We start from the raw sequence: 72,089 nt of genomic DNA, 5'->3' as shown, positions 1-72,089 counted from the left end.
AGAGAACTTAGCTCTGATACCAATTGTTAAGACCCATAGGCAACTGAGAGGGGGGGGTGAATTAGTTGTCCATTAATTTCAACCCAAATATAACTTAACCAAACTTAGTGTATAATACCGATAAACCAAACTTTAATGCCAATAGACAGTTTAACAACAAATTGCATTATGGGTAAAGTTTAATGCATAAAATAGAAAGACAAATAACATACACAAAACATAACTCAATTATTTGTACGTGGAAACCCTGTAAGGAGAAAAACTACGGTGGGAAAACTTACCCACAATCAAATGATACTATTGTAGATAGTATGTGTGTACAAATGGGGTTTGCACATGTAGAAGGGCCAACTGCCTAGATCTCACTACTCAATCACAAAATGGGAGTCACACTGACTATTGGATGGTTAAATCAAATGATAATGTACTACTCAAAATAGCATCTTCATATGCTAGATTCAATACCTGTTAAGCTTTGATTGTCTTCCTCATACCTTCCTTGAATCTTCAAATGATGTCTGCATGAATCTTCACACAATAGATTCTCAACGTCGTATTAGCTGACTCCAAACGCTAATAGGGGCATGATATGACAAGTGTCTTGGGAGAGTTACTATCTCTCTTGCACAAAGAATATCCCCCTTTCGAAGGCGAATCTAGTAGCCTCTATCTTATAGTTATTATTCAAGAATTCCATTCAAAATTACCCCTTGAAGTCACGCAAGCATGACTGAGGCCTATAGCCCAACAAGGTAACAAAACAAGTTATAGTCATGTAAACGTGATTGAGACCGCGAGGCTCTACAAAATGCCCAATATGAGAGATCTCAAAGAGAAAACTCAAATAATCCCATCCTCTGAGACTTTAATCACCAAAGGCCTATTTATTATAGTGAGTTGGAATGTTCAGGTCCACCTGTACTCACTTGCATTCCTCTCACAGGGTGATTACTTTTTGCCACTGTGATAGGCCTGCTAAAGGTACACAAATCTCAAAACTTAGAAAAGTCTTTGAGGGTCTAGATTTTTTATTGTCTGTAAAAGACAAGAGCATACTCTCCTACCTCTCAAATTTTTCATCAAGCACAAAAGAGAGATTTTTTCATTGACCAGATAGCAATTTAAGTGCCTAAAAAAATGAACTTTAAATAATACATGATGTTTGGTCAATTCTTTTTAGGCAACCTGCAAGAACAACGCATTAGTAGTCATTTTGCTTTTGATTCTTTGACAGGTGTATGTTCGACTGATGTATCCTTTGACAAGCATTCTACAGAAAACCAGTTAGGCTATGAAAAATCTCAAGTAGATAGAAGACAGACTAGGGTTAGCGCCAACATCAGTAAAATCCAAATTTCATTCATGAAAAACCCTGAAAAGTATATTGTTTTTGAAATGATAAAACATAAATTTGTAGGACAATATATACCTTATCATATGAGTATTCTCACAGACCCGAATGAAAAAACACATAATCAAATATTCAGAGTAGAAACTCATACAAGTATTCTCTCTAAATTGAATGATAAAAGACAAGACTAGATAGAACATCGTATGATGAAAGATGGATATTTGTATGATCTTTCGCAAAGACTATACAGATGAAACCTGAAAAATAAATAAATGATTTTGAGGCTGAAGGATTGAATTCCGAGCCCCACGGTGGGCACCAAAAATGTGTGTGTGAAAAGTGGATCGTATTTGTATCTGAAATATACAACACTTCAATTAAGTCATTAGATGCATGGTTAGTAAATCAATCAACAATGAATAATAAACCATCAGAAAGAGACCTATTGCCTTCTAGTAGATGTGAGTCTTAGTCTTTCTCTCAGATGTTTATATGCAATACCAGTGACTAGACAACACCTAAACGAAGGATTTAATCTATATGAGTACAAAATTGAGCTAAATAGATGCAAGATTGAGCTAGATGGATGCAAGATTAATCTAACATGATCTAAGCAATATTAAGCTTAGATGATTTAATAAAGATGCAATAACTAATATGAAAATATTCTCAATGCAAAAATCTCAATGAACCTAGAGAAAAAATAGCATAATAAAAATATATCCTCCAGGATCCTTAATTAGGAGATGAGACCCTGAATTTATAGAAAATTCAGAAAGAAACTAATGGCTGAGATCAAATAATGATGAGCGGTCAAGATTTTCCAAGAAGAAGCACAATCCAGATGAATTGATGTGATTGGTTGCTTTTCTTAGTTTTAAAGGAAATTTAACTAAAATTAAGATAAAATTAGAAAAAATTGATTTATTCTCTATTTCATTCAATTTTGAGATTTAATTATTTTAATTGCTTTTCTAAGATTTTTTCAATTTTAAATTATTTTTCAAGAGTATCTCCATTTGATTTGTTTTCTCAAATTTTAATTCTTTTTCTCCAATTAATTCCTTTTTCATGATTTAATGGCAAAATGATTTATTTAATTAAATATAATAGGACATTTAATAAAATAAATAGGATAATTGTTTAAAAAATAAATATTTATTTAATTAATTGAGAGTGATTAATTTTCCATGTGACATTGATGATTTAAGAAATTAATTGTGTGCTCAAGGTTGATTTTAATTGCCTTTGGTTAGGACCTTGGTGATGATGTCAAGATTAAGGGCACATGGTTTAGATGACCATTTTTAGGGTATTACAATAAGTTGTATAGGATATATAGGTCAGTTGGATTAGATCATTTTGATATAGAGATGGTGATGGATATGTGAATGTGATATAATGTGAAATATATTAGAGAGATTATGTATGTGAAGATATTTATGTAAGGGTTATTCTAGTAAAGGGTTTAGGGTTTCAGACTGGAACAGATAGAGCTTAAATCAAAACTGTATTTTGGCATAAAAGATGATATCTTAATAGTTTAACACTTCTTTGGATTGTAGTATGGATTTATATGTAGTCAGTGAGGCTCTATTTGTGATTGAGCAATGTGCTCTAGGTTGTAAGCCTTCCTAAAAGTGCAAGCCCCTTATATTTTGTAATATCTCTTGATATGACCAGTGGATTGATATTGTGGGTCACACATACCACAGTGGTTTTTCCTCTTTGAGGTTTTCCACATATAATTTTGTGTTATGATTTTTATTTATGTGATTGGCTTATTGGTTGCTTTACTTCTATCAATTTTGTATGTACTTGTATACCGGTTAGTGTATGCATGTTTTAATAAGGCTAAAACTAATTTTTCTGGTATAACACTAATTCACCCGGGTTTGGAGAAACAACTTGAGATGGTACTTGAAGATTATAATGTTGAATGGTTGAAGAACTTAAATCTACAAGATGAATTGAATTCTGATAAGGAATTCATTCTTGTCCTACAAGAGAGGCTATCATCTGTTCAAGCTAGGATGAAGTAACTTTTTCAAAGTCAGGATGATGAAGAGAAAGATGCTCTTAAGGAACAATGTCAAAAATTGAGTTAGGAGAACATGGTTATGAGAAATGAAATGCAATATATAACTATGATAATGTCTAAGGAGATTGAGGACCGAAAGAAAAAGGAAGAAAGTCTTGCCATATCCCTGAAGAACAAATTTGAAGAATGTGGTAGGTTGGTTAATGAGAATGATATGTTGAGAAATGATTTAGTACAATCCTAGAGTAATGAACAAGAGCTTGAGAGACAAATAATAATTCTAAGAGAAGATCTAACTACTACAAGTGAGTATAAAGAAAATTTCAAGATTAGCTCAGCACAACTAGATGAGTTGTTAAAGAGACAAAGGCATATTGGAGATTCTAGTGGACTTGAATTTGAGCAAGGACAGAGTTTTGGTACTGCTAATGAAGATCAAAAGCATAAGGCACTATTAAGGCAATTTAATGCTTATAAATGTAATGGTAGATGTTTTGTTTTCATTAGATTTGGTCACATGGCTAGACAAAGTAGAAACAGAGAAAATCAGAATCCTTATTTTGCTCTCAGTAAATGTTTTAAATGCAACAAGTATGGTCATAAGATAGAAGATTGCAGAATGACTGTTAAATTCTATGCATGTGGAAAGTTTGGACATATGACTAATCAGTGCAGGTCAAGAAATTTCTCCAGTTTTAGCGAAGCAATTCAAAGGAACAATGTTACATGTCATGCATGTAATGCGGTCGAACACATTGCTAAATTCTATAGAGGTAGAAATCCACCAGTTGGTAATGCAAGATCAAATGAGAAAGGGAAAGAGAAGGTTATTGATATTTGACAAGATCATACTCAAAGATGGGTTAGGAAGATTGAAGAACAATATTTAGATGGAAATGCACTGGTTACTTATCCAGCAAAGGAGGTTGCCCCTGCACCAGTAGGTAGCTCATCTGGTAACTAAGGTGGATTCCTTAGGGGTAGGAAAAATTCATGAAGATGCTACATATGCCCCGAGAAGAGGTTTTGGAAGATGTTCAAAATGTTGGAGGTGCTTATCTAGCATGGATTTGTTCTATTTGAGATCCGGTATCTTTCACCAGCAGTTATTAATGTCAATGGAAGATTAGGGTTTTTCTTGGAGGTTAAAAGGTTGAATTCACTTCATTATTGATCACCTTGCATTTAGAGTGATTTCAAAGTGATTAAGGGAGACTAAGAGAGATCAAAGGTATTTTAGAGCAATCAGATTTCTTCTTGAGCAATTTCACCGATGATTGGAAGAATTTGTTAAGGGTTTTCACCAAAAGCGATCAGCAGGTATTTATCTTTAAGCATGGAAGCTGGATCATCATCTATTCCTATATTTGTTGAAAATATGACTGTAGTAGAGGTCGAGGATTGCCCTAGGTCAATTTTCAAGCAGTATCCACATGTGGCTACCTTGGAAGATTTGGTTGGAGAATTTTCCCATGTTCCAAAGGGAGTTTTCTATGTTGAAGATGTTAGGGCATACACACATTGTCACATTGAAGACTTGTGAACATTTGAAAGAAAGGGCATGTACATGAGAGAGTTGTTGGGAGAATCTGGAAAGATCAAACTGACATACAAGCACATTGAAGACTTAGGGTTTACTGACATTATGGACATCCTAAAATTTGAAGATGAGATAATTAGATATGTTTTGAGCAAAGTACATGGGAAGTTTATCTAGTTGGACAGACCTTACAAGATCACCAAGGAAGCCATCAGGGCAATCACTAGTTTTCCACAAGTTGGGCAATGTCTAGACAAGAAGGTTTTGATTGATTACATGAATAAAATAACAAGCATGACATCTAACAGGAGATCTATGAGAATAACCACTATTATCGACACAAACATCAGATTCAATAGCATGATCATTAGATATAAGGTAACTCAGTCAAACCGACTGAATTCTGTTTCCACTTCTTGTATTTTTGCAGCATACAAAATGATGAGAGAAAATGAAAAATTGGATCTATGCAGTTAGATGTTAGATGAACTGTTAATAAACCTAGGAAAGATTAAGGGAGAAAAGAAAGGAACCTTCTAGTATGGTAGCTTAATTGTGTGCTTAATGTTATTTTTCATGAATGATACTACCGGTTTTGGGAAGAGGCAATAGGCATATGATATCTTGGTAGGGAGACAATTGAAACAGTCAATTGCTACTTTAGGCAATCAGAAAGATGATAAAGTATGGGGATATTTTAAGGGGTTCTAGAAATATAAGAAGTCTAAGAAAAGGGTTCCTAAGCATATTGTTGAAAAATATTCAACCGACATATGCTTCATGGTGAAGAAGGATGAAACACATATGGAAGCGATTAAGCCCTAGAAGATTTGGATTGAGGAAATGGGCTATGAAGTGGATGCACAGATCCTTGAGGCTTATAGAAAAATGTTGATTGATTCACCTATTGATGAGGCAGAGAAGCCCTGTGGTACTACAAAACAAAACTCACATGAGGTTGAAACAGAGCTCAAATGAAAGAAGAGAGAGAAGCAAGAAGGAAAGGCTAGAAAATTTATTGAGAAGGTCTCACAAGACATCAAAGCATTAATTGATGTTGTCCTGGAGAAAGGCAAGAAGAGGAAGAATCCAAAAGTACACATTGAGCCATTTATAGCAAAGTTTGAATCTGAGGATGACACACCCTTGGCATTCAAGAGGGTTGTAAGGAAGAAAACAAAGGAAAAAAAGTTAGAGGCTAAAAAGTAACCGATTAGGAAGGTTACATTCAAAATACAAGCACAAAAGAAAGCACCAAAAGTAACCACTTTAGCTCCATCCGGTACTACAAGAAGGAAGAAGAAGAATGACATCGATTTGGCAATTTAATCTGATAATGTGACTATCGTTCCACCAAAAACTTATGCAGAGTTAGTATATGAAATCACTATGGATGGCATGTTAAAGAATGTACAATTTTATTATGAACACTTAGAGGATGATGAACAAAGAGGTAGAGGAAGTAGTGTTATTGTATATGGGTATTTATAAGAAATCCTTAATAGAAATTGAAAACTAGATATCGATAGAATTATATAATATGTTAGATACTAGAAGACTGTCAGCAATGCAAGAAGACAATCACATTAAAATTCAAGAGTTGTTATTTGTTTGTTTTACTATTTCTCTAGAGAAAATGAAAAGTACACTTGAGGTGGTAGATATAAAAGTCTTTAATAGAAAACATAAAATAACCAGTTTGATGCTAGGAAGGGTAAATGAGATAATAAAGGAGACTCAAAAGGCATGGGTTAAGTTCTTTGGAGAGAACATAGGTTTTTTTACTTCATTGGAATCAAAGACAGACACTATAGACACCCTGGTTGAAGGAAAAGGAAAGGTGGTGCAGGAGTACCCTTCAAAGGGCTCTTCAAAGGGCTCCCACCTTTTGATTTTGTTATGTTCTTGCTTCTTTAGGAAGCCTCTATAAATGTAATAAGAGCCATGAGCTCATTGGTCTTATTTAGGTCCTAGTTTAGGTCCTAGGTTCATAAGTCTAGGTTGAGTTTTCTTGTGGAGTAGAGGGTATGTGTGTCTTTGATGAGCTTGGGGTCCTTTTAGCATGGTGGTGCCCATTGGATAACCCAAGGTAGGCCTATGAGTTAAGAAAAGCAATTTTGGAAAAGTTGCTCAAAAGTTGCAAAAGTTGCATGACAACTTTTCCACCTAGTAGGTCAAAACCCTTAGTATAGCATGGAAAACCCTAATGTGGGCACACAAACTAAGGAAAGGGTACTATATGTAGTTGCAAACCCTAATATGAGGGGTTGGACGTTAGTTTTTGTACAGCCCAAGGAAAGTGACTTGACTATGATTGTAATTTTGTTGACAGTCGGCACAAGTGGAGCAATGAAAGATTGATAATGGATTGATCTTCAAACAAAACTCTATTGTGAGTATTATATGGTGTATATACCTTCATTTTGAGCATTTATATTGGGTTTTTTTTTCCAGGTGTTGTGTTTTTGTAGATACTTTGTAAACTTCCTCCTTACTGTCCAATTTTGGATTGGTTTGTGTCAATGGGTTGACAACTTCTTTCCCCATTATGGAATCACCATGAAACCATGGGGAATAGGATTATAGACCTTTTACATTACTTCAAAGAAATTAGGGCCCTTGAAGATGTAGGGAAGCCATCCAAAGACCCACTCCTAGGCGAGATTAGACAGTGCTCGGCTAGGAAGGGTTAAAGTTGCAGAGGTCCATGGGAGCAAGGAAGGTTAGAGGAGGATGCACCCTTTGGAAAAGTTGAATAGGGGTGTGTGGAGAACCATTGGTGAGAAGGAGGAGCTTCCACCAATCTAGACAAGGTGGTAAAAACATCAAACCAACACTGTGACCCTGGCAGGCCTAAAAACCCTCTTTAAAATCCTTAAAAACCCCAAAATCCACCTAGGGTAGTATATGGACACTTGGAGGCCCAAAACCAAAAAAATATTTGAGCCCTTGCCAAATTATTAGTAGTTCTTTTGGGAAGTTTCACAAGCATATGCATCATTTGCAAGAGGGAGCCCTAAAAGTCTGGATTGGAGGCCTAATTGGGCACAATCCTTGTAGCCTTATTTTGTAGGAAAAAGGCAAAATAGTGAAATTGGTAAGGGTTTGGAAGGATAAAAACTCTTGGGGGCACATGAATGGATGGAAAACCATGTCTAAGACCTATTCTATCCTTTCTAGGACCTAAAAAGGTGTGGGACAAGCCAAACCCTTATTAGCCTAAGGAAGGGTTCTTTGAATCTCATGAGTAGGTGAGACCTTAGGAGAAGTATTTCAAGTTGTTGGTGGGTGGATTGGCCAAGGTCAAAGGATTCCATAAGCAGGGGAAGTCCTAGAGACCCTAGGGTGTGGTTAGAACACCTGGTGATCCAAGGAAAGGATCTAAGAGCATAGACTAGGCTAGTCTATCCCATACCCCATCCCATCAAATTGGTATCAGAGCTAGGTTAAAGATTTGGTGGACCGTGCATGTCTCTATATTATGGTGAATCAATAGGGGAGAACATAATGGTCACTAATGCAGAGCTAGCTAGGGAGGTAGAGGAGTAGAAGGAGAAGAATAGACTCCTTGAAGAAGCTATGAGTGAGATAAGGGACAAGCTGCAAGAAGTTGTGGATCAGAGGACACATGGACCTTGGGGTGAGGACACAAAGGATAAAGGAAAGAAAACTATTGATATAGATGACATTATACCTAAACTAGACCCCTTGATTAGTGAAGAACCTTTTGTAAAGGCCATTAAGGCTTTGAATACCAAAGCTTTTGAAGGATTGCCACATTTCAGTGGAAGGATGGACATTGACACTGTCATGGAATGGATTGAGGGCATGGAGAACCACTTTGAGTGTGAAGGAGTGATAAAAGCTTAAAATGTTAAGGTTGCCAAATCAAGACTAAGGGGAGCAGCCTTGACATGGTGGAAGTACCTGCAAGAAGAGAGAGTTACCATCGGGAAGCTACCTATTGCAAATTGGAAGGCCATGGTGAGTAAAATCAAGGAGAACTACTTACCAGAGGATTATGAAGTCCAACTTCATAAGAAGAGATAGGGATTGAAGTAAAAAGACCTTGATGTGACCTCCTACACCATAGAGTTTCAAAAGCTTTGTCTTAGATCCAAAGTCCAAGAAGAGGAATCTATCAAGGTGGCTAGGTATCTAAGCGGCCTAAAGTGGAACATTCAAGAGGAAATAAGCCTATGGACTCCCATCACTATCCAAAAATGTCATCAGCTTGTTGCCAAGGTGGAAGAGAGGAAAAAAAGGAAAGGGGACTCTAATAATAGGGGTAGAGGCAGAGGTAGAGATCAAATGAATCACCGAGGTGGTTACCAAAGCAAGGCAAGTGAGAAAAGGAACCAAGGAGAATCCAAGTTGACTGAACATAGAAGTGAAACCAATCTTAGAGGATGCCATTCTAGAGGAAGAGGTGCATAAGGGGGTCCAAGTAGGGGTAGAGGTATCAACAGGAGTAACTCCTACTTTGCAACCATGAAATGTTACAACTCTGGTCAATTGGAAGACCTGGCCTATAGATGTCCTGACAAGCCTACATCATCAATCAGTGGAAAGAGGGTTGCTTATGCTCATGAAGACACATCAAGCAGAAAGGCACCTGAGGTGGACCATATTGAATCAAAGATTGGAGATAATTTGATGTTTAATAGGGTCTTGATAAGACAGCCGGTTAAGAATGAACCTAAGCATAGGAGAACATTGTTTAGGGTGAGATGCAAGATCCTTGGAAAGGTTTGCAAGTTGATAGTTGATTCAGGGTCAACTGATAACATAATATTAGGTGAGGCAGCCAAGAAGTTGAAACTCACAAGGATACCCCACACTAACCCTTACAAGGTGACATGGTTGAATCAAGAGTAGAGTGTGCTTGTCAATGAACAGACTTGGGTAGAGTTCTCTATTGGAGGATACAAGGATAAGATCCTTTATGATGTGTTACCCATGGATGCCTGTCACCTATTGCTAGGTAGACCCTGGCAATTTGATAGGAAGGTGATCTATGATGGAGAGGAGAACTCCATTTCCTTCAAGAAGGATAGCAAAACCTTTAAGATTCAGTCTTTAATAGAGAATGATGAGGGAGCCTCAAGAACACCTAGTGTCTTATTGACTACTAGTAAAGAGTTCTTACACTTGATACATGAGGAGGAGATAGTGAGGTGTGCCATCTTTGTGAAGCCAAAGGAGGAGGAAGACAAGTTGCAGGCAGAGGTACCCAAGGAGGTGAAGCAAATGTTGCAAGAGTATAAGGACATAGTAAGTGATGGAGCACCTGCAACACTTCCACCAAGAAGGTCTATAAGCCATCAAATAGACTTTGTTCCTTGTGCATCCCTACCTAATAAAGATGCATATAAGATCACACCTGACCAAAACAAGGAAATGGCAAGGCAATTGCAAGAGTTGTTGGAACAAGGACTGATCAAGAAGAGCATCAGCCCATGTGTAGTCCTGGTAGTGCTAGCATCAAAGAAGGGAGGTAAGTGGAGACTTTGCACTGATTCAAGGGAAATCAATAGGATCACCATAAGGTATAGATTCCCTATTCCTAGAATAGAGGATCTGATGGACTATTTAGGAGGTGCTATGTATTTTACCAAGTTGGAACTTAAAAGTGGTTATCATCATATTAGAATTAAGGAGAAGGATGAGTGGAAGACCATTTTTAAGACCACAAAAGGATTGTATGAGTGGCTTGTGATGCCATTTGGACTCACCAATGCCCCAAGCACCTTCATGAGGTTGATGAATGAGGTGTTAAAGGACTTCACAAGAAGGTTTGTGGTGGTGTACTTAGATGACATACTTATCTATAGTAGAACCAAAGAGGAGCACCTTGAACACTTGAGGTTAGTCCTAGAGAGGTTGCATGGAGAGAAGTTGGCAATCAACTTAGAGAAGTGTGACTTTTTGAAGCAAGAGTTGGTCTACTTGGGATTCATGGTGTCTAAGGGAACCTTGACGATGGATCCAAGCAAAGTGGAGGCAATCTTGAATTAGCCTACCCCTAGAACAGGGACTGAAGTTAGGAGTTTCCATGGTTTAGCTCAATTCTATAGGAAGTTTGTGAGGAACTTCAGTGGCATATGTGCACCAGTCCTTGACACCATAAAAGGAGGCCTTAAAACTAAGTTCAAATGTACTGAATAGGCTGATAAAGCATTGCAATTATTGAAGCAAGAAGTAGCCACAAAACCCATCCTACTCTTACCTACTTTTGACAAGCTATTCACATTGGAGTGTGATGCAAGTGGAATTGTAGTAGGGGGTGTATTGAGTCAAGAGGGAAGGCCTATGTCATTCTTTAGTGAGAAGCTTAATGAGGCCAAGAAGAAGTACTCAACCTATGATCTAGAGTTGTATGCACTAGTTTAGTCTCTCAAAAAGTGGAGGCATTACCTACTCCCAAAGGAATTTGTGGTGTTCAGAGATAACCAGGCTCTGAGTTACATTAACACTCAAGAGAAGCTTAGCAATAGACATCTGAAATGGATGGAATACCTCCAATCCTTTACTTTTACCATGAAGCATAAAAAGGGGCAACTCAACAAGGTGGCAAATGCTTTAAGTAGGAAGTTGTTGATAGTTCAAGAGTTACAGTTGCAGAGCATAAGCATAGAAGGTTTCAAGGACCTCTATGAAGTAGATGAAGACTTCTCATCAGCCTACAAGGTTTGCAAGGAGTCTGAGAATCATTTTCATGGTGAGTATGTAGATTACACTCTCCCAAATGGTCTCTTGTTCAAAGGTAATCAGTTATGTGTGCCTAGAAGATCCATGAGAGAAAACGTCATCCAAGAAAAACACAATGGTAGTCTAAGTGGACACTCTGGAGTCAACAAAGCTTTGGATCTAGTACAGAGGTATTACTATTGGCCCAAGTTGCCAAGAGATGTGAGAAATTATGTGGAGCAATGTGGTGTGTGTCAAAGGGCAAAAGGAGGATCAAGTAATGTAGGCCTCTATCAACCATTACTGGTCCCAAATAGGCCTTGGGAATGTGTAAGCATGGACTTTGTAGTAGGACTCCCCAAGATAAAGATAGGTGTGGATAGCATCTATGTGGTAGTAGATAGATTTTCCAAGATGAGCCATTTCATTCAATGTAGAACTACACTTGATGCTAGCTATATTGCACATCTCTTCTTTAAGGAGATTGTAAGGATTCATGGACTCCCATTAAGTATTATTTCAGATAGGGACAACAAGTTCATGGGCCATTTTTGCAAACCTTGTGGAGGAGACTAGGAACTAATTTATCAATTAGCTCAGCTTACCATCCACAAACTGATGGTCAAACTAAAGTCATTAATAGGGTGTTAGGCAACTTGTTGAGGTGTCTAACCAAGGAGTATGGGCAGACATGGGATCTAGTCATTCCACAAGTGGAGTATGCCTACAATGACAGTGAAATAGGACCACTGGAAGGAGTCCTTTTGAAGTTGTTTATGGCAGACATCCAAGGGGAGTGTGTGAAATAAGAAAACTTGGTTCCATGGAGATGAAGAGTGGCCAAGCAGAGGACTTCACTCAAACCATCAAGGAGGTCCAAGAACAGGTCAAGAAAGCCATCTTATAATCTACACAAAAACTGAAGGCAAAAGTGGATGAAAGAAGGAGAGAGGTTCAGTTCAAGGTGGGTGACTATGTGATGGTCCATCTGAGAAAAGATAGAATGAAAAGTGGCAAGCCTACTAAACTGCAAATGAAGAGGGTAGGACCTTGTCAAATTTTATCCAAATATGGTGAGAACGCCTACAAGGTTGATCTCCCTTCAGATTTGGCTATATCACCAGTCTTCAATGTTGCTGATCTAATAATGTATAAGGGTGAAATAATAGGGCAAACTGAGAATCAAGCCAAGGTACTATAGGACTTGGATGTGAATGCCTTACCTCAAGTGAATTAGTCCATAGCAGAGGATATCTTGGAGTCAAGGGTGAAGAAGTCTACTAGACACCAGGTCTACATGGAGCACTTGGTGAAGTGGGCAGGTCAACTTGTGTCTGAAGCTACTTGGGTTGAAGAGAGCAGGTTCAAGAAGCTTGGCATTGATCCGACTCTCCTCACTCCCCTAGTTCTTTATTTTTTTTGCTGAGGGGGAGTATGGTGAAGGAGAACCCTTCAAAGGGCTCTTCAAAGGGCTCCCACCTTTTGATTTTGTTGTTTGTAAATGTAATAAGAGCCATGAGCTCATTGGTCCTATTTAGGTCCTAGGTTCATAAGTCTAGGTTGAATTTTCTTGTGGAGTAGAGGGTATGTGTGTCTTTGATGAGTTTGGGGTCCTTTTAGTATGGTGGTGCCCATTGGATAACCCAAGGTAGGCCTAGGAGTTAAGAAAAGCAATTTTGGAAAAGTTGCTCAAAAGTTGCATGACAACTTTTCAAAGTTGTCAAGCAACTTTTCCACCTAGTAGGTCAAAACCCTTAGTTTAGCATGGAAAAATATAATGTGGGCACATAGATCAAGGAAAGGGTACAATATGTAGTTGCAAACCCTAAGATGAGGGGTTGGATGTTAGTTTTTGTATAGCCCAAGGAAAGTGACTTGACTATGACTGTAATTTTGTTGCCAGTCGACACAAGTGGAGCAACGAAGGATTGATAATGGATTGATCTTCAAAAAAAACTATGTTGTGAGTCTTATATGGTGTATATACCTTCATTTTGAGCATTTAGATTAGGTTTTGTTTTGCAGGTGTTGTGTGTTTGTAAATACTTTGTAAACTTTCTCCTTACTGTCTAGTTTTGGACTGGTTTGTGTCAATGGGTTGACAACTCCTTTCCCCATTGTGGAATCACCATGAAACCATGGGGAATAGGAGTATAGACCCTATAAATTAGTTCAAAACAATAAATACCCTTGAAGATGCATGGAAGCCATCCAAAGACCCACTCCTAGATGAGACTAGACAGTGCCCGACTAGGAAGGGTTAAAGTTGTAGAGGTCCATGGGAGAAAAGAAGGTCAGAAGAGGATGCACCCTTTGGAGGAATTGAAGATGGGTGTGTGGAGAACCATTGGTGAGAAGGAGGAGCTTCCACTAATCCAGAAAAGGTGGTAAAAACATCAAACCAACACTGTGACCCTGGCAGGCCTAAAAACCCTTAAAAACCCCAAAATCCACCTAGGGTAGTGTACAGACACTTGGAGGCCCAAAACTAGAAAAATATTTGAGCCCTTGCCAAATTATTAGTAGTTCTTTTGGGAAGTTTCACAAGCATATGCATTGTCTTCAAGAGGGAGCCCTAAAAATCTGGATTAGAGGCCTAATTGGGCACATTCCTTGTAGCCCTATTTTGTAGGAAAAAGGCAAAATAGTGGAATCGGTAAGGGGTTGGAAGGATAAAACCTCTTGGGGGCACATGAATGGATGGAAAACCATGTCTAAGACCTTTCCTATCCTTTCTAGGACCTAAGACGGTGTGGGACAAGTGAAACCCTTATCAACTTAAGTAAGGGTTCTTTCAATCTCATGAGTAGGTGAGACCTTAGGAGAAGTATTTCAAGTTGTTGGTGGGTGGATTGGGCAAGGTCAGGGGATTCCACAAGTAGGGGAAGTCCTAGAGACCCTAGGGTGTGGTTAGAACACTTGGTGATCCAAGGAAAGGATCTAAGAGCATAGACTAGGCTAGTCTATCCCATACCCCATCCTATCAAGAGGGGGTTATGGGTACTTCACCCTTAGTTTTGAAAAATATTAAGATAGTGGAAATCAAGCCCCTAGTAGATACAAATGTACAGACAGATGTTGAGATATCAGCTAATATAGAAAGTGAAAAGGTTGATAATGTATAGGATACTAATATTGAGGATAACAGTCCTCCAGATACAAATGTATAGGTTGAGCTTATAGTTCCTACAAAGGAACCGATGGTTACAAAGACTGCACCAAGCGGTGAAGCCAGTGGTGCAAGTGAGTAAGCTATAAAGGAAAAATCATCAGAGGAGAAGAAAAGGGAAACTGACAGAGAATCAGTAGTTGGTCCATCATTTTTATCATTTGACACCTCACAAGTTGTAAAGAAAAACATAACCGAGATGAGTCCTACTGAACTCATGATGATGGCAGCACAAAAATTAATGGAGGGATCTACAGATAAAGGGATTATTGACCAGTCAATCATTTTTTTACATAGACTAGTCCCAAAGTGCAAGATTGACAATGAAGAGAGCCCATCCGACAAGATTAAGAAAATTAGTGAGCACATTTCAAAAGATTTTGAATCCTTGTAGCAGATTTCTAACCGACAAGCACTAGAGAGGTTCACTTAGGCTAAAAAAGCTGCATTTGATCAGGTGATTGAATCTGAGAAGAAGAAGATTGATGAAAAGCTGAAACTAATAGATAATTCTTTGAATCAGTGTACAAATATTTATAGGGTATGTTGTAACACAGATATACTTACAGTTAATTTGCATAAGAAGATAAATGAATTTCAGGAGAAAATTGCAAATATAGCTAATTCTTTTGATGGATTGACTTCATTGACTACATCCATTGATGGTAAAATTTTGATTTTGGAAGCCTAAATTTTTGTTCTTGAGAAGGAAAGAGACAAAATCATAAGAAGTGCCAGAAGTTTGAGAGGCATGGTGAGTCCACGATTGGATTCACTCAGTGTACATAAGAAAGAATGTATGGATATGGTTGCAAAGCCAACACTGGAAGAGGTAAGTGAGAAATAAGTCATTTGCACATATTTTAAATGGAGTTGTATCCATTTTCAAAACTTTCAAAATTGGTTGGGATACTTATCTTGAGCTATTAGAAAAGGCTAATCCAAAAATTTTAAAATTTGTTAAGCTTCAATAAGATATTTCTAGGATATTCATTGTATAGTTTTTTTTGGATCTTTGAAATTCTTTTTAGAATTTTTTATGGCATTGATGTCAAAGGGGGAGTGATATAGATGTGAAAAAGAATAAAATAATTTGTATACATTAGGGGTAGATATGGGAGTATGGAGTATTTTACATTAATGAATATTCATATCAGGGGGAGCAAACAAGATGGAACCGATAGATGAAACCTTGACCATTTTTCACATGAGTGTTGCCATCAATTCCAAAGGGGGAGATTGTTGTAAATTGACACTCAATTGGTTGGTTTCAGTATGTTTTCATTGATGGAAACATGGTATTTTATTTTGGCTTCATGTTTTGTTTCAGTTGTGTACCAGCAGGCACTTCACAGACACAACACTGACACCAACACCGATAGGATAGAAGGATTTCTTTGGTTACCAAGAATTTAGGCCAACATGGTTTAGAATATGGTTATCGGTATTGGAGGTCGACATCTCTTGGATCAGGAATTTTTTTTTTATATTCATGTATTTATGTTATCTAACTAGCATGTAACTTGATATTGTAATTATCATCAATAGCCGACATAAGGCATGATAAGTTGTATAGGATATATAGGTTAGTTGGATTAGATCATTTTGATATAGAGATGGTGATGGATATGTGAATGTGATATAATGCAAAATATATTAGAGAGATTATGTATGTGAATATATTTATGTAAGGGTTAATCTGGTAAAGGGTTTAGGGTTTCAGATCAGAATAGACAAAGCTTAAACCGAAACTGTATTCTGGCATAGAAGATACTATCTTTGCAGTTCAACACTTCTTCGGATTGTAGTCTAGATTTATATGTAGTCAGTAAGGCTCCATTTTTGATTGAGAAATTTTCTCTAGGTTTTAAGTCTTCTTGCAAGTACAGACCCCTTATATTTTGTAATATCTCTTGATATGGCTAGTGGATTGATACTGTGGGTCACAAATCCCACCATGGTTTTTCCTCTTTGAGGTTTTCCACATATAATTTTGTGTTATGATTCTCATTTATGTGATTGTCTTATTGGTTTCTTTACTTCTTTCAATTCTATATGTACTGGTATACCAGTTGGTGTTTGCATGTTTTAACAAGCTTAAAATTAATTCTTCCGGTATAACACTAATTCACCCCGCTCTCAATGTTATTGGATTCCAACATCTTCAAAACTCTCTAATTTGATCATACTGAGTTCATCTTGTATAGATATCCACAATCTATTCAAATATCTTGTAATTTGTTCAATTTCATTATCAACATATCTTAATATGACGTTCAACTTGTAGAATGCTTCGGTGTACTCCTTCACACTAGATTCTTTTTGTCTCAGATTCTACAATTTTCAAAACAAATCCACTTGATAATTTGCTAGGAAAAAATTTGATTTTAACTTAGCAATCATCCTATACTATGTCTTAATATTTTCTTTAACTCTTATTTGTCTATCAACTTGCAAATGCTCCCACCAAAGAGATGCATGACCTTTCAACTAGGTACAGACATATTTCACCTTCCTCTCTTTGGTAGTGTTTTCAAAATCAAAATACTTCTCCATCTCTAAGATCCAATCCATAAATTCATCCGTATCTAACTTCCCATCATATTCTGGTGGGGTAAAATGAGGTTTAGTGTTTGCCCTACTCAAAACCCTTAAAAACCTTTCTTCATCTAGATCAACTACCAGAAGGTTCACTTGTTCTATGGGGGCTTCTTCTCCTTCATATTTTCTCACATCCTCAATATGTTTACCTCTTCTTTGGGTTGTCTCCATGACATCTAATTGGGTTCATATTCCTCACAACATCTCCATCACAACAAGATCTACATTCCCACACACTCCACCATTCCTAGTTCCTCTTCACACCATTGGTTCATGCTAGTCCTCTGCAATTGCAAGTTAGATCCGCAATCTGCCACCCTACAACAAAATTCAGGACATGCAACCTCTAGAATGAAACTTTGCTCTGATACCACTTGAAGTAGTCACCTTTGAGGAGGGACCTCAAGGAGATTAGTCTAGACTGGTCATGAAGAGTAACGCAACAAAAACACACAGATATGATGGAGGCAATGTAGAACAAATATTTTTATTGCATGAAATTTGATTACATCCAACCAGTAAAAACTGGGTTACAACATACCGACACACAGGCCTGGTAGAATAGGTCACACTGGGACCTTGAATCAAAAGATCTATCTTCTAGGCACAATCTATCTCTGGTTGATTCTTATTGATCTTCCATTGATTGCATTCTAAAGAATGATTATATATATATATATATATATATCGATCCAAAGGATCCGATCAGGCCAAAAGGATCAAAACCCGAAGAACGAGACCTAACGTGTAAAATTAACAAGGTCGGCTTCGGCCAAGGGATTCCTCCAAAAAATCCAAAGGATGAAATGTAGAAGGTCAACCACACGCCAAGAAACATCAAGATCAACATCCAAGGCTCCACAAGCTTTAGAATGGGTTTTGGTAGATCACCAGAATAGCTCTCAGGCACTCAGTAATAAAGGAACAACCGGTAACAAGAAACTATCAAGGAAATTAGTAGAAATATCTTGTGGGAAAATGATCCAAATGAGATGCAGTTTGAAAGAAAGAAATTTGATCAGCTCTTCAAGTATAATCCAACTCCATAGGATCTGATGAGCCAAAACTAGGACACATGGAAAGGAAAAATGAAACTGCAAACAAAACATAAAGGAAATATTTTTGGTTGATGCAAGATTGTTGTGATTCAGGGATGCTCCTGCATCAATTGTTCCTCTTTCATCTTGTTGATTTCATGAGTCAACTATTTGACTTTTCCACTAAAGGTCGCTGCAGAGCTTATAAGAGGATCAAAAGTACCTATCAGATCTTGGATTTCCTTTTGAGTCTGTACTCTTTTATCTTCAATATCTTTGATGAAATTGATGAAGCTTGATAATTTGACCAATAATTGGCCAAATTCCTTTAAGATAGATTTCACCTCTTTGGTGCTATAAGAGAGAGCAACTTTGTCAACTGATATTTGTTTCATTAAGTTCTCACCTCTCCTGATTTCATACTGCGTAGCTGCAATCTTCTCTAGATCAGTTGCCTCTGAATCGATTGCTTTGACAAGAGTACCCAATTGATCAATGATGCTTGCACTCTCATCAACAACAATGTCAGGAATGAGATTAGATAGAATTGTCTTTGCAGTATTAAGAATTCTTGCCTTATTTTTCTTTTCTCTAAGTTTCGCCTTTACAACTTGAATTCTGAATTTTTCTGAAACTTTCATTAACTGTTTGGGGGTCATCTTCTTGATATCTATTATTGAGTCTTCCTCTTCTTCCTCCTCTTTTTCTTCTTTTTCTTCTTCAGCCTTTACCTCAAAGCTTACTGAGATGGTGAGTTTAGATTTCTTCTTCTCACTTTCCTTTCCTAAATCTAACTTCCTTTTCATCGAAGGAGTGTCCACCACTATTTTCTTACTTCCTTCAGGTTGACCGGATGAGGAATCCTCTTTCTTCTTGTCCTGTTCTAGTTCCTTGGTCTCCTCTGGACTGATATTAGTTGTTTTCTTTCCTTCCTTTCTATTTTCTTTCCCTCTATTTCCATCACCTCTTCTTCCTTCTTATTTGTTTCCTTCTTCTCTACTTCATCAACAAATGGTATTGATGAATCTATCAAATTTGGGGTTTCTTCCTCTGCATCTTTTTTTGGCAAATGAGGTTCATTGTTAATAGGATTTTCTGTGGGAATATTTATTGTCACCTGATTCCTTTGAGGTCTTTCCTCATATGGGATCTCCTCAATTATGACTTCATCTTCTCTAGGATTCTTAGTTTGATTGGTTCCCTTTGTTGGTGTATCATCAATATCAGTAGTTTCAACAGTTGATTTTTGTTCAACCAGTGGATCTGCATCCTTTGTCAGATTAGCAATGTCTGACACAACATCACCTATGATATCTTCAACTATAAATACATCAAACTCATCGGTGGTGTCCTTTTCTTTTCTTTTTCCCTTTTCTTGAGCAGCTACATGTTGTCCTTGTTTAACTTATTTTTCCATTTCCTCAATTTCCTTTTGTTGGCTAAAAATTGTTTACCACATGGCAATGCCCTCATCATGCACACCTTTAATATCTCCTATGGCCACTCTCCCTGTTCTATTACTTATTTTGAAATGTTGAACACATGCTTCGACCACTATAGAAGCTTGATCATAATCTAATTTATATTGTACTTCCATGAGTACCTTTATTCTGTGTTCCTTCTCAATTGCTAGGTCAATTTTCCATCTCCCTTTAATGAGATATTGTAAATATGATGAAATAATTCCATGTAGTTCACTGGGAGTCTTGCAAAATTTATGAAAGTTCCAGATAAGTGCATCTTCAATTTTTCTTTTGTCTTCCTCATTGTAGAGGGGATACTTTCTCCCAACACTAGCTAAATCTCCATACTCCTAGATCCCATGGACAATTTCATCAATTGTTGGAGCTACATTCCTATCACTTCTTCTAACTTCTTTTACTATCTTATCAGATTGGGTGTCAGAGTTATCACCCTCCTTTTCATCCTTCTTGGGCTTCTTTTTGGCCTTTGCGTCAACTGTCCTTTTATTCTTTTTCTTTCTTGCATATATGACTCCTATCGGCCTACCTTTACCTTTGGAAGATGTAGGAGGATCTAAGTCCTATTGGCATATGGACACTCCAATGAGACATTGTGTGTGATTGAAGGTTTTATCATTGATGGCAACCTTGCAAACCTATGGCACTGGCAAGACATTATACCGGCAAAGCATTACACAGGCAACCTTGCAATCCTATGGCACCGACAAGACATTATACCAGCAAAGCATTACACAGGAAACCTTGCAATCCTATGGCACTGGCAAGACATTATACCGGCAAAGCATTATTCAAGAAAGATAGTGCACCGACATCAGCAAGATCACTCTACACTGGCACTGGCATAGAAGGAAATATGTATACCAGCACAGAGGCCGATAGGATTTTTGATATGTAATATTTTGTTTATTATTGTAAGCTGACTTGGCAAATTGTAAAATGACTCTTGTATATAAAAGAGATCATTGTAGTCATTTGTAGGATATGGATAGGAAGCATAAAGAAAATTATAAGGCAGACCTAATGTGTGAATTGTAGGTCAAAGGTATATGTAAAGAATAGAGCAAGAACCGGTACTGAATCTAGCATTGAAGATGCTATTGTAAAGCAGTACAGATCATTGGATTTGCATAATCCTCATTGTAAGTCAGTGTGACTTCTTATTGAGTAGTGTGATCTAGGTAATTGGCCTTCCTGCATGTACAGGCCCCTATTGTAAGTGATATTCTCTTATTGGCCAGTAAGTGAATATTGTGGGTCACAAATCCCACTGAGGTTTTTCCCACACTAGGTTTCCTCGTTAAAAATCTTGTGTTATGGTGTTCTTTTCATGTGGATGTTTTTGATTTTGTTATTTACATTAATTCTTGCATACCGGTATACTGTTACTTTATGTTCTGCATATTGTGTTTCAAGAAAATTTCATTACCGGTCAAATACTGATTCACCCCCCCTCTCAGTATCTATGGGAACCCTAACAATTGGTATCAGAGCTTGGTCCTCTATTTTCAGAAGCCTAACAGCTCAAGGAAGATCTTGACACCGGTAAAGATGGAAAATCGAATGAAGCAACTTGAAGGAGCTCTTACTGACTATGATGTAGAGAAGTTGAAAAATATCAAATTAGAAGATGATTTAAAAGCATCTCAAGACATTATTCAGGCACTTCAAGAAAATCTTACTATTACAAGAAATAAGAGAAGAGAACTTTGTGAAAAATTGCAAAATGAGAATGATGAAAAGGAATCACTAAATGATATGATAAGCAAATTGAAACAAGAGATTATGACAACAAAAAATGAAATGCAAGATATGATTATGAGATTTTGCAAAGAGATTGAGGACAGAAAGAAGAATGAAGAAAAATTGACCAGAAGACTAAGTGATGCAGCAAATGAGAACACAAGACTTAGCTATGAAAATGATATGTTGAAAATAGATCTGATGCATACTTAGAATGACTCAAATGAACTAATGAGACAAAAAGAAATCTTGGAAAGGGAATTGGAAACTACAAATCAACACAAAGAAAAATTCAAGAAAATCTCAGAAGAACTTGGTACCTTATTGAAGAATCAAAAACCCAACGGTGACACTTCTGGAATTGGATTTGAAGTTGGAGAAAGCTCTGGTACTAAAAATACCCAGGATCACAGCAAACTGGTAAGACCTTCTAATACTTACAAATTCAATGGAAAATGCTTTAACTGCAATAAATATGGTCATAGGGAAAATGAATGTAGATCTAGAAATTATTAGAACATCAATCCTCCCACCGGTCAATGCTCCAAATGCAACAAAATTGGTCATAACTCTAAAAATTGCAGAATGAATGTAAGATGTTATGTTTGTGGAAGATTTGGTCATTTATCAAATAAATGCAGAACACAAACCGGCATAGGTTATGGGAAAGTTATTCAGAAAAATAATGTAACTTGTTATGCATTTAACAAGATTGGTCATATTGCTAAATTTTGTAGAAGTAAAGGTACACCGATAGACAACAAAAGTACTAGTTTGAAAGGTAAAGAAAAGGTTGAAGAGGTTAAGCAAGAATTTTCAAAGCAATGGATTAGAAAAGGTGATCTAAATATTGGGGATACTCCTCCACCTGTAGAACCAACAAATGCTCCACCAGCAGGACAATATAATGCTCCATCGGCAGGACAGAGCAATGCTCCATCGACAAGATGTTCTTCATCAAATTGAAGAAAATTATCTTGAGGGTTTGGCAATCTAATGACACATGTGCTATTATTCCCTCGGTTAGAGAAAAGAAGTTGAAAATCATTCATTACCGGCAAATAAAGTTGAGCTAATACATTACCAGCAAGCAATTAATGTGGTAGGTAGCAGAAAAGACTTTATAAAATAAGGTTTTTGGCTCCATTTCATTTCACCATGAATTCAAACTTTCAGAGAGCGCAAAGATTTCCAAGCTAAGGCATTCCGAGCAAAGAGGCAAAGCACTTCAGCAATCAATCCATTCAAAGGCAGAAAAAGGTATTTATCATCATGGCATCCTCCTCTGCACCTGAATTCATAGCAAACCCTACAGTAGTCGAAGTTATAAAAAGACCTAGGCCTATGTTTCAACTAGTTCTTGAGGTAGCTAAGAAAGATGACAACACAGGTGCTTTTTCAAAAATTCCAAAGGGTGTTGTTTATGCAGAAGACCCTAGAATGTATATTCATTGCAACATAGAGGAATTAGGTGATGAAGAAATCAAAAACATGTATAAGTCTGTTATATGTGACAACTCCGAGAATGTGAAACCTGAACATAAAATTGTTGAAACCCTAGGATTCACTGAAATCCTCTACATTCCTGAATTTCCCAAGGAAATGGTTAGGATAGTTCTGAGCGGGGTACATGGTTCATTCTTTTGGCTTGACTCAGTGCATAAAATTACAAAGGAAGCTGTGAAAGCAGTAACAGGGTTACCTTCCACCAGTAAGAAACCTGACAAGAGATCATTGAGGGTTAATGATGTGACTGATACAAATGTTAGATTTGTTAGCATGATTTTAGGTTACAAAGCAACTCATGCTAATAGGCTTAACTCAGTTTCTAGTTTATGCATAAAGAGTGCTTATGACATGGTTAAGGGCAATGTAAAAATTGATATCTATGAATGGTTAAAGGATGAGTTAATTGACAATTTAGAAAAAATCAAGAAGGATAAGAAAGGAACCTTTAGATTTTGAAATTTACTTGTATGCTTAATGCTACATATAACCAAAAAAGCTCCCTGTATAGGCAAAAAGGATTTTGGATTTGACATACCGGTAGGAAAACAATTATCTGACTTATTTAACAACATGGGTGAAAACATAGAAAAGAATATCAATGAGTATTTTCAAGCACTGAAGGTCAGAATGAATAAAAGAATCAAACTATCATAGAAAATTGTCAACAAATACAAGGATGATATATGTTTTGTAATAAAAAAGGATAAGATCCGGATGGAAGTAGTCATCCCAAGGACAATCTGGGTAACAGAGATGGGGTATGAAACAGATGACCACATAGTGGAAACTTATGCCAAAGCACTTCTGGAAGCCCCCAATGAACCAAAGGAAGAAGTATTTGGTAGTGATGAGACCATCAAAAGTCAAATTCAGTCTAAGAAGAGAGTGAAAAAGGTTGAGGCATTTGTGAGGAAAGGATCTAGACAAGTAAAAATCATAAAAGAAGACATATTAAAGAAAACTGGCATAACTAAAGATGAGTTGGCAGCCCAACAACCTGAAACTCATCTATCACCGATAGATACTTCCTCAGAAGGAGATATGCCAGCAACTTTCAAAACAGTTGTTAGGAAAAGAGACCCCTCACTGGTAACCACTCCTTCACCTAGAAGGACAAGATAGAAGCAACAGGTTGTGAGATCTTTAGTCAAAAAGGTCACACCTAAGAAAAAGATGACCCCCAAAAGGAAGAAGAAGACAAACACTGACTTGGCCCCTCTTGACATATTACTAAATGAGATCATAGAGGAAGGTAAATTGAAAAACATAGGGAAAATCTATGACACCCTATTAGATGTTGAGAAAGGACAAGTTGAAGAGAGTGTCATATTACACATGGACATGTATAAAAGGTTTTTGTTGCAAGTCTTAAATGAGATTCCTGATGAACTATATAAAAGACTTGAGGCCAGAAGGCAAGGAATAATTGAGTTGGATAAGAAAATTAAAATAGAAAAATTACTTGCAGTATACTCGGTTAACTCACCTAAGGAAATTGATGATCTGATAGCTCAGGCCAACCAGATAGTTTTTTCCACTGCACACCAGCAAATTTCACTAATGGTAGGTAGAGTTACAGAAGTTTCAAAGGAAACAGAAAATGGTTGGGATACATTCTTGGTTGAAAAAGAAAAACAAGAAGAATATAGGAATCCCAAGCCCATTCTAGTATATCAGAAGGACAAAGGGAAAGGTAAAGATGGTGGAGCACCAAGTATCAAGATTAGAGACAACTTACCCCCACCTCCTTTAAATACTCCACCGGTAAAAACAACAACCACTGAAGATCAACTGGCAACTGAGAGTATGGATACAGAGGATAATAATCCTAATCCTAAAGTCCTATATACTGTGAATGTTGATACTCAGAAGATCAACATAGTGGTAGATAAGGATACACCAAATAAATCAGGTATAGCCAAAGAGCCTCCGGCAACAGGAAACACAGAGCAATCGACAGCAGATACAGAGAAAAAGATGGAATCTGGAACACAAACAAAGAAACCAACAGAGCTAAAAGCTCCAGAATAGATGCCACTAGTAAGAAATGATGCAGGAAAACCAATGCTTAAAGAGATGGAGACACAAACAGACCTACCAGAGGTCAATACTAGCATGGTCACTTCCACTAGCACTCAGTTTGTTGGGTCACCATCAAATGTGACTGAGGTATTACTTGAATCTATCAAGAAAATAACTGATTATAGCTCATAATCTTATAAAGCGATAGATGATTCAATTCCATTTTTGAAATCAATAGCTTCTAATTTTAATATAGACAATAAAGATTCTTTAGGCCAGTTGGATACACTTTGTAAATATATTTCTAGAAATTTTGAGCAAACAAAGGTAGAAACTGTAAAGGAAAGTGTAGAAAAAGAGAAACAAAAATTCTTTGAGGAAGGAATAAAGAAGTGTAATAGGGAATTTGACACACTTCTACCAGAACTGTGCAATTTATTGAAAGAGTACAAAACTTTGTACAAAGACACCTGTAAGATAAAAATTTTGACCATAGATGTAGACAAAAAGATAAGAAAGGTACAGGAAGAGATCAATAAACTTGCAGATAATTTTGTTAACTCACCTGATACATTATCAGTTTTTGAGGAAAAGATAACAAATTTTGAGGAAGAATTGCTCAAATTAGAAAGAGAGAAAGAGAAAATAATAAACAAGGCAAAATTCTTGAGATCTAAACTAAGTCCAAGATTGGACTATTTAGCATCTCTACGGAAGGAAATCTCAGAGGCACTAACATAGGGAAGCAAAACACCAGCAGAGCACTTGCAGCATCTCACCGGTATAGTATACAGAACTGAGACAACAATAAAAGACAGCAAGAAGTTTATGGATGGTATAAACTTAATTTTGGGAGACATTATTCAGATAATAACTACCCAACTACAAGGTTGAGGTTATGGATTGGTACAACTACAAAATCTTCTAATCTTTGTCATTGATGCCAAAGGGGGAGTAGTAGGATGAGAAAATTCAAAGCACAGGGATCACATGCTCAGGGGGAGCTCTCACATTTTTGGTAACATTTTTGGTCTACACATTTTTGGATATCTTTTTTAAATTTCTTATGAGTGTTGCCATCAATGCTAAAGGGGGAGATTGTTGGCATATGGACACTCCAATGAGATATTGTGTGTGATTGAAGGTTTTGTCATTGATGGCAACCTTGCAAACCTATGGCACCGACAAGACATTATACCGGCAAAGCATTACATAGGCAACCTTGCAATCCTATGGCACTGGCAAGACATTATACTGACAAAGAATTATTCAAGCGAGACAGTGCATCGGCATCAGCAAGATCACTCTACACCGGCACCAGCACAGAAGGAAATATGTATACCAACATAGAGGCTGATAGGATTTTTGATATGTAATATTTTGTTTATTATTTTAAGCCGACTTGGCAAATTGTAAAATGACTCTTGTATATAAAAGAGATCATTGCACTCATTTGTAGGATATGGATAGGAAGCATAAAGAAAATTATAAGGCAGACCTAATAAGCGAATTGTAGGTCAAGGGTATATGTAAAGAATAGAGCAAGAACAGGTACTGAATCTGGCATTGAAGCTACTATTGTAAAGCAGTACAGAACATTGGATTTGCATAATCCTCATTGTAAGTCAGTGTGACTTCTTATTGAGCAGTGTGCTCTAGGCAGTTGGCCTTCCTGCATGTGTAGGTCCCTATTGTAAGTAATATTCTCTTATTGGCTAGTAAGTGAATATTGTGGGTCACAAATCCCACCGAGGTTTCTCCCACACTAGGTTTCCTTGTTAAACATCTTGTGTTGTGGTGTTCTTTTCATGTGGATGTTTTTGATTCTGTTATTTACATTAATTCTTCCATACCGGTATACTGTTACTTTATGTTCTGCATATTCTATTTCAAGAAAATTTCATTACCAGTCAGATACTGATTCACCCCCCCCTCTTAGTATCTATGAGAACCCTAACAAGTCCTTTTCTTTCATGTATGTTGTCGGTTTGCTGGATGCAACACCCTTGGGTTTTGTCTTGGACATTTTATTCTTTTCTTCTATTTTTTCTTCATCTTTGCTTGATTTAGCCCCTATTTGTTCATTTGTATCGGTGGAAGCAATGGAACTAGATGTTTCACCTCCGTACTTCTTATCTAAGGTGTGAATCATTTTCCTAACTTTCTTTTATATGATAGGCTCCTTGAGTTCCCTCTTTTTTGGGGGGCTTGCCTCCTTATAAGTTCCAAATCTCTTTGCATTTATGTCTACTGGTTTAGATAGTAACATGTTTGCATATAATTTGGCAGTGTCTACCCTGATCTCATAACTCATAGTGAGTACCTAGAAGGTTCTAGGTTTAACCACTTGAATAATGAAACAATCAGTATCAACAAGAAAACAAATGGTGTCCTTGAAATTTTTGACTATACCTGTTGGGATTCTGTCTTGTTGATGCATTGTAGTTTGGAAATCTTTAAAATAACCCCACATTGTCTCTCCAAACTTATCACGCAAGTCTCTAATCATTTCACCTATCTAAATTGTGATAGGTTTATCTATAGACCACACTACATTGCCCTTATCAGGAATGGAATTTTGCACAAAGAAGAAGATACATACTAGTATTGAACCATACTTGAATAATTTCCTTTTGTCCTTCTTGATTTGGCCCATGTTCATGAGGAATTGACTTCTTATCATCTCACATATGTCATATCTTACATCCTCCTTGATTATCCAGTAAGCTGCATGGATAGCACCACTCGAAACACTGTTCATGCTATTTTATTGATAATACCTATAAGCTATCACTATAGATGCAAACCTCACTTTTTCATCCTCAATGTGAGTGACTACCATTGCTCTCTTGTCAAATAGGGATTGAGTCAACCGAGTGACATCACCAGATGATATTGTCCTTAGGGTTAGTGCTTCACCTGTTGCGCTGAATCTTGTTACTCTTTGGATCACCTCCTTTGTGATTTTGATTGGTGCTTCTGATGTTATGATGAAAGAATAAGTATCAAGTAGAATACTGAGAGGGGGGGTGAATGAGTATATAGAAAAGCTAATACAAAGTTCCCAAACTCAAACTTAGTCAAACAAACTAAAAATATCTTAGTCAGGATCAATATTCTTAAGAATACTTGACATCAACTAGTTTAACTGTTATGACAACTTTAACAAAAAACAACTTCAATCTTGTAAACATCAACAATGCGTAATCATAACTCAACATATTCATCTCTCAATGCTTCTACATAACATGCCTTATCAGAAATTAACCACTTCAACAAATAATATCACAGCCACAAAAGCATTCACCACTTGACACAAATGTTTATACGTGGAAAACCCAAGTAGGTAAAAACCATAGTGAGATGAGACTCACAAGGATAGCTATCTGAACTCTTCTGAAGTTTGCCCTGTTAGGAGCCAAGCTTGTTAAATCTTTACAATAAGTCTTGATAAGAACTAATTCTGGTTAGGAATCACCCGGTTAAGGGATTTATAAATATACCTTGATGAAAAGCACAATACCTTGTTAGGAGTAACCTCCCTTGAGGATTTAAGATTCCAACCTAATGGACTACCTTGTTAGAGGATTTAATGAGTAACCAAGCTTGTTAGAGCTTACCCAGTTAAGTGATTTCACTTCTGCTGTAATTGTTAGAAAACAATAGGTTTTCTTGATCTGTCTGAGTAGCACTACATTTTATTTATTAGATCCTTCTAAGCTTCAATCTGCCTTTACTCAAAGTGTAGATCCAATTCACTGGTTAGGAAACTACACACTTGACAAGTTTTCTACCAATCTTGCCAACAACTTTTACAATAAACTTCATCGATCTTAAATAGAAATCAATTAGGTCGGTAACAGAGCAAAAGCCAAATTCTCATCATCAAGATTACAAACAAGTTGGTACAATCTTGACTGTTAGAAATCATGACAATCTCTTCACATTCTTCAAGAAAATTCCAACTGCTTCATCAGACTTTGTAACCCATCACACGTTGTGCATTAGATGCAATCCACTTTGCTCCTTCCCTAGACAAAAATAAATGCTCCAAAACAATTTGAACATATCCTTATATAATAATCTTACGCGTCTCCATCATTACTACTTATCAGATACTAAACCATCACACTTGATTGGTTAGCATTTAACAACAAATAGGGTTTATCAGTTACGTTACATTGGAAGGTTTAACCCTTTACACTAGTTCAACGGTTCAACTCACAAACTTTACATACTGGTTTATAACATCTTCCACATAGCTCTTCTTATCGGTTACTAGCCAATATCAAAAACAACAATATCAACAATAACATGAATACCATTACTGGTTCAATTGACATCAATGACAACATATCATTAATGAAATCTCTATGCAAAATACCAACAAACTCAAAATGCCAACAATCTCCCCCTTTGGCATTGATAGCAATACAAATATCAATGCCTCTGATTGCTACTGAGATTGGTGAATAGGAATCCTAGTTTACATTACCAAGTATTCACCTTGCTCTATCTGTCTTCAGTCTACCACTACTTCACCTAATCAGACACATAATTCTTCTCCCCCTTTGACAACAATTCCAAAGTGAAAGTAAAACATGTAATTCTGCTCTCACTATGCATCAACATCATTCTGCAACTTGATGCTCCCCCTATAGAATATATCCACTTCTTCATCAATCCATGTAAAATTCTACAAGTGATTTAGGGATTGATGCAATCAACATCATGCTTCACTAACTTCATGAAGAGGGACAACCCCCTATTGACTTCTAAGATACTCAAAAGTGGTCTTAGGCAGAGGTTTGGTAAAGATATCTACTGTTACAAGCTAGGGTTGCTGTTACACCAAAAGATCGACCTTTCAATGCTCGATACAATCACTAGACTTATAGAATCCATAGGAGGCTATTAAACCATGTCGCAAATCCTCGCAAGGGACATTGGCCCACTACCAACAATCCCCCTCCCAGTGTCACTCATTGCGGCCTACGTGATTCAAACTTGTGACCAAGCTCTAATACCACTTGTTACAAGCTAGGGTTGTCGTTGCACCAAAAGATCGACCTGTTAATGCCCAATACAACCACTAGACTTATAGAATCCATAGGAGGCTACTGAACCATGTTGTGAATCCCCATGAGGGACATTGGCCCACTGCCAACGTCTACAAGTTGCTCCATGGTAGAAACATGTGCCAAAATAACATCTTTACTTTGAACTTTTTCCCTCAAGAAGTGATATTTCAATTCAATGTGCTTAGCCCTTCCATGCAAAACATGATTTTTAGAAATGTTTATTGCACTTGTATTATCACACAAAATCGTTATTGGTTCTGAGATTTCCATCTTCAAACCTTCCAAAATGTAACTCATCCACATAGCTTGTGTGCAATTCATATAAGCTACTACATATTCAGCTTCAACAATGGATTGTGAAGTGCAACTCTACTTTTTACTACTCCATGAAACTAGCCTTCCTCCTAGAAAGAATTCTCCACCGGTAGTACTCTTCTAGTCATCAATATATCCTACCCAATCAGCATCTGTGTATGCTTTCAAATCAAAATTTCCACCATATGGATACCAAAACCCATAGTCAGTAGTTGCTTTCAAATATCTAAAAAATTTCTTGGTTGCCATTGATGGTATGATGAAAGAATAAGTATCTGGTAGAATACTAAGAGGGGGGGGGTGAATCAATATATAGAAAAACTAAAATAAAGTTCCCAAACTCAAACTCAGTCAAGATCAATACTCATAGGAATACTTGACATTAACCGATTTAACTATTATAACAACTTTAACAGTAAACAACTTCAACATCTATGTAAATCAACAATGCTCAATCATATCTCAAAATATTCATCTTCAATGCTTCTGCATAACATGCCTTATCAAAAATTAACCATATCAATCAAATAAAGTCACAACCACCAAAGCATTCACCACTTGACACAAATGTTTATACGTGGAAAACCCAAATAGGTAAAAAGCATGGTGAGATGGAACTCACAAGGATAGCTATCTAAACTCTTCTGAAGTTTGCCCTTTTAGGAGCCAAAGCCTATTAGAGCTTTACAATAAGTCCTGTTAAGAACTAATTTTGGTTAGGAATCACCTAGTTAAGGGATTTACAAATATGCCTTGTCAGAAGCACAATACCCTATTAGGAGTAACCTTGGTGGCAGATTTAAGAATCCAAGCTAATGGATCACCTTGTTAGAGGATTTAATGAGTAACCAAGCTTGTCAGAGCTCACTCATTTAAGTGATTTAACTTTTGCTGTAATTGTTAAAAAACAACAGGTTTTATTGATATGTCTAAATAGCACTACTTTTGCTTGATCAGATCCTTCTATAACCTTCAATCTACCTTCACTCAAAGTGTAGATCCATTCATCGGTTTGGCAACTACACACTCAATAGGTTCCTTGCCAACAACCTTTACAAGAAACTTCATCGACCTTAAATAGAAATCAATTAGGTCGATAACACAACAAAAACCTAATTCTCATCATCGAGATTACAAACAAGTCGGTACAATCTTGACTATTAGAAATCATGACAATCTCTTCACATTCTTCAAGACAATTTCAACCACTGCATGATCACTGCTTCATCAAACTTTGTAACTCATCACATGTTGTGCATTAAATGCAATCCACTTTGCTCCTTTCCTAGACAAGAACAAATGCGCGAAAATAATTTGAATTTATCCTTATACAATGATCACATGTGTCTCCATTATTATCGCTTATCAGATAATAAACCAACAAACTTGGTTGGTTAGGGTTTAACAGCTGATAGGGTTTTACCGATTACATTACATAGAAAGGTTTAACCCTTTATATGGGTTCACTGGTTTACAACATGTTCCACAAAGCTTTTTCACTAGTTACTAGCCAATATCAAAATCAATAATATCAACAAAAACATGAATACCTTTACCGGTTCAATTGACATCAATGACAACATATCATTAATGCAATCTCTATGCAAAATACCAATAGTCTCCAAATACCAATAGCCATCAGATGTGCCTCCTTTGGATTCTTCTAAAATCTAGCAACAATACCAACTGCATGGGCAATATCCGGTCGACTATAAACAACAAAGTGTAATTTGCCAATCATTGACCTATATTCCTTTTCATCTACAAACTTAGATGCATCTTCCTTGGACAATTTAAAACCTATGACCATTGGGGTTCCAACTGGTTTATAGTCACTCATACTGAAAGTCTTCAAAACCTCTTAAACATACTTGCATTAAGTAATGAAAATACCATTCTTCATCTGCTGTATCTGTAAGCCTATGAAATTTTTATTTCCCCTACTAATGACATCTCAAATTCATTCTTCATTTCATCTACAAAACAATTACTCATGTCATCATTACCTCCAAAAATAATGTCATCTACAAATACTTCACTGGCCAGTATTTCATCTCCTTCAGACTTGAGATAAATGTTGTTGTCATCACTAGTTCTAGCAAAGCATATCTTCATTAGATGAGTATGAAGCCATTCATACCATGCTCTGGGTGCTTGCTTTAATCTGTACAATGCTTTATGCAATTTGCATACCATGTCTTTCTTATCTGGCAATGCATAACCATCAGGCTACTCTATATAAACCTCTTCTTCTAGTATTCCATTCAAGAATGTGGACTTAACATCCATTTGGTATACCTTGAACTTCTTATGAGCTGGAAATGCAAGCAATGTTCTGACACCTTCTAGTCTTTCTACTGGTGCAAAAGTTTCTCCATAATCCTCTCCTTCTTCTTGCACATAACCTTTGCATACTAATCTTGCCTTATTACGAACTACAACACCAACTTCATTTAATTTGTTTCTGAACACACATTTAGTACCTATAACATTCTTGTTTATGGGTTGGGGTACCAGGGTCCAAGTGTTGCTCTTCTCAATTTGATCCAACTCTTCCTCCATAGATTTCACCCAATGATCATCACCAAATGCCTCCTTAGCACTTCTAGGTTCAAAGGTGGAGATCATGCAAGAGTTCTCTCTTATTCTCCTTCTAGTTAGTACACCTGCATCCTTATCCCCAATTATCTACTCAGGACTATGATTTAGTCTCACATACCTAGGAATAACATGATCATTCTCTTTAGGTTCAACTTCTTTGTTATCATCTTCCTTTGAATTTATTTGTTCCAGTTGAAAAAGTACATCAGGATTTGCTTTACTGGTTTTTGATTTTAGAGGTTCAGGTTCCAAAAGAAAAATGCAAGGATCTTCATCCTTCTTCTCAAAACTAGTTCCTTCTAAAATTTCTAGACATTCATCTATACGAGCATCAACACTTTCAACAATTTTTTGTGTTCGGTTGTTGAAGCATTTATAGGTCGTACTCTTGGTTGAATTGCCAAGAAATATGCCTTCATCACTCTTAGCTTCAAACTTACTTATATAATCACCTCTTTTAATAAAATATTTGCTTCCACATATCTTAAAATAGCTAACATCAGGTGATCCCTCATACCAGTACTCATATGGGGTCTTGTCCTTACCTCTTTTCACTAGTTGTCAGTTCATTGTGTAGATAGTTGTACTTATAGCTTCTTTCCAATATGTTTTTGATACACCTCCTTGTATCAACATAGTCCTAGCAGCTTCAACCATTGATCGGTTGTTTCTTTCTACTATACCATTCTATTGTGGTGTCCTTGGTGCAAAAAGTTGTCGCTTGACACCATTATCATCACAATATTTAGTGAACTCTATAGAAGTGAATTCACTGCCTTGATCTGTTCTTAGACATTTTATCTTTTTTCCACTCTCTTTCTCAACTAAGGCTCTGAATGCCTTGAATTTACCAAAAGCTTCATTCTTATCCTTCAAGAATGTGACCCATGTCATCCTTGAACAATCATCAGTGAAGATCATGAAGTATCTGTCACCTTGAATACTTCTTGTTCTTATTCCTCCACATAGATCTGTATGAACCAAATCTAACAAATTGCTCTACTGAGAAGGAATTTCTCTTAAAAGTTGAAGAATTCATCTTTCCTAGTTGAAATTCTTTACAAAGAGCATTAACCGGTTTGTCTAGCTAAGGAAGACCTCTTACTGTCTTAGACTTTCTTACTTTAACAATATTGTCAAAATTTATATGACAAAATCTCCTATGCCAAAGCCAACTATCATCTATTTTTACAATTAAATAGTTGCTAACTTTAGGATTGAGATGAAATAGCTTACCTATGGTCTGTTTCCTGGTTGCAATCAATTCACCTTTGTTTTCAAATATTTTGCACATTCCATTTCTAAAATCTAGTGTGTATCCTCTATCATTAAGTTGTGCCACACTTAAAAGATAATGATTTAGGCCTTCAACCTAATAGACATCGTCAGCACTACTCTTCCCATTAAGAGAAATAACTCCCTTACCTTTAACCATACAAGGTGAGTCATTTCCAAATCTGACAACACCACCATCAAATTCCTTTAGGGAAAGAAATTTTCTCTAATCATCGGTCATGTGATGTGAATAGGCACTATCAATGATCCAACCATCAGAGTTATCCATTTTGGATACTAGTGCCTTCTGATCTGATATTTCTTCCTTAATAGCTACAAACACAATATATTTACTAGAATCATCATCAAATTCTTCATCAATAATACCACTGTCAATAGCTACAAGACAATCTCTCTTGCCTTTACCCTTGTATTTCTTAAATTTGTCTCTCTTGTATTCATTTTCACCATTAGGGCAATTTTCTGCTATATGACCAATCTTGTTGCATGCAAAACATTTTAAAGGTAGCTTACCTCTATATTTACGAGTGCCTCTAGGTAGTCATTTTGCCAACAATGCCTCAAGCTCCACTAAGTTGTCTTCATCTTCGGCATCTCCGCTAGATCTAGATTCATAGTTATGGTTGGTATCTCTACTTTTTCTCATAGATGAGTTAGAGAGAGAAGCTCTAAATGCAGATTCTGATTTCTATACACTACCATCACAACCATTTAGTTCAAAAATAGTAAGTTTGCCACTAATAGAGTCAAGAGTTACCTTTGTCTTGTCAATGGATTTTAGCTACTAAATAGCTACAACTCAAATAGCATAAACCGGTAGCAGGGTTCTCAGTATCGTACTGATTACTATGGCATCTTCCACTTTCCCTCCTGCACTCTTTATCTAACCAACTATCTCTTTAATCCTTTGACCGTACTACTAGATATTCTCACCTTCAGACATTCTCATGTCATCAAACGTTCCTCTTAAACTCTCCTCTTTGACAATATTAACATGTTCATCACCACTATAAATCTCTTCTAATTTCTTCCATACTTCATATGCAATTTCAAGACCATGAACATCTACATATTCAACATCAGACAGGGAACTGATAATAACTTCTAATGCCTGGTGATTTTCTTGTTGTTCTTTCTTAAGATCACCAGTCAGGGGTCCAATAGGTGTAGTATACTTATTTTCTATATGATCCCAATACAGACTACCAAGACTCTAAATGTAAATCTTCATTTTGTCACTCCATATTCTGTAGTTATCTTTGTTCAACTTTAGACCTTCTTTCTTCATCATGATCTACAAGATCTTTTCCTCAAGTTGTTAGGCTTTTAGATTAAGAGGACCTTAGATGCTTTGATACCAATTGATGGTATGATGAAATAATAAGTATTTAGTAGAATACTGAGAGGAAGGGGGGTGAATCAATATATACAAAAACTGATACAAAGTTCCTAAACTCAAACTTAGTCAAATAAAGTAAACATATCTCATTCAAGATCAATATTCATAAGAATACTTGACATCAACCGGTTTAACTATTATGACAACTTTAATAGTAAACAACTTCAATCTTGTAAACATCAACAATGCTCAATCATATCTCAACATATTCATCTTCAAGGAAAACCCAAATAGGTAAAAACCATGGTGAGATGAGATTCACAAGGATAGCTATCTGAACTCTTCTAAAGTTTGCCCTGTTAGGAGCCAAGCTTGTTAAAGCTTTACAATAAGTCTCGTTAAGAACTAATTTCGGTTAGAAATCACCTGGTTAAGGGATTTATAAATATGCCTTGATGAAAAGCACAATACCCTATTAGGAGTAACCTCGCTGGAGGATTTAAGAATCCAAGCTAATGGACCACCTTGTTAGAGGATTTAATGAGTAACAAATCTTGTTAGAGCTTACCTGTTAAGGGATTTCACTTCTATTGTAATTGTTAGAAAACAATAGGTTTTCTTGATCTATCTGAGTAGAACTACATTTTCTTGATCAGATCCCTCTAAGGTTCAATTTGCCTTCACTCAAAGTGTAGATCCATTCACTAGCTAGGCAACTACACACTCAACAAGTTTTCTACCAATCTTGCCAACAACTTTTACAAACAACTTCATCGACCTTAAATAGAAATCAATTAGGTCAGTAACACAACAAAAGCCTAATTCTCATCATCGAGATTACAAACAAGTCAGTACAATCTTGACTATTAGAAATCATGACAATCTCTTCACATTCTTCAAGAAAATTCCAACCGCTCCATGATCACTGCTTCATCGAACTTTGTAACTCATCATGCACTATGCATTAGATGCAATCCACTTTGCTCCTTCCCTAGACAAAAACAAACACACCAAAACAATTTGAATATATCCTTCTATAATGATCACATGTGTCTCCATCATTACCACTTGTCAAATAATAAACCATCACACTTGATCAGTTAGGGTTTAACAGTTGATAGGTTTTACAGGTTACATTACATAGAAAGGTTTAACCCTTTACATCTATTCACCAGTTCAACTCAAAAACTTTACATACTAGTTTACAACATCTTCCACAAAGCTCTTCTTACTAGTTACTAGCTAGTATAAAAAACAACAATATCATCAATAACATGAATACCATTACTGGTTCAATTGACATCAATGACAACATATTATTAATGTAATCTCTATGCAAAATACCAACAAACTCGAAATGCCAACAACTTTAGATTCCATCCATAGAAACTAATCATGCACTCTGCTTTGGACATACTTGAATCAATCAGCATGTAATTAGTTAGGAATATCAACAACATATGAGAAACCCTTGGTCTTCAAATGTATATGTTCTGCCTTCAACAAACCATTGTCACAAAACCTTTTGAATTCATCTTGAACGAATTTGACTCCAAGTTCTTCAATCTTACAGTGGATGAAAGAACATATATCTTCAACCAGTACACATCTGAGGGCACACATGATAGGGCACCAGTCATATCAATCTCTCTGGCCTTCACAGGATGCAACTTGAACTCAGGTTGTGGTTCCTTAACTACCTCAACCAACAAAAGAGTCGACACAGAAGCTGCCATGATAAATTTGAACAGAATTCACAGATTGACTTCTTCTACCATTTCTACCAGGGCTTCTGATCACCAAAACTTCACCGCTTGATCTCAAAAATTACTTTGCACATAATGCACTTAATAGATTTAGAAAGCCTTTGATTGCACTAGGAGCTCACGAATGCACAAATGAAAGCAAGGTAAACAAAATGAGCTTTCATTTCCTTATTTATTTGTTAAGTTGTTCGGTGCACTTTTACAATGGTTAAGTTGTATGACCTCAAATGCTAATATCTTATAATTTATCAGTGTTACTTCCTTATAGGTAACAATACAACCTTTAACACCTATACTCTTAACAATTCACCGATGAATAATTAAAAACAATATGCCAACTTTTCAGCATCTAAGTAATGCAAATAAGAGTCACCTCACTTTGGTTTTGGGGAATTAGCAATGATTTTCCTTTTTTTGTTTTAAGAGGCTCTCCCTGAGCATCGACATGCTTTGTTTGAAGAAGAAATATTATCACTGGTGCATGATGATTTAATTTCAGAATGCTTCTCTCCTTCTTTTCTTTCTTCCTTCTTAGTCCACATCTTTTTCATTTCATTCTTCACCTCTTCAACTATCTTCTTTCCTTTCAAATCATTTGGCCCTTTGTTCTTTCCGAACTGGTTCCTGACATCAGACTGGTTATACAGTCGGTTCCTACACTCTCTGGCTAAATGATTGATCTTATGACAATTGAAACATGCCATACTAGTTGTTTTCCATGGTCCTACATTATTTCTCTAACCCATTCTCATCCTGCAATTTGTTGCAACATGACCAAAATTTCCATAAGTGGAACAGGTAGCATTGAGCTGATTATTCTTTCTATTAGGGCTAACCAGTTTGGGTGGAGATCCTGATGCATTTGTTTTGAACATGCATTCTTTAGCTTTGTGTCCATATTTATTTCATGTAAAGCAATATCCATTAATTCTTACTTGACTAGACATGCTACTCAGACTTGTGACCTGGTTTACCACAATAATTGCAAGAATATTTAGAAAACTTCATACCTTTTACTCTTGATTTTTCCCTTTTACCATCCTTCATCCTCTTGTGATTAGATGATTCTCCTATTTCCAATGGACCTATATCGGAGTAGCCACAACTAGTTGTCACCTTTGTTCTCCTCTGAGATTTTAATTGTTCATCAATCTTCTTAGAGATTTCATTAAATTTTCCCATCTTTTCATTTCTCTCATTTGTAGCTTTCAACTCATTTTTAATTTGTTCAATCTCCTTCATCATCTTCTACTTTTCCTCTTCTTTGTCATACAAATTGTCTTGCATGACTGCATTTTCTTGAGTAAGAATTTGGATTTCTTCATCCTTTTCAATGATGATTTCATCATTCTCTCTTAGGGCTTCTTCAGTAAGCCTTTTGGCTCTTTCAACTTTTGACAGTGATTCTTCTACATTTCTCTTTCTTTCCTCTACTATCTTGTTGGCTTCTAGTATTTCAATCATTCTTAGGGTTTGACTTTCATACTCTCTTTTTAGATTTGTGATTTCTTCAATCATCTACTTATTATTTTCCATCAACTCTGAGACTGCCTCTTAAGCTTCTTCAGATCCAATCTATTCAAAGAGTTGATCTATGATATCCCGACTCTCATTAAGTTGTAGAGTGAGTTCCTTCCTTTTAGCAAGTGATTTTTTCAGTCTATCCTTTAGTTAAGCAATCATCTCATTAGATTCATCAAGCTGCTTCTGATACTGGTATTTTTCCATGATCTTTTCCTCAATTTGTTAAACTTTTCTTCAAAGGACCTAAGCTCTGATACCAATTGTTGGTATTAACCGGTGATTGCGAGGGGGGGTGAATCAGTCAAAATAGTTTATAAATAATAAAATTCTAAACTAACCGGTCTGCAACTACCTTTTTCAAGTTAACTTAAAATATTGCATTAATCATGAAAGAAATAACATTGAAGGAAAGAGATTTGCATGCATCAAATAAACATCACATAACACCAGCAATTATATGTGGAAACCCTCGGTTAGAGGGAGAAAACCATGGTGGGGATAACCCACAATTTCTTTTACTACAGTAAAAAGAGTGCTTGGTTAAGAGCTTACAATCCTATTCCTTCTGAGAACATCACCTTGTAAATATGACTAGTATCCTATCAAGAATACCTTAAAATCAATTAGGATTCACCTTGCAAAAGGATTTTACACTTCTGTTATGGAGTTACCTTGTTAGGGGATTTTACAAAAAAAACCAGTTAAGGTTCACCCTGTTAAGGGATTTAATCTGCTGCAATTATTAGAGAGCAAAAAATCATTGATATGATGATGACACTTTTTTGTCGAATAGATCCGCTCTATATCTTCTTTGCTCTCTACTCGATGATGACTTCACCGATTCATAAGGAACCCTTATGCACTTAGATTGTGCATCACCTTGCTCTAATTTTCCAACCTCTCTTCTCTAACAGCTCTCACACACCTTAAAATCAAGATAAAAAACATGTATATAGTTGGTTTCAATCTTGGCATGAACTTTTCCTCCAAAATTTGAACTCAAAAATCATTCTATGTGCCAATCTCTTCATTCCTCAAATGTCGCCAATTATATGATGGTATGATGAGAGAATAAGAATCCGGTCAACTACTAAGAGTGGGGGTCGAATCAGTAGATAGAAAAACTGATACTAACTTCACCAATCTCAAAATCAACTCTCAAAGTAAACTTATAACTATTAATGCAATATCACTATCAAGATAAAAACCCTCAAGATAAACTGGTTGACTGTTACAACAAACTAATAGTAAACAACTTCAAACTCATAAACTTCCAAATTCTTTTACTGACATAAGTAAAACTTCATTTCACAATGCTTCTAGTTATCATGATTTATCAAAGTGGATTAAGTAGTTAAGCAAATCAACCATAACAACATAACCACAAAAACATTCACCACTTGACACAATATTTTTGACATGGAAACCCAAATGGGGAAAACCACGATGAGATGAGACTCACAAGATAACTATTTGAACTCTTCTAAAGTTTTTCCTATTAGGAGCCTACCCTGTTAAAGCTTTACAAAAGTCCTATTAAGAACATATCCCGTTAGGGACCACCCGGTTAGGTGATTGACTATAATGCCTTGGTAGAAGCAATACCTTGTAAGGAGTAACCTCGGTAGAGGATTTGAAATCCAAGCTAATGGATCACCTGGTTAGAGGATTTGAATAGAACCAAGCTTGTTAGAGCTTATCCAGTTAAGGGATTTCAATTTGCTGTAATTGTTAGAAAACAATAGGAGTTTACTGATATGTTTGAATAGCACTACAGTTGCTTGTTCCAATCCTTTTCATGCTCCTATCTGCCTCTACTCAAACTATAGATACATCATCTGGTTCGACAACCACACACTCAACTAAAAATTTGCCAACTTTGAAACTAAACAACTCATCGACTTTATAAACAAATCAATTAGGTAGGTAACACAAAAAAAGCCTAATTCTCTCATAGAGATTACAAACAAGCTGGTTTAAGTATGACCATTGGATTACATAACAATCTCTACACATCAATCAAGAAAACCTCGACCGCTCCTTGATCACCGCTTCGTCGAACTCAGTAACTCATCATGTGCTTTGCATTACATGCAATATACTTGCTCATTCCCTAGACAAAAACCATTTCATCAACGCGCTAAAATCACTTTGAAACTCTCTTCATACAAAAATCATATGTGTCATAATCATTCACGCTCATCTTCACATCATAAACTAATATAACTAATTCACCAAACTTAATCGATTAGGGTTTATCAAATCAACTGGTAGGGTTTATCGGTTCAACTCTCCAATACATAGCAATACCAGTTTACTCCACAAATTCTTCCTACCGGTTATAAAACATCATTACAACAATATCATTACCAGTTAATTGACATCAATGACAACATAACATATCATTAATGTAATCTTCATGCAAATGCCAACAATCTCCCCCTTTGGCATTGATGTCAATACAAATATCAATACCATTGATTGTGAATAGGAATCCTTGTTTACATTACCAAGTATTCACCTTGTCTTCAACTTTTCTTCCTTTTCTCTATCAATCATACAAATCACATAGTTCTTCTCCCCCTTTGACAACAATGCCAAATTGAAAGTAAAATGTGCAATGTCAAATTTCACTATTCAGCATCAACAACCTGCAACTTGATGGCCCCCTATGGAATAACTCCACTTCTACACCAATCCTGTTGTAAAATTTAGCAAGTAGCTCTAGGACTAATGTAATCTACATCATGCTCAACTAACCTCATGAAGGGGTACAACCCCTAGCTAACTTCTAAGATACTCAAAAGTAGTCTTAGGCAGACGTTTAGTAAAGATATCTACAAGTTGCTCCTTGGTAGAAAAATGATCCAAGATCACATCTTTACTCTACACTTTTTCCTTTAAGAAATGATACTTCAATTCAATATGCTTGGTTGGTGCGTGCAAAATAGGGTTCTCGGAAATATTTATGGCACTTGTATTATCACATTAGGTCTTTACAGGTTCTGAAATCTCACTTGTATTATCACATAATATCTTTACAGGTTTTGAAATCTTCATCTTAAAACCTTCCAAAATGTGCCTCATCCAGATAGCCTGGGTACAATTCATGTAAGCTACAACATACTCAACTTCAGTAGTAGATTGTTATGTACAACTTTGCTTCTTACTACTCCATGAAATAGGTCTTCCTCCATGAAAAAATGCTCCACTGGTTGTGCTTTTCCTATCATCAACATTTCTTGCCCAATCTGCATCTGTATACACCTTCAAGTCAAAGTCTCCTCCATATGGATACCATAATCCATAGTCAATAGTACCTTTCAAATATCTAAAAATCCTCTTGGTTGCTATCAAATGTGTTTCCTTGGGATTCTTTTGGAATCTAGCAACTAGGCCAACTGCATGAGCTATATTTGGTCTGTTGTGAACAACATAGTGCAATTTTCCAATTATTGACCTATATTCCTTCTCATCAATAGATGTGGAGTCATCCTCCTTAGACAACTTATAACCCGTAACTAATGGTGTTCCAACTGGTTTACAGTCACTCATACCAAATGTCTTCAAGACCTCTTTCACATACTTAGACTGTATGAGGAAAATAAAATTCTTCATTTGTTGTATTTGCAAGCCTATGAAATTTTTTATTTCTCCCACTAGGGACATTTCAAACTTATTTTTTATTTCATCTACAAAATCATTGGTCATGTCATCATTACCTCCAAATATGATATCATCTACAAATACTTCACTAACTAGTATTTTATCTCCTTCAAATTTGAGATATATGTTGCTATCTTCACTAGTTCTCAAAAATCCTATCTTCATCAGATGTGTATGAAGCATTTCATACCATGCTCTTGGTGCCTCCTTTAATCCATATAAATCCTTATGCAATCTGCATACCATGTCTTTCTCATTAGTCAAAGCATAACCATCTAGCTACTCAATGTATACTTCTTCTTCCAGTATCCCATTCAAAAATGCTGACTTAAAATCCATCTGGTATACCTTGAATTTTCTATGTGCTACAAATACAAGTAAAGTTCTAACACCTTCCAATATTTCCACTGGTGAAAAAGTTTCACCATAATCTTCTCCTTCCTCTTGTGCATAACCTTTGCAAACCAACCCAGCTTTGTTGCGAACTACAACACAATCTTCATTCAACCTGTTCCTGAATACCCACTTAGTACCTATCACATTTTTATTTACTGGTCGGGGTACTAGGGTCCATGTGTTGTTATTCTCAATTCGATCTAGTTCCTCCTCCATAGCCTTAACCCAATGATCATCACCAAATGCTTCCTTAGCAGTTCTTGGTTCAATAGTAGAGATCATTTAGGAATTCTCTCTGATTCTTCTTCTGGTTAGTACTCCAACATCCTTATCTCCAATAATCTGCTCAGGTTTATGATTGAGTCTCACTTATCTTGAAATAATATGATCATTATCTTCAAGTTCATCTTCTTCATTATCATCATCTTCTTCTAAATTTATCTATTTCAGTTGAACTGGTATATCAATATTTGCTTTACCAGTTTCAAGTTTCAAAGTTTTTGGTTCCAAAAACAAAATGCAAGGATCTTCATCCTTTGAAACTTCAGGATATTCATCCACTTGAACATCATCACTCTCAATAATTCTCTATGTCCAGTTGTTAAAACACTTGTAGGCCTTACTCTTAGTGGAATAACCAAGAAATATACCTTCATCACTTTTAGCCTCAAATTTGCTAACATAATCACCTCTCTTAATAAAACATTTGCTTTCAAATATCTTTATATAACTAACATTAGGTGATCTTCCATACTAGTATTCACAAGGAGTCTTGTCCTTACCTCTCTTTACTAGAATCTAGTTCATAGTATAGATAGTCGTGCTAATAGCTTCCCTCCAAAAAAAAATTTCTACACCTCCTTGTATCAACATTGTCCTAGAAGCTTCAACAACTCATCGGTTGTTTCTCTCTGTGATACCATTCTGTTGTGGTGGCCTTGGTGCATAAAGTTTTCATTTGATACCATTTTCTTCACAATATCTAGTGAGTTCCTCATAAGTAAATTCATCACCTTGATCAGTCCTCAGACACTTTACCTTCTTACCACTCTCCTTCTCAGCTAAGGCTCTAAATGCCTTGAACTTACTAAAATCTTCAGTCTTATCCTTCAAGAATGTGACCCACATCATCCTTGAGCAATCATTAATGAAGATCATAAAATATCTGTCACCTTGAATAATTTTTATCCTTATTGGTCCACAAAGATCTGTATGAACCAAATCTAATAGATGTTTTGCTGAAAAATATTTTCTCTTGAAAGTTGAGGATGTCATCTTTCCCAACTGACATTCCTTACATAGAGCATTAACCGGTTTTTCCAACTGAGGAAAACCTCTCACTCTCTTGGACTTATTCACTTTAACAATGTTATCAAATTTTATATGACAAAATCTCCTATGCCAAAGCCAACTATCATCTATATTTGCAATTAAACAATTGCTGACTTTAGGATTAAGGTGAAATAGATTACCTTTGGTTTTCTTCCCAGTTGCAATCAATTCACCTTTTCTACCATAGATTTTGTACATACCATTCTTAAACTCCAATGGGTACCCTCTGTCATTGAGTTGTGCCACACTCAAAACATTGCACTTTAAACCTTCAACCTAGAGACATTATCTATATTTCTCTTTCCATTAAGAGAAATAGTTCCCTTACCTTTAACCATGCACGGTGAGTCATTACCAAATCTTACAACTCTGCCATCAAATTCCTTCAAAGAAAGAAATTTGCTCTGATCACTGGTCATGTAATGTGAACAACCACTATTAATGATCAAATCATCAGAGTTATCTATTCGAGATACTAACGCCTTCTGATCAGATATATCCTCTTTAATGGATACAAACACAATATCTTCATTAGCATCACCATCAGATTCCTCATCAGTGATACCACCATCAACAACAATAAGACAATCTCTTTTGCCTTTACCCTTATACTTCTTGAATTTCTCTCATTTGTGCTCATTATCACCATTAGGATAGTTAGCAGCTATGTGTCGAATCTTGTTGCATGCAAAACATTTCAAAGGTAATTTACCTCTATATTTACTAGTACCTCTAGGCAACCACTAGGCCAACAATGCTTCAAGCTCAACTAAACTGTCTTCATCATCAACTTCTCTACTAGATCTAGATTCATAACTGTGACTAACAACTCTAATTTTACTCATAGATGGGTTAGAAATAGAACTCTAAATGCAAACTCAGACATTTGTACATTACCATCATAACCATTTAATTCAAAAGAAATAAGCTTGCCAATGATGGAGTCAAGGGTTACCTTAGTTTTGTCAATAGACTTTAGCTCCTGAATGGCTACAACTCGGATAGCGTGGAATGATAGTAGGGTTCTCAATACCTTACTAATCACCGTGGCATCTTCCACTTCACCTCCTGCACTCTTAATTTCACCAACTATCCCTTTTATCCTTTGACCATACTGATGGATATTCTCACCTTCAGCCATCCGCATGTCATCAAACTTTCCTCTTAGACTCTCTTCTTTAGCAATATTAACATGTTCATCACCATTATAAATATCTTCATGTTTTTTTCATGCATCATATGCAATCTCTAGACCATGAACATCTACATACTTTGCATTAGACAAAGAACTGAGAATAGCCTCTAATGCTTGATTATTTTCTTGTTGCTCTTTCTTTTGATCATTAGTCATAATCCCACTAGGTGGAACATATTGAGTAACAACATGTTGTCAGTATTGATTTCCTAGACTCTTGATATAAATTTTCATTCTATCACTCCATAACCTATAGTTCTCTTTATTAAACTTTGAACATTCCTTCTTCATCATGATCTGCAAGATCTTTACCTCAAGCTATTAGGCTTAGAACTTAGCAGACCTGACAAGCTCTGATACCAATTGATGGTATGATCAAAGAATAAGAATATGATTAACTAATGAGAGGGGGGTTGAATTAGTAGATAGAAAAATTGATACTAACTTCACCAATCTCAAAAACAACTCTCAAAGCAAACTTAGAACTATCAATGCAATATCACTGTCAAGAACAAAACCCTCAAGATAAACTGGTTGACTGTTACAACAAACTAAGAGTAAAAAAATTCAAACTCATAAACATACAAATGCTTTTACTGACATAAGTAAAACTTCACTTCACAATTCTTTCAGTTATCATGATTTATCAAAGTGGATTAAGTAGTTAAGTAAGTCAACATAAAAATATAACCACAAAAACATTCACCACTTAACACAATATTTTTGAAGTGGAAACCCAAATGGGAAAAACCACAGTGAGATGAGACTCACAAGATAACTATTTGAACTCTTCTGAAGTTTTCCCTATTAGGAGCCTAGCCTGTTAAAGCTTTACAAAAGCCCTATTAAGAATGAATGTTGTTAGGGACCACCCAGTTAAGGGATTGACTATAATGCCTTGTTAGAAGCAATACCCTATAAAGAGTAACCTTGGTAGAGGATTTGAAATCCAAGCTAATGGATTACCTAGTTAGAGGATTTGAATAGCACCAAGCATTTTAGAGCTTGCCCGGTTAAGGGATTTCAATTTGTTGTAATTGTTAGAAAATAACAGGAGTTTGCTGATCTATTTTAATAGCACTACACTTGCTTATTCAGATCCTTTTCATGCTCCTATTTTCCTTTACTCAAATTGTAGATACATCATCCAATTTGACAACCACACACTCAACTAAACCTTTTCCAACTCTAAAACTAAACAACTCATCGACCTTATAAACAAATCAATTAGGTCGGTAACATAACAAAAACCTAATTCTCTCATAGAGATTACAAACAAGTCAGTTCAAGTATGACCATTGGATTACATAGAAATCTCTACACATCAATCGAGAAAACCTTGAGTGCTCCTTGATCACTGCTTCATTGAACTCAATAACTCATCACATGCTTTGAATTACATGCAATATACTTGCTCATTCCCTAGACAAAAACCATTTCATCAAAGCGCCAAAATAACTTTTAAACTCTCTTCATATAATAATCATATGTATCATAATCATTACCGCTCATCACTAGATCATAAACCAATATAACCAATTCACCAAACTTAATTGAATAGGGTTTATCAAATCAACAGGTAGGGTTTACCGGTTCAACTCCCAATACATAGCAATACCGATTTACTCCTCAAATTCTTCCTACCGATTACAAAAAATCATTACAACAATATCATTATGACTTAATTGACATCAATGACAACATAATATATTATTAATGCAATCTTCATGTAAATTCCAACATTATATCGATGGGACTATCCGTTCATGCCACACATCTCACGGGTTCTCTAGCAAGCACTTTGGCTTCAACTAGCTCTTTATAAATTTATCAAATCCACATGTTAGCAAGTCAAACATGTTGATGACTATGTGTTATAATCATTTTCACTTTGCATACTTATCAATCACCATTATGATCTGCTACTGGTTGCTTCCTTTATATTAGTGAACCTTCTTCACTCATCTCAACTATTGATTGCTTCCTATAAATTGATCTCTTCTCATTGGTGGAAGTCTTTAGTCCCCTATTCCTCACCGATCCACTATAACCCTTTTCCAATTGGTTGTAATGACATTAGAGTCAATATTTTCCATCAATGACAACCTCTAAGTACCTCAAACTTCATCATGCTCACCATTATGCCAACAAAATCTTCTCGAGCCACTAACATGCTTTGTAGCCATCAACATTAAATGCATTCTTTATCCTTCTTTAGATTCAAATCTTTAGAAATTAGATTTGATATGGTGTCCAATTTCTCTTTGTCGATATCAATTCACTCTTCCTTGGCTAGTCAAATACACAAAAAAGAATTTACATTGACAAATAGCCATACTCTGTACATGACACATTTGCATGTCCATCTAGGTCAATAGTCCTATCTGACTATCGTGGAAGTTTCAAGTTCTTTTCCTTAGACATGTGGCATTGGGTCATAACATCATGACATGACTTCTTCTTATGTCACCAAATTTATTTAGGTTTTTATTTTCTTCAATCCTTCTATCTTTATGGGCCCCCAACATGATGTTGGATATTGGTTAGTGTGTTGTCATTGATGTCAACATATTCTTTTGTATTCCAGTGTTGCAGTTTGGTTGGATGAGTTTGTTTTGCAAATGAGATGATGTAGATTAAAGGGTTTCTTGTATATTGTCTGTAGATGGTTCATTCCAATTTGTGGAGGTCTGCATGATGTTTGGATCAACTTATGAGATCCGATATTGAGGATGTTATTCAATTGTTCATGTTATTCAGTATTCTGGTTTTTGTTTTGTATTTCTTTGGAATTGCTATATATTCAGTTGCGGATGTATGATGTGTGTCCTCAATTCGACTAGTTCATGATTTGGAAATCCACAAGTGAATCTTTCAAGTTGGCAATCAGTTATGTTGATGTTCTTGAGGTCCAGTAAAGAGATGATGATAATCCAAGTTGTTGTAGTTGTTGTGGTCTAATTCATGTTGCTTGTGAATGTTTCTAGATTGTGTTCTATGCATATTAAAGGTATACATTGATTATTGTGCGTGTTATTGAATATTTTCTTGTTCGGTGATGTTCTTCATGTTATGCGACATTCTTGGTGGTTGTAGTGTGTTGCAGATGATCAAGATGTAATTGTTGGAGATATTGCATGTTTGTAGTATTGATTTGGGTCCAAACTATGTCTTAGCCAACATTGTTTTAGTTTGCATGTATTATTGTAGCATGTGAGGTTATTATTTTGTAATTTGTATTGAGGGTTTAGATGACCTTGAAATATAGGTTGATGACTTCTATAAATAAATGTAATAATCATGTAAGATATATTTCTATAATATTTGAGAGCGTGTATGATTGAGTTGTATGTGCAAACAAGTGATTTGATCTATCTGAAGTGTGAAGGAGAGAAGAGAAAAGTTGCAGAGTAGACTGTGTACTTAACCAAAACTATACTCAGGCATATGGAGATGCTATTTTTACAGTTCATGTAATCTAGATTATTGTCTGAATAATTTTGTAAGTCAGTGAGCCTTCCCTAAAGGTTGTAGCCTTTTTGGGTTTCTTATTTTAATCAATGAGCTCTAGACAATGTGCTTGAATGCATATGCATTCCCCATTTCAATATTTACATTTAATCCTATCAAGGTATTATATCATTGTGGGTAGGTTCCCACCATGGTTTTCCCCTTAACCAGGTTTTCGATGTCAAAAATCTTTATGTTATGTTTGTTATTGATGTGGTGTTGTTTCATTCTTTAATTGTGAATTATCATATTTGATTTGTGGTTTAAGGTGCAGAAACTTTTTGTGCAAATTGATTCACCCCCCCTCTTAGTTTGCTGCATTGGTGCCAACAATTGGTATTAGAGCTAGATAACCCAAAAGAATCTTAACTACTTGAGGAGATCTGAGATGGAAATCTTTACTTTCAAGAAGGATAGTCTGAGATTTGATGGAACAAACTACACTCTCTAGAAAAGCTGGATGCAATGTCAGTTGAGATGCATTGGAGAAGACTATTGAAAGATTACTAAGAATGTATATAATATTCCTCATAATGGTTCTACTACTCTAGATGAGATAAAGGAAGTAAAATACAATATTAGAGCTAAGGAAGCACTATTGAGTGCTTTTTTATATTTTGAGATGACTAAGGTGATGGACTTAAGATGGCTCATGAGATCTAGATAAAACTCGATACCTTGCATGATGGTGATAGTCATGTGAAGATTCCTAAGTTTCAGAGCTTGAAGGGTAAATATGAGAACTTGAATATGAGTGAAGATGAGAACATTACTTATTTTATGCAGAAAGTGACTGAGCTTGTGTGTGGAATCAGATGTGCCAGTGGAGTTTTAAAAGAATCTAAGATTCTTGCTAAAGTGTTGAGATCCTTGCCTCCCTCTTACAAACATAAATTTGTTTCTACTAATGAGATCCAGACAATGACAAATGTGACAAGGGACATGCTGATTGGTAATCTTGCTACTTTTGAGCTAAGTGAGTTTGGAGACTCTTTTCCTAAGATTGAATCTATATTCAAAGTTATTATTTATAGGAAGTAGAGATATGATTTGGGAGACAATTCCATACAAGTATCTAGATATGAGAAAGAGATGGAAGATGAAGAATGAGAGCTTGAGGATATTGAAGCACTTATTGCCAAAAGATTGCCTAAAGGTGCTAGTAAGTATGAAGCAACCACCGGTGAGGAGGGACCTCAAGGAGATCAGTCCAAACTAGTCAGCAAGAGTAAACACATAGACATGATGGAGGCAATGGATAATAGATAGTTTTATTGCATGAAATTTGATTACATTCAACCAGTAACAACTGGGTTACAACATACCTACACATAGGACTGGTAGAATAGGTCACACTGGGACCTTGAAACAAAATATCTATCTTCTAGGCACAGTCCATCTATCTGATACTCCTTGATTCTCCAATTGATTACATTCTAAAACATGATTACAAATATATATATTGATCCAAAGGATCTAGTCAGCCCAAAAGGGATCAAAACCCGAAGAACAAGACCTAACATGCAAAATGAACAAGGTCGGTCTCCCAAGAGATTCCTCTAAGGAGGGACCTCAAGGAGATCAGTCCAAACTGGTCAACAAGAGTAAACACAACAAAAATAGATAGACATGATGGAGCTAATGCAGAACATATAGTTTTATTGCATGAAATTTGATTGCATTCAACTGGTAACAACTGGGTTACAACATACCGACACACAGGCCTAGTAGAATAGGTCACACCAGGACCTTGAAATGAAATATCTATCTTCTAGGCATAGTCTATCTATCTAATACTCCTTGATTCTTCAATTGATTAAATTATAAAGAATGATTACAAACATATATATTGATTCAAAGGATCTGATTGGCCCAAAAGGAATCAACACCCAAAGAAGAAGACCTAACATGCAAAATGAACAAGGTTAGCCTCTGCCAAGAGATTCCTTCAGAAAATCCTAAGGATGAAATGTAGAAGGTCAGCCAAATGCCAAGAAAAATTAATATCAATGTCCAAGGCTCTGCAAGATTTGGAATGGGTTCTTGTAGATCACCAGAATAGGTCTTAGGAAAACAACAACAAAGGAACAACCGGTAAAAGAAACTGTCAAGGATACTAGTAGTGATATCTTGCCGAAAAGTGATCCAAAAGAGATGTAGTTTGAAAGAAATAACGATGATCAAGTCTTCAAGTAGAATCCAACTCCATAGGATCTAGTGAGCCAAAACTAGGACACACAAAAAGGAAAACTGAAACTGTAAACAAAAACAAAACAATAAAGAAAATGTTTTTGGTTTATGCAAGATTGTTGTGAACCGAGGATGCTCCTACATTAGACATCTGGGGTTAATGAAAAAGTGAGCCTCTCACTTTGATGGGGTCAAAGGGAAACCAAGGTGGTCTACCTCTTCTTGAGAAATCCAAGATGAATATTCAACTGGTCTGCTCTTCCACTTCACAAGATATTCTTTGTATCGATTGTTCTGGGTACTACGCCCAATCCTACTATCCAAAATTTATTCAATATGATCTGGTTCCTTCTAGGGCAATTGTTTCTCAAGGTCTGCAACACTATCCTTACTGAATTCTAGTTCATGGTACTCATGAAGATATGCAATATTGAATATAGGTAAAATACTTAGAATATCCGGTAGCCCTACTTCATATGCATTTCTAGAACTGAACTTCCTCAAAATCTTACAAGGTACAAACTTCTTCATCTACAACTTATTATAAGTTCCAATTGGGAATCTCTCTTTTCTCAAGTATACCATCACCTCATCATCAACTTCAAATTCCTTATGTCTCCTCTTCTAATCTGCCTTCTCCTTATATTTTCTATTCATGTCCTCCAAATGTTATTTAACCTAAATATGCAATGCTGCCATGTGATCTACAAAATATTCTACTTCTGAACTCTTCTAGTCTTTACTACTAATGTCTCTCAATTCTGTATTCCTCTATGATGCACTTTAGTAACAATCTCAAAAGGTGTTTTTTCCTATACTTTTATTCACTGAATTGTTTAGGAAAACTCTTCTTGTGCAAGGATCAAATCCCAACTTCTGGTTTTATCTCCCACTGAAAATCTCAACAAGTTTCTCAAACTCTAGTTAACTACTCTGGTCTTTCCATTAGTCTATAGATGAAAAGTTTAACTAAACTTTAAATATGTGTTCATCTTCTTCCAAAGTGTTCTCCAAAAATAGCCAACAACATAGTGTCTCTATCTGAAACCATACTCTTAGGTAATCCATGCAATCTCACCACTTCCTTGAAAATTAGGTCTACTACATTTAATGCATTTAATGTCTTCTTACAAGGTATGAAATGAGCCATCTTTGAATATCTATCCACTACCACAAATATAAAATCATTCCCTCTCATTGTCTTAGGCAATCCAAGTACAAAATCCATGCTTATGTCCTCCCAAGGTCTTATGGGTATTGTCAAATGTTTATACAATCCTGATGAACTTATAAGGCACTGAGAGGAGGGGGTGAATCAGTGATAGTAAAAACAATACAAAACTAAATATCAATTTCACCAACTTAAAACTCAATAGACATGCAAGAAATAACACCAAGTATGTAATCACCACATAAAGCATAAACCACATGACACAAGATTTTATACATGGAAAACCCAAATGGGAAAAACCACGGTGGGAGTTAGTACCCACAAGATCCACTATCTGCAGCATAAAGATCTGTCCAGTTAAGGTCTACAACACTCGGTTAGGGGCATACCCTATTAGAAGTGTCTAAGCCCAGTCAAGAGATTTAGAAAAAGGTCTATGAGGACCAGCCCTGTTAGGAGCTACCCAAGTTACTAGGATTTGAAAACACAAGCTAATGTGTCATTTAGTTAGAGGATTTAATGATCAGAACTATTATGATTTGACTGCACCCTACTAGGAGTGACCTTGTAAGAGGATTTTCTTACTACAACTGTTAGGAAGACAATAAGTACAAATGATTTCAATATAAAACCTTCTGTGTCTGATAAGATCTACTTCAGATTATTACAATATCATAAAGACTTCATCTCTCAACTCCTCTGATCTTCGCACTATCAAAAATACAAAATTTGCTCATCTCCTATCACACTAACAATCTCATGTATATATATCCTTTCATACCTCATCATACAATTGAAATTATCATAAGGTCAGCTAGAACCTTATTACAATTCCCTAGGTTCAATGCATCTAGACAATTTGCATTATACACTTAAGTTATTTCGGCCACCGACATAACAAATCCAATTCTATGTCATTTTACCTATCTAAGTGATTTTCATCACTACCGGTTAACTATGTTTCTTGGTCTCTGCCTTGTTGATCAAATCTCATTCATCTGATCAAATTTACTTGTGTGGTCATGAAGTTACCTTCAACTAATAGTCATCAACATTTCTGCAAAAACAAATTCCTTCATCCTTCATGAATTTCATGTACTAGTTGTTGGTGTGTAACACTATCTGTCATTCACCAGTTGAAGTCCTAATTACCGGTTCTAATAAAATTGTCTCTACTTTACCAGTTAAGTCTAGCCGGTTGAACTGTAGGACTTATATGACTTAAAGAAACATAGATGCCATCAATGACAACATACAAAATAGTCTAATTTTTATGCACAACATACATATACTAGTTGCATTAAGCAAATACACATTACTAGTTTAGTACAAATGATCAAAATGCCAACAAATCCCACATTCTGACTACTACCTTTTGCAACTTGACAAACTCTACAAATCTGCAGATATCTCTTAATATCCCTATAAATCTTGGGCCAAAAGTACTGCTCACTCACCAATGCAACTATTTTATCAATTCCAAAATGTCCAGCTAAAACTCCACTATGTTTCTCTTTGATTAGGTTCTCTCTCATGGAGCTCTTGGGTATGCATAACTGAACTCCCTTGAATAACATCCCATCTTGAATGAAATAATCCAACCATTTTCTTCTATCAACCATAACTGGTTCTCTACATGCTTTCCAAGGTTTTGCAAAATTTGGGTCTTCATCATACAAGGTCTTCAAATCTTCAAAACCTAATACTATCACTCTCATCTTTGTCAGCAAATCCCTTCTCCTACTCAATGCATCGAAAACTTTGTTAGATTTCCCGCTTCTATGCTTCAACACAAAGGTGTAACTCTATAGGAATTCTACCCATCTCATATGTCTTTGATTCAACTTAGTCCGACTATTCAAATACTACAAAGCTTGATGATTTGTATACAACACAAACTCCTTAGGAAACAAGTAATGTCTCAATTTCTTCAAGGCTTGAACTATTGCATAAAATTCCTAATCATACACTGAATATCTCTTTTGGGCATCATATAATTTCTCACTGAAATATGCTACTACTCTCCATTCTTGACTCAAAACTGCTCTTATTGATGTTCCACTTGCATCACAATCCACTTGAAATACCTTATTGAAATCTGGTAAATCCAACACAGGTTGCTTATTCACTTTCTATTTCAATAATTCAAAACTTTTATTTACTCTGGTGGTCCACTTGAATTCCTTCCTATCTCCCCTCATGGTCTCAGTCATAGGGTTACAAACTAAACTGAAATTTTTGATAAACTTCTAGTAAAAACTAGCCAATCCATGAAATGATGTTACCTCTCCAATGATTTCCTATGTAGGCCACTCAATAATGGATTTCACTTTCTCAGGGTCCATCTTCAAATCATCCTTAGATATCACAAAGCCTAAATAAACTAACTCATCCTTCATGAAAGTGCACTTCTTGATATTGATCAACAACTTCTCTTCTCTCAACCTCTACAAAACTTGTCTTAACTACAAAAAATTCTCTTCTTTTGTTCTACTAAAAATTAGAATGTCATCCAAATACACAATAACAAACTTACCCAAGGATTTCTTTAATACTTCATTCATCAACCTCATGAAATTACTCAGTACATTAGTCAATCCAAAAGGCATCACCAACCATTCATATAGTCCTTCATTTGTCTTAAATGTTGTCTTCCACTCATCACCTTCTCTGATATTGATCTAATGATATCCACTCTTCAAATATATCTTTGTAAAGTATTTTTCTCCACTCAAACATTCCATTATGTCGTCCATCCTAAGCAAAGGAAACTGATATTTCACTGTGATCTTTTTTATTTCTCTTGAATCAATACACATCCTCCATTCTCCATTCTTCTTAGGTGCTAATATTGTTGGTACTACACAAGGGCTCAAACTTTCCTTGATCAAACATTTTTCCAACAACTCCTGCACTTATCTATTTAGTTCTTCATTATTTTCTGATGTTAACCAGTGTGCAACTTTGTTAGGAAAACTAGCTACAGGAACCAATTCCATGCAATAACTAATACTTTTAACAAGTGGCAATTCATTAGGTACATTATTTGAAACGATGTCCTCATATTCTTTTAGAAAATCTCTTATCTCTACCTGGTGTTCTCCTTTCTGGTTTCGGTCTCTCAGTCTTCTTAGGAATTAAGGCAAAACACACATTCTCATGTCTCAGTCCATCCATGAATTTCCTTCCATCTACTAGACGAATTCTGGTATTTGTACAGATTTTACTCTTCAAAGGTTCCTTCAAAGGTAACAAGGTTTGCTTCATCCCATTGACCATAATAGTGTATGTATTCTTCCTCCCATCATGTATTGTCTGTCTATCAAATAGCCAAGGTATTCCCAACAAAAGATGACAAATATCCATAGGCCTAATACCACACAAAGCTTCATCATGATAATTCCCAATTTTCAATTTTACTAAACATAATTCACTTACTAACAACTTATGCTCATCCTAAATCCATTCTATCTGATAAGGCTTAGGGTGTTTCAATCTCTTCTGAAACAAGATTATCTAAACTACCACTATCAATAACATCTTTACAACACTTAATAGATACCTTACATCTAGTCTTGGACAGGTTCTTACTCTGCAAGGGTTCTTCATCTCCTCTAGTATGACACAAAGCTCTCCTTATCATCAACAATTCTCCATCTTCTGGTTTATTATCTAATCTGGTGGGGGTTTCTTCCACCACTATTTCTCTTCTGGTAGCCTTTGTCTTCTTTCATTCAAATGCATGGTGTCCTTCTCCTCCACACTTAAAGTAGGTTCCTCTATATGTCCTCTTTTCTTGTCTTCCAAAGTTCTCATTCCGGTAACCTTCCAGTTCTCTCCTTTGGTAGAAATTTCTATCATCATTCTGGTATGAATTACCTTCTTTGCTCACTTCCTTATCCTTGTTCTGATCTGTACTAGTTCCTCTTCCTCCTTGAAATCTTCCTCCAGTAAACCTTCCACCTCTAACTCTCTATCTCTACTCATGTCTTTTGTTCAATTTCTCTTCAACCTTTAGTGTATACTGGTAAGCCTCTTCAACACTCTCCAATTTGATCATACTGAGTTCATCTTGTATAGAAATCTGCAATCCATTCAAATATCTTGCAATCTATTCAACTTCATCATCAACATGTGTGAATCTAATGTTCAACTTGTAAAATACTTCAGTGTACTCCTTCACACTAGATTCCTTCTATCTTAGATTCTTCAATTTCCAGAACAAATCCACTTGATAATTCGCTAGGACAAACTTTGATTTTAACTTTACAATCATCTTATCCCATGTCTTAATCTTTTATTTACCTCTTCTTTGTCTATCAACTTGCAAGTGCTCCCACCAAAGAGATGCATGAGCTTTCAACTAGGTACAGGCATATTTCATCTTCCTCTCTTTTGCAATGTTTTCAAAATCAAAATACTTCTCCATCTCCGAGATCCAATCCATCAATTCATCCAAATACAACTTCACATCATATTTCGGTGGGGTAAAATGAGGTTTAGTGTTTGTCGTACTCAAAACCCTTACAAAAATTTCTTCATCCGGATTAACTACTAATAGGTTCACTTGTTCTGCCAGTGCTTCTTCTCCTTCATCTTCACTCACATCCTAAATATGTTGGCCTCTTCTCTAGGGTATCTCCATGACTTCTAACCAAGTTGCTATTCCTCGAAACATCTCCATCGCATCAGGGTTTGCATTCCTACGCACTCCACCATTCCTAGTTCCTCTTTGTTAGGTCCCAGAGGCAACAAAGAGGGGGGTGAATCAATTGTCTATTAATTTCAAACCAAAACTAACTTATCCAAACTTAGTGCATAATACTGGTAAACCAAACTTTAATGTCGTTAGACAGTTTAGCAGTTAATAATAGTATCGGTAAATTTTAATGCATGAAACAAAAAGACAAATAACATACACAACACATAATACAATTATTTGTACATGGAAAACCTCTAAGAGGAAAAACCATGCTGGGAAACATTACCCACAATCAGATGATACTACTACAGATAGTATGTGCATACAAATGTGGTCTGCACATGCAAAAAGGCCAACTACCTAGAGCTCACTACTCAATCACAACATGGGAGTCACACTGACTACAATTGGATGGTTAAATCCAATGATAATGTATGCTCAAAATAGCATCTTCATATGCTAGATTCAGTACCGCTTAAGATTTGATTGTCTTCTTCAAAAGCCTCCTTGAATCTTCAAATGATTTATGCATGTATAGATCTTCTTATATTCTCATATACCTTATTACAATCCTTTTCCACTCTCTTCTTTTTCTACTTAATCTCACAAATGAGATCTTACATATATACCAAAACCTAAGACCAAATGTGTAGGTCGGCTTACTAAGATATTACAATTAAATCAATTACAAATGAATCAATATGCGATGCATGATGTCAGATCAATGCATTTACAATATTAATAAATCATCTCCATAACATGTCGTGCTCATCTGGAATAAATAATGCTTGTCGGTCCATAACCTAGACCTATTTGTCAGTAACAACAAATATTCCAACTCGATTGTACCAATAAAAAAATCACCAAAACAAAGTTTCCAAACAATGTCTTCAACATAACCAAGTAATCTCTAGATGATAACTGATCATCCTCAATGTTGGTGAACAATATAACCTATCGGTGAACCAGATATCGGTGACTATGCATAAGTCACTGAACATGCCGGTGAACATAACCAAAGATCTCCAAGTGTTCTCAAGTGTTCTCAAGTGTTGACAAGTGTTGGCATCAATGACAAAACCAATGCAACACATCCATAATACCAACAATCTCCCCCTTTGGCATTGATGGCAACACAAGATGGAAAAACCATCTAAGTGCCAAAGAAGAAATGCCAAAAAAAACCAAAAAATGAACAATCTCCTAAAGAGATCATCAAAATAAAGATACAGAGAGTAACAATCTCTCCATAAAAGATAATTTGTTTTTCCATAGATATCTCTCCCCCTTTGACATCAAATGCCAAAGAAATGCAAAACCAAATATAATCAGTTCAAAGAACTTGTTACAAATACCAATTGTTATAACCATATTTATTCAATCTACTCCCCCTAAGAGGTAGCTTTCCTTCATCAAAGCCAGAAAAAAATATTTCTTTGTTAATTCTGTTGGTTTGATGCCATGCTCCAACTGTCTAAGTTTCTACTGGTGAGGGTATAAATACAAGCTTCTCTCTTAGATATTCAAAAGTTTCCTTAAGAAAAGGTTTAGTAAAGATATCTGTAATCTGCTCTTTAGTATTCACATAAACAAATTTCACTTCTTTTGCTTCAAAATTCTCTTTTAGAAAATTGAATTTGATAGAAACATGTTTAGTTTTAGAGTGAAATACCAGATTCTTTGATATATCAATTGCTGCCATATTATCATGGTAAATGATTACAGGTTCCTTGAATTTTACCTTTATGTCCTTCAACATTTGCTTAATCTATAATACCTGTGTACAATTAGTTGTTGCAACATATTCTAATTCTGCTATTGATAAGGTTGTACAACTTGGTTTCTTGCTCAACCATGAAATTAGTCTACTACCAAGAAAAAATGCTCTGCCGATGGTGATTTTTCTGTCATCTACATCTCCTGCCCAATTTGCATGTGTATGCACATAAATCATAATTTTCATCTTTAGGATACCATAAACCAAGATATGTTGTACCTTGTAGATACCGAAAAATCCTTTTTATTGTTGATTCATGATTTTCCTTAGGATTACTCTGAAATCTTGAAACAATACATACTGCATTCATAATATCAAGTCTTGTTTGTGTCAAATACAGTAAGCCTCCTATCATAGACTTGTATCTTGTTGCATTAACAGGTGTTGATTCATCCTTCAATGATAGTTTATCAGTTGTAGTCATAGGTGTACTTACCGGTTTAGAGTTTTCCATGCCAAATTTCTTAAGTAATTCCTTCAAGTACTTTGATTGATTTATGAATATATCTTTATCAGTTTGCGAAATCTGCAATCCTAAAAAGAATTTTATCTCTCCAATCATAGACATTTCAAATTCTTCCTACATCTTATTAGAAAAGTCTTTAAACAATCCATCTTCTCCTCCAAAAATGATATCATCAACAAAAACTTCAATAACCAAGATGTCATCATTAGTCATTTTGTAATATAAGTTGTTGTCAGCATTACCTTTAGTGTAACCAAACTTCAAAAGATATTTGTCCAATCTAGCATACCAAGCTCTAGGAGCTTGCTTCAATCCATATAAATCTTTCCTTAACCTGCAAACCATATATTTGTCATTTGTCAAAGAAAATCCATCAGGTTGTTCAATGTAAACTTCCTCTTCTAGATCTCCATTCAGAAATGCACATTTAACATCCATTTGATATACTTTATAGTTCTTGTGTGTTGCAAAAGCTAATTATAATTTGACTACCTCAATTCTAGCTACCAGTGCAAAGGTTTCATTGTAATCAATTCCTTCTTTCTGTGAATATCCCTTACACACTAATCTTTCTTTATTTCTGATTACCTTACCATCTTCATTAAGTTTATTTCTGAATACCCATTTAGTTCCAATTACATTTTTGTTTTTATGTCGAGGAACCAATGTCCATGTGTTATTCTTTTCAATTTGTTCCAATTTGTCTTCCATAGCCTTAATCCAATGTTTATCTTCACATGCCTCATTAATAGTTGCTGGTTCAAATTGAGATTGTAATCAATTCCTTCTTTCTGTGAATATCCCTTACACACTAATCTTTCTTTATTTCTGATTACCTTACCATCTTCATTAAGTTTATTTCTGAATACCCATTTAGTTCCAATTACATTTTTGTTTTTATGTCGAGGAACCAATGTCCATGTGTTATTCTTTTCAATTTGTTCCAATTTGTCTTCCATAGCCTTAATCCAATGTTTATCTTCACATGCCTCATTAATATTTGCTGGTTCAAATTGAGAAATTACACATACCTCTTCATTTTCCAGTCTTCCTCTAGTTATAACTCCTTGATACTTATTCCAAATTATTTGACTTTCAGAGTGATTCAATCTTACATACGTGGGTGTGTTCACTTGCTGTTGTTCTTCAGTAACTGTGGAATTCTCAGATGATGTAGGTGTGACTGGATCAACATTCTATATTGGTGTACTCATAGTAGGTTCATTTGTGATTATCTCAACTGCCAGTTCAAAGTCTATAGACCTTCTAAACTATTCATCAATATTCACATTTGCACTTTCAATGATTTTCTACAATCTCTTATTAAAACATCTATATGCCTTGCTCTTAGATGAATAACCAAGAAATAATCCTTCATCAGTTCTAGAATGAAATTTGCCAATATAATCATCTCTCCTAATATAACATTTGCTTCCAAATATTCTAAAATATTTAAGAGTAGGAGTACTACTGAACCATAGTTCATGAGGGGTCTTACCAGTTTCACCTTTGACATGAACTCTGTTGAATGTATATACAGCTATATTGACTACTTCTCTCCAATACACATGAGGTAGGTTTGCTTCTAATATCATGATTCTAGCTACATCCAAAATAGTTATGTTCTTCCTTTCCACAACTGCATTTTGTTGGGGTGTCCGAGGTGCTGATAATTGTCTTGTGATTCCATTCGCTTCACAGAATGTATTAAATTCCTTAGATGTGAATTCACCTCCTTCATCTGATCTCAAGCATTTGATTTTCTTATCGGTTTCATTCTCTACCATCACCTTGAATAGTTTGAATTTACCAAAGGCTTCTGATTTCTCCCTTAGAAAAGTAACCCAACACATTATAGAATAATCATCAATGAATAGCATGAAATATCTATCTCCTTGTAAACTTCTAGTTCTTGCTAGACCACATAAATCAGTATGAATTAAGTCAAGAACATTATTGGATTTTTCTAGAATACTCTTAAAAGTTGTTCTAACCTGCTTTCCAAATTGACATTCCTTACATACCAGATTGTGAGGTTTAACAATATTAGGTAAATGTCTTACTGCCTTAGTTGTACTGATCTTCACAATGCAATCAAAATTTACATGACATGGTCTCTTATGCCATAACCAACTTTCATCAATGTATGCAATCAAGCATGTCTTCTCATTGTTATTCAAATGAAACATATTACCTCTAGTTTGATTACCAGTTGCAATTTCCAAACTAGTTCTATTCATGATTTTGCATTTACCATTCTTGAATTGTAATTGAAATTTCTTTTCAACTAATTGACCAACACTTAAAAGTTTATGCTTCAAACCTTCAACATAGTAAACATTATCAGTATTGTGCTTACCATCAAAACATATAGTGCCTTTTCCTCTGATAACAAGCTTTTTCATCTCCAAATCTTATTAGACCTCCATTGTATTCCTGAAAGGTTAAGAATTTACTCTTATCACCAGTCCTATGATGTGAACATCTGTAATCAATAATCCATCCATCCTTTTCTTCAATTTTAGTTGTCAGGGCCTACTCTACCGATTGAACAATAGGTGTCGGTTGATCTTCTGTTATAGTAACAAAAGCCCGTCCATTGTCTGTTGGTTCCTCATTAGAATCATCAGTAATTCCTTCATCAACATAGTAACATGATTTGTCTCTATTCTTCTTAAATATGCACCTTTCATATTTAGGGTTAGGCTTGTATGTTCTTTTAGCTTCTTCCTTCAATCTCGCATGTCTATCAAGACACCTAGATTCCATATGACCAATTTTATTATAGTTAAGACATTTAAATGGTGCTTTACCTTCATACTTACTTCCAACTAGACCTTGAGGCATTTTCCTTGCAAATAGTGCTTCAAGCTCTTCAAGTTCTTCATTCTGTCTTCTGATTTCTTCAAGTTCTCTAGCATGGAGTGCTTTCCAATTAGATTTTTTAGATGATGATGATGATGTTGCAGATGATGATGCTTTGACAGCTAAATTTGTCAATTGAAGCAATAGGACCAAATTCCTCAAGTTCAAAAGCTAAAAGTTTTCCAGCCAAAGTATCTCTAGATACTAATGCATTAGGCATTGTTCTCAATTCATTAATACCAGTTACTTTCATTTTGTATGCCGGTGGCAAAGCTCTTAAAACTTTAGAAACAATTCAATCTTTAGTTAAGGATCCTCCACAACATTGTATACCCAAAATAATTTCATTAACTCTTTCCATAAAAGAAGAAATCCTTTCATCTTCTTCCATTTTTAGATTTTCATACCTGACCCAGAAGCATTCCAGTTTTTCAATTTTGATAGTCATATCACCTTCATTCAATGTCTCCAATTTATCCCAAATAGCTTCAGCAGTAGATCGATCTGATAATCCCATGATTTATTGATCTGACAATGCGCTCAATAGTTCATTTTCTTCATCTTTAGCCAAGGTTGGTCTATTAGGTTGACCTTGAGTAGGAACAACATACCCATTCTTTGTAACATCCCATATGTCATTTCCAATGAAATTCAGATGTGTCTCCATTCTGGTCTTCCATATACTAGAGTTGGTTCCATCAAGCTTCAGACTGTCCTTCCTGAAATAGTTAGTAGACATAGGATCTCCTCAAGTTGTTAAACTTTTGCAAAAAGAGGACTAAGCTTTGATACCAATTGTTAGGTCCCATAGGCAACTGAGAGGGGGGGGGGGGTGAATCAATTGTCTATTAATTTCAAACCAAAACTAACTTAACCAAACTTAGTGCATAATACCGGTAAACCAAATTTTAATGCCAGTAGATAGTTTAGCAGTTAATAATAGTACCGGTAAAGTTTAATACATGAAATAGAAAGATAAATAACATAAACAACACATAACATAGTTATTTGTACGTGGAAACCCTGTAAGGTGAAAAACCATGGTGGGAAACCTTACCCACAATCAGATGATACTACTGTAGATAGTATGTGTGTATAATGGGGCCTACACATGCAGAAAGGCCAACTGCCTATAGCTCACTGCTCAATCACAAAATGGGAGTCACACTGACTACAATTGGATGGTTAAACCCAACGATAATATATTTCTCAAAATAGCATCTCCATATGCTGGATTTAGTACTACTTAAGCTCTGATTGTCTTCTTCAAAAGCCTCCTTGAATCTTCAAATGATGTCTGCATGTATAGCTCTGCTTATATTCACACATACCTTATTACAATCCTTTTCCACTCTCTTCTTTTTCTACTTAATCTCACAAATGAGATCTTACATATATACCAAAACCTAAGACCAAATGTGTAGGTTGGCTTACTAAGATATTACAATTATACCAATTACAAATGAATCAATATGCGATGCATGATGTTGGCTCAATGCATTTACAACAATAATAAATCATCTCCATAACGTGTCATGCTGATCTGGAATAGATAATGCTTGCTGGTCCATAACCTAGACCTATTTTTCAGTAACAACAAGTATGCAAAATTGATTGTACCAATAACCACATCACCAAAACCAAGTGTCCAAACAATGTCTTCAACATAACCAAGTAATCTCCAAATGATAATAGATCATCCTTAGTGTTGGTGAACAAAATAACCTACCAGTGAACCAAATATCGGTGAGTGTGCATGTCAATGAACATGTTGGTGAACATAACCAAAGATCTCCAAGTGTTCTCATATTGATAAGTATTGACATCAATGACAAACAAATGCAACACATCTATATTGCCAACACTCTTTGCACCATTGATTCATGCTAGTAATCTACAATTGTAGGTCGGATCCACAATCCCCCACCCTACAACAAAATTTAGGACACGCAACCTCTAGAATGAAACTTTTCTTTGATACCACTTGAAGTAGTCATCGGTGAGGAGGGACCTCAAGGAGATCAGTCCAAACTGGTCAACAAAAGTAAACATAATAGAAACACACAGACATGATGGAGGCAATGCAGACTAGATAGATTTATTGCATGAAATTTGATTACATCCAACCGGTAACAACTGGGTTACAACATACCGACACACAGGCTTGGTAGAATAGGTCACACCGAGACCTTGAAATGAAAGATCTATCTTCTAAATATAGTCTATCTATTTGATACTCCTTTAATCTCCAATTTATTACATTCTAAAGCATGATTACAAATATATATATCGATCCAAAGGATCCAGTCGGCCCAAAAGGGATCAAAACTCGAAGAACAAGACCTAACTTGCAGAACGAACAAGGTCAGCCTCCGCCAAGAGATTCCTCCAGAAAATCCAAAGGATAAAATGTAGAAGGTCAGTCACATGCCTAGAAAGATCGAGATCAATGTCCAAGGCTCTGTAAGCTTCAGAATGGGTTCCAATAGATCACCAGAATAGGTCTCAAGCAATCAGTAACAAAGGAACAACCAGTAAAAAGAAACTGTCAAGGAAACAGGTAGCAATATCTTGTCAGAAAGTGATCCAAAAGATATGTGGTTTGAAAGAAAGAAATATGATCAAGTCTTCAAGTAGAATCCAACTCCATAGGATCCAGTGAGCCAAAACTAGGACACACTGAAAGGAAAACTGAAACTACAAACAAAAAACAAAATAGAAAAGAAAATATTTTTGGTTGATGTAAGATTTTTGTGAACCGAGGATTTTGTTGCATCAAAGTATGAAGGAAAGTTACCTCTTAAATGTTTTTCATGCAATAAGATAGGAAATTTTGCATCAAGGTGTCCGAAAAGAGATAGAAATCCTAAGAAGCCATATAAGCCTAAATATCAAAAGAAGGGTTATTATGCTGCGGATGAAGGTGTACAAGATGATGAATAAGAGAAGTAAAATTTAAGATATGAATTTTTGTTCATTGCTATCAAGGAAGATCATCATGTAACTACATATTCTACAAGCTGCATTAATGAGGAGAATGCTTTAGCTGCTAAAGTTGAGGATAAAGATTAATGGGTAATTGACAGAGGTTTCTCTCATCATATGATAGGTAATAAGAGAATTTTTAAACTTTGAAAAGTATGATGGTGGTATAGTAATATTTGGTGATAACAAATCTTTTGTAATCCATGGTAGAGGTTCTATTTCTCTTGATGGTAAGCACAATATTGATGATGTGTTGTATGTTGAAGGTTTAAAGCATAATCTTTTGAGTGTTGGTCAGATGGTTGATAAGGGATATAAGTTGCAATTCAAGAATAGAAAATGTAAGATCTTGAGTAGCTCCAGAACTAAGATTGCATCAAGGAAAAAGACTAAAGGTAATATCTTTCACTTGAATGTTGGTGGTAAAAGTTGTTTGAATGCTCAGATTGATGAAGGTTAGTTATGGAATAAGTGTAATGATCCACTTAACCCAAAATTTTCCATTGATTTTTTTTCAAAATTATTTATTTAATTATGTTCGATTCAATTGTATACTTAGGTACATCTATCCAAATAGAATAGGCATCCATCCAACTAAGATAGGTATCTAACCATGTGGGTTAGGCATCTAACCATATAGGTTAGGCATCTATCCATATGGGACTAGGAATCTACCCATAAGGGTTAGGCATATGTCCATACGAGACAGGGGGTTTCATCTAATCCAATTCGGGATAGGTAACTACCCAAACAAAGTAGGCATTTATTCATAAGAATAAGAAATGCTCTAGCTAGAGACTTTAGACTCATCGAGACCATCTAGGTTCTAAGTCACTCTCTAAAGACTACACTCCCTTACTAGGATTGCATGAAGGTTACTTTCATTAGGAGTATATAAAAAATAATTATATAAACAAGCTTGAGTTTTGCCTTAGAATTCGACCTAAATCCTTAGGAAGTCAAGTGAATCCATATGAGATTCCTTCCGAGTATGCATTGAATTAATTTTAATATTTCATTTATATTATCTATACCCTTTGAATGAGGGACTAAGGAGATTTGAAAACCAACCACTCACTCTTAACCAAATCATAATCCTCATCCCCAAAAGCTTGAGTACTAGGGGCAACTTTGTCCCTAGACTACCTACATACCCATTTCAGTACAGGATCAAGGCGTAAAATATGTAGTTTTGGTTTCTAACTATAATTTAATGTAAACTATTTGGTGGGTACGCAACCCTTTCTACAGTCAATGTCCCAAACAATTTCTTTGTGGTTGTTACCCATGATGGTATCTCTTTAGCATAAAGGCTTAAGGTGGCCTTCTTCTTGTGCCCTAAAATGATTATCTTATTTCCTATTATATACATCTCCCTTGACTAGCTATCATCCACTGAATTTCCATCAATATAAATAAATTCCAAAATATCACACACAACCAAACCCTAATGGGGTTTTTAAAGGTTTAACTGAGTGGATGTAAATTCATTTTAAAATTTATCTTTTTTAGATTATCGATCCAAGGGGGATTACCTTCCCCTTGGATTTTAACTTCCAAATGACCCTTATTTCTCCCCAGTGGTTTATAGGGATGATGCCACAAACATCGTTGTTGCAGCTTTATTAGGCATCAAGTGTAGTAGTTCAACATGACAACATTACCCGTAAGTGTGACCCAGAGGCACCATAGATATTGAACACTGCTAAGTTTGTGGTTTCAACTCCTCTTGTTCTAAAAATTTGTTTAACTAGGAATTCAACTATAAATCCATGAAAGCTTAAATAAAGCATTATACTGAAAATACTGTGAAAATGATTTTTAGTATTTGAATATAAAATTGTAAAATGATTCTAGTTACTTGTAAGTACTAATTGCTTTAAAAAGAAAACTAATATAATGATAAATCTTGTAAAAGAGATTAAATATTTAATTTTTCTAAAGGAAAACTATCTAATGATCAGCTTGGAAAGGAATCTAGTCATTTCCAACACATAATTTTCTTGATAATAACACTAATTATTTGTACGTACCATTTTCTTAAATGAAAAATAAAATAATAATAGAACTTGAAAATGAATCTAAGTATAGTTATACTAAATTGATCACTTACAATTAAAAAAAGAGACCTTGAAAGTAAAACCCATAGTAGTTATTTTCTAGAAAGATTACATAAATAGATCATATTATTTCCTTAGAACTTTCGGCAACCAACCGGTTATCATCATACAATCATCATAGAACATCTAGTAGTTAACCAGTTACATGTAGTCTATTAGCCGAATACAATCCAATCGGGACTCTAAGAATCAACCAGATCACTAAATGTGAATCTCAATCCTTATTCTCAATTCTACTTCTTCCCTACAAATGATTACATAATGCCATTTAAATACCCTCTGAAACATATCCAGGTCGCCCTCATAAGATCACATTTACCAATGCAGGAAAATAAAATGTGTAACTAGGTCAGCCCTAAGAATTAAAGAAATCCTTCCCGAAAATAACACCCAAGAAGTGTGGTTTAGAAGGAAGGTCGACCACATGCCAAATAACATCGAACAAGACCCAAAATAGATCCACACGCAAAGAACAACTCCGGTAATGAAGGAAAGCCAACTGGTAAGCACAAGAACTGTCCCAAAACCCAGAAATAGTCAACCAAAAATGATAACTAACTAGAAAAGAATCCAAATGGACTAAAAACCTAGAATTAAGCACAAGAACCAGCCTGGAAACTGAAAATATGATCTCCAATGAAAAGCAAGCAACTACCAGTACCAACCGGTAAGAACACAAAAAAATGCACACTGAACTAAACAACACCTAAACTAAAAGGAAATATTTTTGGTTGATGCAAGATTGCTCAGAGACCAGGGATGCTCCTACACCAGAATCTTTAGAAGTAAATCTAATACTTGTAAAATACTAAATATTTTGAAATAAAAACTTTAGTTGTGGAGTACTAGTTCCTTCAAATAATTTTTTTTTGAAATGACTCTAATTACTATAAAGAACACTCCTTATTTGAGATAAGACTTTAAAACAAGTCTAACAAAGAATTGTTCTAAGGGAAACCAACTATTAATAATCTACTACCTTTGAAAATTATTACTAAATACTTGAAGGCTTATTTAAATTTAACCGATACTACTTTATTTAAATGAATCAACTACTTGGGGTTAGTTCAACTAAGCTTGAATTATTCAAGAGATTTAGTTAATTCCAATAATAACTTATTTCTTAGAGAGAGATAAATATTATTTGTTCTAATAAAATTTTCCAATCCTTTTAAGTAAATTAAACTAGTCTTATAATAATTTCACTACTATTGCAAACACTATATGACTAAAAGAATTTAACCATAAAAAGTTTATGAAAATAGATGATCTCCTTCCTTTTATTTGTCTCACATCCTTAAAACACTTCCAAATAGAATGAATAGGTCAATATTATTTGTTTGAAGAATAAAACTCATTCCCAAAGCAATTGCCTAATAGTTTGAAATATATGAATAGTTTATCTAATTATCTTGGATGGGAAATAATTAAAATTTAATGAATCTAAATACAAAAATACACTTTTGGAAGGATAAATTTAAAAAAAAAAAAATGAATCTAGTGCTAAAATGAAATTATTAATACTAATTTCTTAAAGGGGAAAATTAATTACTATTGAATCAAAAGATCATGTGTATGAAATTGATGGTAAGTGTTTGAAATGAAAATTATAATAATTAAAATAGTTTGGACTAAATAGAACTAATTTTTGAAGCTAAGCTCAATTATGTTTGGATATAGTCTAATTTCTTAGATCATTTTAAGAATAAGTATATTTAACAAATAAAATAAACTAATTTTCTTATGGAAGAATTAAGCATTTATTTAATCATGATAAGAGTCTAAGAAGCTAATATCATAAGTCCCATTATATTCTTTATTTGATTGACTATTTATAAAATAATAAGTCTAAAATTATTTACTTGGAGCATAACATCTATCCCCAATAATTTACTTATTAGGATCATTTTAAATATATAAATTAATTTGATCAAACTATATTTCAAGTTGTTGTATGTATCATAATTAATCAAATAGAATTCATCTTCCACCTTCAAAGATTTCAATGAAAATAAAATCATTTCTTCAACTTGTATTCATAAAATTATATTTATTTATTTCAAAGATAATCCTTTTATTAAATCACCTATATTATTATACATGCATAATATTTTTCTCATTTAACTTTGTTAAATATTAAGATCATATATATAAATGATAGAATAATATTAAATTTAATATATAAATCAATATTATAATTATTTACAAGAATCTTGATATGGTGCAGCCATGTCCAGTGGGTCCTCAAAGAGAATAAACCATATCATGTAGCAAGAGTAACACAATGGAGGCAACAACAAAACATAGATAAAATGCAAAACCAGATATCCACATCATCATATTATCATCATAGAACATCTGAATACATGTAGGCTAAATGTCCTATTTTAAACTATATGCCAGATTACAATCCATCTAGACCTCCAAGAGGCATCCAAATTACAATTATAGAAACTATATCCTCATAACCTTTGAACTTCCATCCTAAGGATTACATATAACAATATATATACCCTCTAGAACACATCTGGGTTGGCCACAATAGATTACATTTTCCAAGAAAGGAAAAATGAAATGTACAAATAGGTTGACCCATAGAATGAAAGGAAAATCCTCCGGAAAAGAACAACCAAGAGGCATGGATCGAATGGAAGGTTAGCCAAGCACTTAAGAACATCGAGCAAGGTACCAAATATATCTGCAAGCCATGAAATCGCTCTGCACGAGAGGAAATCACCAACTAGTTGTTAAGCTCAAAAACTACTGGAGGAACTAGGAACAACCAAAATGGAAGAAATTACTCAATGAAAATAATCCAAATGAACTGACATTCTGGAATAATGAACAAAAGCAAGCCTAGAAAATGAAAAATTTGATCCGCAATGAAAAAGAACCAACTACCAGAACACACTGAAAGAAACATAGAAAACTACTACTAGAACTGAACAAGAGGAAAACTAAGGAAATATTTTTGGTTTATGCAATATTGCTCATAGATTGGGGATGCTCCCGCATCAGACACCCTAGGTAGAAAGAGATGTTCCATGAGAGGAAACTCATAAACATCAAAAAGGATTTGGGATATAGATCCCATGATCATTTCTGATACAAACATCTTCTTTGTTTGCAAACCTCTTCCTTAGCTCCTCTGAAACCTGAACTGGATTCTCTAACTCCTAATTCTCTTTATTTCTCTTCCCTTGCTTCAGACATACACACTATCTCTGACCTATACTCTCCTTCTTCTACAACTCTGATTTATTTCTTCCACAAGATTTCATCTAGTTTGCCACCATAACCTTAGTGTCATCTGATTCCTTCTTACTATCAGGCTTATCTATCAGACCCTTCTTCAAATCCATGCCACCCTTTGGTATAACCTTTGCAATAAGTTTCTTAGCATTGCAACTTCTCTCAAGGCTTAAATTCTTCACTTCCTTCTCTTCCTCCCTCAAAGAAGCCAATGTGAACTTTTTCTCGTCCTTCTCAATAGTGATTAGGTTTCTTCTACAATCATAAATATCTCCTCTGTCAAATTTCCAAGGTCTTCCCAACAAAACATAAAAAACACTCATAGTCACAACATCACATAAGACCTCATCCCTAAATGGTCCAGTACTAAAATTCACCAAAAACTATTATTTTATTTCTAACTTTTGATCATCTTGCAACCAACTTACCATATAAGGACAAGGGTTCTTAAGTCTCTTTAAAAGCTTCCCTACCATCTCCTCATATACCAAATTATCAGTAATTCCACTATCCACAATAACTTTACAACACTTACCACCATATTTATACACAGTTAGGAAAATATTCTTCCTTTGAGTAGGGCTGGTATCTTCATTAGTTTGCTCCATCAAGACTCTTCTAAACATAAGGGATTCTCTCTGCTTTGGTTCCAACACATTCTCACTAGTAACTCTAACTTCCTAATCCTCATTTACCACACAATTTATTGCCATCCCTTCTTTGCACTCAGAAGATCTATGTCCAGTTTCTCCACACTTGAAAGATCTGCCCAATAATTCTCTACTGCTACTGTCATTGTCTTTTCTCTATGTCTTATGATCCAGTTCTTTATTCCAATTAGGTTTTCTTTCTTCTTCAACATTCTACTTCTCTATACTACCACTCATATGTCCTTTATATCTCTCATTTCCTCTTGGGTTATTTTGTTGTCTTCTTTTCACTTTCTCCTCAGCCTTCAAAGCATATTGTTAAGCCTCTTCAACTGTAGAAATATTCAACATACTCATCTCATCCTGAATGTTAAATGCAAGTCCATTTATGTACCTAGCCACCTTTTCTCTATCAATCTCTCTATGTCCAAATCTGATCATTACCTTGTAGAATTCCTTGGTATACTCCTTCACACTCATGTTTCTCTACTTCAAGTTCTACAACTCCAACTCATAGTCTCTCAGAATGAATTTAGCCTTCAATCTCGCCACCATCTACCTCCACTAGGTGATCTTCATCTCACCATTCTCAACTCTATCTGTTTGCAAATCCTTCCACCATAAAGTAGTATGCCCTTTCAACTTAGTCTGTGCCAACTAGATTCTCTGCAGATCCGTAATATCCTCAAACTCAAAGTAGTCCTCC

The sequence above is a fragment of the Cryptomeria japonica genome, chromosome 6 (genome assembly GCF_030272615.1).
Source record: "Cryptomeria japonica chromosome 6, Sugi_1.0, whole genome shotgun sequence".
Taxonomy (NCBI): Eukaryota; Viridiplantae; Streptophyta; class Pinopsida; order Cupressales; family Cupressaceae; genus Cryptomeria; species Cryptomeria japonica.
The sequence above is the reverse complement of the archived record's forward strand: the minus strand, read 5'-3'. Positions refer to the sequence as shown.